Below are 72,089 nucleotides of genomic sequence, written 5' to 3' on the forward strand. Positions count from 1 at the left end.
ATAAGTGAGCGAAGCCAACTCCGATCGATTGGCGCTCCGATCTTTTGAACGAAAACTTTTTAAACTTCATATATTGCCTAATTTGTTCTTTCCACCAAAGATAAAGATCGTCCACTGCACTGATCTTTTGTGTACAGAACTACCCTGTTGTAATTTATCTGGACGAAAATAAAATTTGTTTCGGCTTTAAATTCCATCATTTTATCCTTTAATAATGTACTGATTAATTAGATAATCCTTAAAGTATTTTTGACATTGGTGCCAAAACTCAGATGGATTTGAGCCGAGAAACAAATGTTGCTAGGTACGGTACTTTCTGATCATTTGGTTACGAAAACCTAAAGCACCGATCCGGTCACATGGTTCAACTACGACGACAGAACACACGTTTTGCGTGAACCATCCAGTACTTTACTTTAAAATATATCACGGGACCTAAAATCGTTGCTTTTAAGAAATGGAAGGCTTCATTCTCTCTCTACGTTTTATCTATTCTCAATTGACATATCACAGTAGGAAATTTCATTCCAAAAAGCAGAACTGGCTTTCTTATTGTCCTTTGGCAACAGGTTAAATATTTATTTCAGTTCTCGCTCAACAATAGGTTAAAATAAATATTAATCATTTGGGAGGTATAACCATCCAATGTTCAAATTAATTAATTAATTAACAAAAACGTTTCCGATTCGATCCATCGCGCTTCGAAACCATGCTTGCACACAAAAAATTTGATCAAAATTGATCCAGCCGTTTAAAAGCCTTATGGTGACAAACGTCCGCACAGAAGATTTTTATGTATTAAAATAAGTAATTATTATTACAGGGGATTTTCGAAACTAGGTGCACCAAGCACTGTTAACCCCAGCTAATTCCACTACCCGAGCAATGCCGGGTAAAGGAATGCTAGTGTCATATAATCAAATTATCTAGCATTAGTTGTTATTCTTGTCATGTCACAATTATTATTTAGTTTTATCAAGAATTGATAAATATCGAATTCATCATCGTGGAAATGGCTGCTTAGAACTACGAATTACGTAATTTGCATTAATTTTTTACGTTTAGTAATGCTTCTTGAATTCTCATTTCTTTCTACGTGGGCTAAAATATCCACAAGACTTTGAAAATTAATTTAAAAAGAAAGCGAAAAAATCGTGCATACGAACAAAATTTACTAGGCTTATGAGAATTTTCTACGCTACGGCGTGCGTTTGTTTTACCTTTTTCATCCGCCATTAGACAGTGGCTGCAGTTCACCTTATAGTTAGTTGGACTTGCGAATCATTCGTAAATTGGGACGAGATGCATAAATACAGTGGCTCCCAAAAGTGTTCGTACACTTTGAAATTTTTTAATAAAACCAAAATAACTCGAAATTGAATTCGAATATGAAGTCCAATATTTTTTCACCATTCCTATGTCATTCGAAATACAACCCATTGGTTTTTTCAAAATATTGACGGATCTTCTTTTTGAAATGGGTCAGAAAACGAAGAGACAGAGAAATAACACGCCACAAAAGTCATCGTACACTTAAATATTTTCGAATAAATTCATGATTAAAATTATCATATGCCGTTTTATTAATATTTTTGCATTGTGTTGACCCTTATAAGTCATTTGGCTTTAATGTTTTGTTTATTTTTTCCTTTAAATATTGTGTTTATTACTGTAAAATGGCTGGTATTCGTAAAAAAAACGCAAACATCATTCAAAATTTGAGTTTTTTATGCTTTAAAGAAAGGAATCGAACCGAAAACAAGGTAAGAAAAGTTCAACCGGCAAAGTTGACAAAACGTGATCGGAGATTTAAGGTTAAAAAATTTATGAAAAATACACATTTGAGTGTTGTAAATGTTTCTGCAGAGTTAAGTGAAACATTTTACATTTAATTTTCACCTAAAATTATTCGCCAAGTTCTCTGATTAGCTGGATTAAATGGGACCTCTTCCCGCTGAAATTTTCTTTGTAATGCGCAAAACAGGAAACCTTACTCTTTTCGTCGCAAAAACAATGATAAATAAGCTAAAAAGTTTTACAACTACGTCTTACTTACAAACAAAAATAAATTCAACATTTTTGGTTAAATTGTTGTATAATTGTAATAAGAAGAAAAAATTTGGAACTTAATCTTAAGAACTTAGTTGGAGCAGTTATTCAGGACGGTGGAGGTGTTATAGTGTGAGGGTGCATATCAGCATCAGGACTTGGTAGTTTGGAATTTTTCGATGAAATAATGAATCATGCCGTTCCTTTAAATATTTTAAAACCCAATTTTGAACTCTTAGCTAAAAATTTGGTTCTAGGAAACAACTTTGTTTTTTATCAAGATAACGATAGGAAGCTTACGGTATCCAACGTTTGCGTCTAGTGCCTGGAAAATTGTCCTAAAGTTTAGAAAATACCCCCTCAATCTCCAGATTTTAACTTAATGTAACGTATTTAGAGATATCTGGAGGCTAGATTACGAAAATAGGACTTTAAAACGAAAATAGAGCTAGAAACAGTAACACTTTGAAGTGTGGTTGAACACTTACTCAGAAATTACGCACAAAAAAGAAAGAAAAAGAATGAAATTTATTCCCAGACGTTTAAAAGGTGTTATTAATACTGTATGATATTCTTCTAATTAATAACTTAATCAAAAGTTAGATTATTCAATAATATATAGACATTTTATAAAGTGTACGAAAACTTTTGTGAGATAAAATTTCCTGCACTTTTTGGTTTTTGATTTTTAAAAAATTAAGTTTTAATATTTTTTAAAAACTTTTCATGTAGTTTTGTTACAAATTGATCATTAATCTTGTAATTAAATACCTATTCCGAAATATTAATTCTAACCAATGGATTGGGGCCTATTTCGTTGAAAGTCATAGGTGTACGAAGACTTTTGGGAGCCACTGTAAGTACATTCTGAATATGCGTAGGTTTATACAGACTTATAATGGCTTTCAGAGAGTGGTACCTTTCCCCCCAAAACTTTGGGTATTCAAAAGAGATTTTGAGTTCCTTGTATTTTGTTTGAAATTCTTAGGTTTAGGGCTTCGGCTTCAAAGATGAAAACGAATACATTTTAAAAATATTTTAACAATAAAACAAACTAACATACTATTTGAACCAAAATATAAATTTTTGGTGAACCTTTCTAGAAAAGATCGTTCTTTCATGCACAAGTGACGGAAAATCTTAAGATCTTGAAAATAAGAATTATCAATTCTTAATCACTTTTTCGTAATTGCTTCTATTGTAGAAGGTCAATTATTCTTAAGAATGATAAAGTGAAAAACTGTGGACGAAAAATAAATATTAAAATTGTTTTCTCAATAATTCATTTCGTCAGAACAAAGTCTTCATGATACAGTTACAATAGTATCCGGTAGGGAGGAAAGTACATTCTCACAGAAACGCTCATTTCATGTCCCTATTATCAATTACGAATGTTTTTTGACTCATACATATTTTCAGAGGTTTAAATACTTTTCAGGATCGAGATTAATAACTAGTTAATTAAAAGTAAAATTTCTATAATTTATTTTAAATGTCTGTATTCTAAGTCAAAAAGTACCCGTCATTTCCTCATCACTTGTTCCCACTGTTAGTAAAAAGTACGCAAAATTTATTTCTAAGAAAACAAACAATAAGTTCACATTTTTGTGGCTTTTATTTCAAAAAATTGAAGAATTTAAGTAAACACAGGGACGTAACTAGGTCATTTTCGAACAGGGGCAAGACCTCGTTTCGGCGCCCCGCCCCCCATACAAAAAGAAAAATCTCCGAGAAACTTCATAACGTCAACACCAGGGCTCCTCAACGTACATTACAGAGAAAATCAACAAAATACACGATCTTTCTCTATATATAATTTATAATAATAATAATATTTATAATACAAGTGAAGAATATTGAAAAGATCAAACTAAAAGCCCATAGATGCGCAACGCAGCAAAACTAAAAAGCCAAGTAAATATATATAATATACAAGCCAAATAACAAGTTTTAAACAATTTTTAAGAATAATAATGATGCGAAAAAGAAAAATACAAGCAGCAATTAATAGAAAAAGTTGAAAGGTTGAATCCAGAGCTCATCAGCCGTGGAGGATACAATAAATATGGTCGAAAGACCAAAAAATTAAACTACAAACTAAAAAGAGAATGTTTAAGCTCCAGCATATGCAATAATACAGAAAAACATATTGGACTAAACGCACCACATGGTAAACTATATACAATAAGCAAGAACTTAAACCTAAAACTAATATCTTAAATAAATCTTAAATTTTATTCTAACTATCAAATTTCAACGCGAATGGAGCACAATCACGGAGGAGACGGTTACATATGAGCCGAGGACGAATTTTACACAAAATGCATTTGCAACTTATACATATCTTGTAATGTAACTTTTCGTTACACCGTGACGGAGTACTCTTCAACCAGTAAAACAAAATGATAAATAACATTCCATTTGGGTATCTTTTTTGAACCGTTTCACCACCGGAAGCCACATTTAAATTAGGCAGTGCAAAAGAAGTCCGCTGCCTATAATGTCATAAGCCTTATAAATGCGACTTTTACGTAATTATAAGTTTTTATATAGCTTTATCTTATCATTGTATTGCATTTTTAAAAATAGGGGGGGGGGGCGATAGGGAGTAAATATCATCAAGTATTTTATTTATCATTTTACATACGAATTATTCAAGGAAATTTTTTTTTTTTTTTTGTATTTCCACAAGAGTAATTAACAACTTGTTGCATTATTTCTTTTAAAAAATAAATTTAAAACTATAACTTTGATAAAGCAGAAATATTTTGAATTATTTATTTTAAGTATTTTAATGTACTACTGTGAAGAAATTCGCAAGAAAAATAACAGTATTAAACTACAAAGGAGCGACATATCGCAATAATGCGTGAAATGATTTTAAATCCCCGATAAAAAATTTAGTAGGTTATTTGTTTTTGTTTCTTACTTGAAATTAATTGAATATTACAATACTTGGCTTATCCTGACTTTAAGCTGACATGTTACTATAGTTCAAAAGGACAGATTATCTTATTTAAACATTTATCTTAATAATTTTATGTGCAATACATTTTAAATTGTCGCAATCTGTACAGTTAAAGATTAATTATTACAGCTAATTTTTATAAAGGACGCACGTCCCCCAACTCTGGTATATAACATTCATTTGAGAAACAGTTAACAGAAAAACAGAAACCTAACGTGCTTGAGATCAAAACTCTTTCTGTTAACCTTTTTTTTTTTTATAAAAAAACCACACATTTTAAAAATGTTAATATTATATGTTTTCAGTGCGCTTCCGTCCAGGTTATTTCCATTTACAGTACAACTTTATTTATTCGAACAAATGGGGACCAAAGCAATCCGGATAGCGAAAATCCGGGTAATTTGTAAAACACATTCGTTAATAAGCAGACTTATCTTTTATAACAGCAAAAAACGCTGTAACAAATTTACATATGATTGTTACTCGCAAACATTCAATCATTTATAGTTCAGGTGCTGTGGCGTAGGACTGACACTGCAAATATGCCATGTTGTTTATTAGATGACTAATTTATTGCACGTCCTATGCAGGAGTTGTTTATTTAATCAAAATAAAGAGCAAATATTTGGTACATTTACAGTTTCGTTCTGGCTATCATAATTTAGAATTATCGTTTCAGTGAATATATTTTTTAACTTTACAAACTTGATCTGGATAAGTCTTGGTAATCCAGAGGTCTGGATTATGGGAGCAAGATAAACGAGGTTCTACTGTAATTATAAATATGCATCAAAAGTACCAAAGAAAAATTCAAGTTTACAGCCATAAAAAATGGTTGATTTCTGATACATTGATTGACGTTGATGATTTAAGAATGTTTAAAATATTGTGTGGGCGGGAAAAAATGTATTGAAACTAAGTCAAAAATTTCTTTTTTTTAGTTCAGTTTATCCCCAAAAAAACCCTAGTATTTTTTAAAGAAAAATTGGCAGCCTCCCGAACTTTAAGTTGAATCTCCATTACTATAGTGCGAGATTTTTTTTCTAAGAATGAGAAAAAATGTAAAATTCAACAAATTTGTATTACATCATTCAAATTACATAAACAATGCCTTACTGCTCTCCTAACGTCTTTAGCGTTTAACTACGATGATAAATAAGATGAAGATTGTTGGGGGGTTCTTTTTCGTGGTCTTTCGCTCTCTTTCTAAATTCAGCTTCAGATAGTATTTTCGACATATCTTAAAATTGATTTAAAACTGTACAAAATGAGCAAAACATATCCTGAGAACGGAATAAAAAGCAGAAAAAAAGTAAGTGATGCAAGCTACAGAAGATACTCTTTAGAGAATGATTCTGTTGGAGATAGTGGCTGATATCTGTTGGATTTGAAGATAGTGGCTCCAATTCCTAAGCCATGGGCTACGGGCCAAGGGAACAGTGTAACGATTTTCCCTTTTAGGCCCTTGGGGTGGGGTAGACAAGTTCTCGTCATTGTAAAAGCTGAGAGGAAAACATCATGCTGACAACTTTATGACGTTTAATTGTAGAAAAAGGACATTTGAGCATTTCCGCTGTTTCGTATTGGTGTGTACTTCTTTCAGCTTTGCTCCTATATTTTTCCTCCGAGAGGGAGATTCTTGGATAAGATATAACAAGTACTGGTCACTCTAGGAAAACACATTCATGCTATTTACTGCGCCTTCCTACTCTCTCTCTGTCTCTTTCCTACTCTTTATCCACATTAACAAACTTTCTGCCAGCGCCTGCACTTTTTTTTTTGGAGGGGGGGGGGGGAGCTTCTAATAACTTATCCTTTAAAAAAAATACATTTAAGCATTTATTTAGTCCGTTTAGCGCCCCCAAAATCTGGCGCCCTGGGCACGAGCCCCGTCTGCCCCCCTCTAGTTACGTCCCTGAGTAAACAAATCCATTTAAAATTTAATTCTCATTAAAAATTAGTTCACGTAATTATTTTTGAATTTGTTCCCAGCGGTTGGTGTCATTCTCACGCAACAGTCAATTTTCCTTCCAGAATCGCTAATAAATAAAAAAAATTTTAACCAAAGTGCAGTAGTTTACATTTGAAAATCCAGAAAAATATTGCAGCATATTTGCGCCTTTAATTTGTCGGAAATTTTTATTTGGAATCTATATGATAGCAAAAACCAAACAAATTTTCGGCCTCCGTAATTCACCCACATCTGTTTTTATTCAAAATAAATAAATAAATAAATAAAGTAAAATAATGCATGGAAAGTGAATAATCAAAAATTACTTCCTCGTTTCAGAATATTTGTATTGCGAATAGAGATGTAAAATTTCCGTAAATTTTGAAATGGCGGAAAAAACCGGTTTATTTTATTTATTTATTTTTTTTTGGAAAAATTGATTTTTCATAGTATTATAGTTTCTTAATAGTATTGTTTCAATTGGAACATATAATGGGTTAAGCATTAAAAAATGTATGTAATCCACACATCTTCTTTTTCTGCTTGATAGAAATACACATACAGGTAAGTTTAATTAGAAAAAAATAGCCTTAGAACTTTCTTGGTCTAACACCAGAAATATGTCAAATCGTCGTTAAATCAATAATATTGGGAAAGGCGTGTCTAATCAAAAGAATTACATTTTCTGTTTAAGTTTTAGTTGAAACTTGAAATAATAATATTAACTAGTGTTCGCCCAGTGGTCGAAATTCGACCATATTCATAAATGAATATTTGAGAAAACTTGCATGAGTTTAACTGTTTCCAACATTTTTATTTCTACTGTTACTCATGTTAACTGCATATCTGACACACAATACCACAGTAATAATTTATTCTAATTTTGCTTTTAATCTGTTAATCTCAAAATAAATGGATGAAAGGGTAACAGGGTCGGTAATAGGGTCGTTTCCAAAAATTTAAAGTATTTTTTACTGAAAGAGGATGCCTCAAAACAAAGCTTTTAACCATTTTTTAAATAATTTGAAAAAACTTAATATTTTTAATAATTATTTTAATCGTTGCGCGGATTGAATTTAATTTTTGGCATCAAAAGCGATGAAATGCCACTTATTAATGCCATTAGCGCACAGCGCAAATTATCATAACCCGAAAACGCGGTTGAGTGCAAACCGTAAATGTTTAGAGCGCCAATGGAGACGCACGCCAAAGTACATCACTTTCATAAAGACCACGCCTTATTTACAAAATCGGATATTCAAAAAAGTTTTTAAAAAACAACTGTGGAGAAAATAAAAGTTTTTTCTGGCTCAATTTCTTTTTTCTTATTCTATCTATTTCATTGCTTAAAAGTAGTACTTTTGATTGAAAGAAACAACCCCATTGAGAAATTGGTGTGGTCGACAAATTGCTGGCTTGAATAATTTTATTTTAATTATCATGTTGCTTTGTGCTAACCCTAGGCAAATAAATATTTCCCTACGCTTTGTTTACGTATGCAAAGGAAAAACATTTTTCACGCTGGCATTGGAAACAAAAACATTGACGCCAACGGATAAAAATCACCAATTATCCAATTTTCGAAATCTTCCCGTATGAAATGAAGCATCAAAACTCAATTTATACGTAAAACTTCTGTGTGAACAATGTTACTTATAAAACGTCTACCATTATTAAGTTGTTTCTTCGTCATCTTACTAATATTATATATCTTACTAATATTATATATGCGAAAGTTTGTCTGTATGGATGTATGGATGGATGTATGGATGTTTGTTACTCTTTCACGCAAAAACTACTGAACGGATTTTGATGAAACTTTACAATAATATAGCTTATGCATCAGAATAACACATAGGGTAGTTTTCGTCCCGTTATGGGGGGGCAAAACCCCCTTAGGGGGGCAATAAAACACAATTTTTGTATAAATTCTCTAATATTGGGATGAAAAAATACTTGCACATATTTACATTATATGTCCATCGAAAGCTCTGATTTTTCTGCTGAAGATGGCAACTGTTCGAAATTTCTAAGTAGAATAAAAAACGAGTTATGAGCTTTTTAGATCCATGTTCGAAGGCTTTCCTCAACTCAATACAGTATTTAGTGTATCATCTCAACTCCCTGTCGATAGCGACAATTGTTGTATTGTTGACTTTCTTTGCTTTTCGTGATTGTTCAAGGCTTTTCTCAAGTCAAATCTTGAAGTAAGATTTTTGCACAAGATTGGCAAATAATACATGATTTGGCTGATGATTTTCCATTTAAACGGAACTTTAATATAATTAATGGTTTTTATTATTATTTATGCTAATTGAACACTTACTCATTATCCAAACAACCAGCAGATCGCCAAAATTTTTGCAGAAAGATTTCCGTAGCTGATGCATTTGGCAGTTTTTTCAACGTTGCTGTTTTTGAAGCCGAAGACTACGTCATAATGTTTCTCAGCTTTCACCATGTAAACAAAATATCGCCAATCAAAGAATTTTCAAAAGACTTTTTTTACTGTGTTAAATAATCCAGCAACTAAATTAGGCAAATCCATAAACAGCACAAAAACTTCCATTAATTTTCCTTTTTGCACAATTTCAAACAATCACCAAATTTTATTACTTATTTTGGTAACATTTCGGATGAAACTGTTTAGAGCTATTTTATGGTGACCAAAAATATCTCAGCATCTGGCGACGATATCTCTGTAACGAAAATTAATATCATATCGTTTTACAAAGTAAGGAAAGAATGGGGGAGCATCATCGAAGGTACCTCGAAACGACTTTCGCAAATTCGGTAAAATCGCACCAAGAGCCACAATGATTGAAATTTCCCGAAATAACTAAAGCAAGTATAAGGGGATTACGAGCGCAGCTACTTTTTTTTAATCACTTCGTACTTAATTAGCCATACAGAGAAGGTTTTAGACTCCATGTTAAAAAAAAAGTATCAACAGATTAATCTTTTTAAACATGAGAAGATTAATTTCATGTTTTTTAAATTTGTATATGCTTAAATATAGTGCTTTCGTTTCAAAATCAATACTACTTTGTTCTTTATACTTATTGCTATTTTAGTTTTATGGGTAAGGAAGAAACTCGATTTTTAATCACATCAAAAAGATGTGTTTTAAATTTTTTTACTTAAAACAAAAAACAAAAGCAAGTAACGATTTTTTCTAATAATTATTACTGACCCAGGCAACGCCGGGTATTTTTGCTAGTTAGAAATATAAATTTCCAAGTATCAAATGAACGAACTCTACTCGTGTCAACATATAACTGTCCATTCAAAAACACTGGGCGTCGTAATAATAGTACAATTTTTAAACTAGTATGTTGTGGCCATCACGAAACTTTCTTCTATATTTTTCTTTTTTTTTCTGATCCCTCTCCATGCTTGACGAGGAAGCAATATTCCCAACAAAAACAAAATTACACATGCAAAAACTTGACGACCATCCCAATGTCTGAATTATTGCAAAAGCAAAGCAAAGAGCGAAAATTGAAAGTTATTTTAAAAGCCTTGCTTGAATTAATTACAAATATTTTATTTGTTAACAAACATAAGATGGCAACAATTAAAAATTTTAAATCATTGAGGTAATATTTCCGATAATTTCCATACAATTAAAATCACGAGAAATATGCAGACGATAATCTATTACGATTTATCTTTCTTATTGTTGCATTAATAAAGCTATTTTTATTCGCTAAAAAATAATGATAATAAAAATAAATCAGCACCTCTTGGCGCGATTGGCGCCAAAATTGAACCAAAGCCTGTTTACATATGGATTCACATATATTCCAAAATTCAACCAGAACGTAGCATTACTTCTTGAGATAGGGCACTCACAATGGAAAAAAAAAGAACGGGCGATTGCGCTACCCCCTTTTTGAGCTATTGACACCAAAATAGAATCAGCACTTATACCCTCTAGGGGCTACTTGTCGATAAATTTTTCTTTCATTCCGTTCATTATTTCTTGAAATACAGCAGTCACAATTGACGACAAAAAACGTTCTATAGCTCAACCCCCGTTTGAGTTATTGACACCAAAATTGAATCAGCACCTGTTCCTGTTACTGGTGACATATGGACCAAATTTTGTTTGATTCCGCCAGTTACTTCCTGAGGAATAGCAAGCACGCGTAACTCAAAAAACGTCCCATTGCTCCACCCCCATTGGAGGAATTCGCGCCAAAAAACCAATGGGCACAAGTTCACATAGGGGCACATATGTGTACCAAATTTTGTTCGATTTCATGCGGCAGTTTTTGCTGTAGAGCAGCCACAAAAAACTGGTCACACACAGACGTGACACACATACACACACACATACACACAGACAGACAGACATTTTCCAAAAATAGTTGAAATGGACTCAGCACACCTCAAAACGTTCGAATCCGTCAAAATTCGAAATTCGAAAATTTGCACGAATCCAATACTTTCTTCTATATATTAGATATGGAAGAAAGTAAAAAGGTCGACTTTGTGATTTGTTTATGGTTAAGGGCGGTGAATAACTAATGTCACACTTTTCAACATTTTCGACCCTCTCCCCTCCTTTGTCACAATGTTTTGCACTTCACTATACCCCCTCTTCCCTTTGTTACATGTCACGCTGTTTTTCATAAACGTTCCTATTTAAAAAAAAAAAGGCTTGTTGTCACGTTCTCCCTATTGTATGCTCCTCCTGTCATGTCTATCCTTTCCCTTGTCACAAACTGTTACTATTTCGTAAACCCCACCTTAAAGCGAGACTTCATTCGTGGACAGCCCCTATTTTTGGCAGCCGTATGCAAATATACATTTCTCTACTCTTTGTTTTCGTCTGCAAAGTAAAAACATTTCTCGAGCTGCAATTGGTGCCAAACATTTGACGCCAATAGATGAAGAGCGCCCGCCAATTTAACAATTATCGAAATCTTCCCGAATGAAATGATCCTGCAAAAACTCAGATTATACGTAAAACTTCTGCATGAACAATGCTTCTTTTAATAAGTTTAATATTATTGAGTAAGTTGCCTTGACCTCTGCTGTTAGAATTATTAAATTCCAAACGGTCAAATGAACGAATCCTATTTGCTTCATTAAAAATTGTCCATTCATTAACACTGGACGTCGCAATAATAGTGTAATTAAAAAAAAAATAGTGCTTGTGATTTGTTTACGGTTTAGGGGAAAACAGACAAATGCACCTTTCAAAATTTTTCATCTCTCTCCCCTTTGTCGCAAATTTTCACACTTCACCATAACCCCTCTTCCCTTTGTCACATATCACACTGTTTTTCATAAACGTTCTTATCCAAAAAAAAAAGCTTGATGTCCTATTCTCCCCATTGTATGTTCCTCTTGTCATTTATTTCCTCCGCCTTGTCATGAACGGTTACAATTTAATGAACTCCACCTTAAAGAGGGACTTCATTCGTAGTCAGTTCCTTGCAAATTGACATTTCTGTAATCGTTTTTTACGAATGCAAAAGAAAAATATTTCTCGTCTTGGCATTATTGCCAAAATGGATAAAGTTCGCCAATTTCACAATTATGGAAGTCGTTCTGAATGAAATGATGCCGCAAAACTTCCTTAATACGTAAAACTTCTGTACAAACAATATTTTTTGTAAAAGTAGGCATCATCTTGCCGTTAAATATAAAATTTCCAACAGTCAAATGAACGATCTCTACTCACGGAAACATGTAATTGTCCATGCGAAAGCACTGGACGTCGTAATAATACGCCAATTTTATCAAAAGTTTTACCTTGAGATCTGTTTGTGGTGATAGCAAATGCAGGTATGATTGGGAGCTGGAACTGAAAGTCGTCCCTCACTCCCTAAAATAATTTATTTAAATATTAAAAACGCAAAAACATAATCAAGATGAAAATATTTTAAATGTTCAGTAGTTACCCAAAAAGCCTCATTAATAAAAACAAATGCAAGTATTTCATTTCTTTATGCTCAAGCGGGAATTGGCAACACCACTATATTATCCAGCAATTTCTTCCCGCTAACTGTGTCGCGTGAAAAAGCAAATAAAAATGAATTTTCACTAACTTTTAATTGCTTCTAGCGCTTTTTCTAGCGCTTCTAGCGGGTTGGCGTTTATGCTCGGTAAAACCAGGTTGAACGTGTTTCAAAGTATTTTGCACGAGCTTTCCAACCATACCAAGCTCGAAGCATTAAAATGCATTTTTCGTGTAGAAAGAGCTGTTTAAAAAACCAATTAAAATTCAATGTTTCACCTTCCAACAATGAATTTCAACAATGGAAAAGAGATAAAATTAAAATTTTTGAGTTTCGCTAAATAAAAAACGCTTATAACTTTTTTTCTAGTGGATTTAGGTTATTGGACCTTGGGCGCCCTGACCCTTTCTTCGTTAGGAGTATTTTTTAAAGACCTTTCCAGCCATATCGTATTCGAAAAAAATGGACCATCCGTTCGTTTAGAAAGAGCCATTTAGGACGAAAATGCGCTTTTAATTAATATCTCCGTTAATTAGCGTTCGATTTCAAAAAATTTTGTTGATGACACTAAAACTCGGCAATAGCTACTGAACAAAAAAAGAAGGAAGGAAATCGGTTCACAAACAGAGGAGGAATCGGTACCGAAAAGAAACGGCTTGCTTATCTCTACATAGTATAAAATGAAGTCTCCAAAAAGCGTCTGTTTGTTTGAACTCGCAAAACTCGAGAACTACCCGGCCGATTTTGCTGAAATTTTCACAGTTTGTTCCTTTAAGTCCTGAGAAGGTTTGCAGACCAGTTCGAAAACAATTCGATGAATAGTTCTTTTTTTTATTCCAATTTAGGCCCAATTTTCACATAAATTACCGAATATGGGGGTGAAAAATTACTTTCACATATTAATATTACACATCGTTCGAAAGGGTAGAATTTTCCGCGTTCTACGCTATTTGTTTCAATGTTTTAACTTTGTTACAGCGGGAGTTATTTGCGTTTTTTGCTCGAATTTTTTTAGGCTTAGCTGAAATTTAGGTACTACTTTCTTCATTAAATAAATCAATAAAAAGTGAAGGATTTGTCCCACAGCTTTCTTTTTGACGCCATTGGAAAAAGCGACCTTTTTAACTTCAGAATTAACGCCACCTATGGTCGAAAAAATAAGCTTTTATCTCGAAAGGAAAAAAAGTTACAAGACTTTTTTTAAATCAAGTTTCAGAAATCTCGATTCCATTCAAATTGTGAACCATTTTCTTTCGCATTTTAATTCCTTAAATTTATTTTATTTTGTGTTTCCATGGTTACGCATTTTAAATCCATCTTTCTGGATTTAATTTCTTAAAAGTATTTTAATATCTGTCGTCATTGTTTAGAAAGGAAATCATGATGTTTTTTTTACTTACTTTTTACGCCTGATTGTTGAATATACGTCACTTGACACAATTTTTATTTTCAAGGTGGACCGGGCAAAGCCGGGCAACGCAGCTAGTTAATATACAGTGAAACCCCTCTATTACGGACACTAACGGGACAAACTTTTTTGTCCGTAAGAGAGGGGTGTCCGCTTTACAGAGGTTTTTTTAATTTAATTAACTTTAGTTATTTGTTTATGTTTTTTGAAATCTTAAATGAAATATGTGTGAATTCTACTCTTTCATATGCATAGATTTTTTTTAATTTACTAGTTTTTACCAACATATACATAATAAACAATTATTTTATCAGGTTAAATTCAAATATTACAGTTTTGCACACTCAAAGAGATTTAAATAACAGGTTCGCATAAAAATTACATACCTAATTTGTACTTTTAAAAAATTGTTCGATTGATGTCTGTTGATATGTTTTGATCGATGAAAGTCTTTCATTTTCGAAATGTATCTTAAGTTCTTGTACCAAGTCTAGTCCTTTAGGATCGTTGTGTTTAATTGAAAATTCCCTGAGTCCATCTAATACGCTTAAAGCTTCGTTAACATTTTTAATTGTTTTAACGTCTTCTTTTACGGACAGTTCATCTTCATCGTCATCCTCAACTGTATGATCTTCGTTAATTTCGCGCACTATGCTTGCAATTTCTGTTTCGCTTTCTTCAGTGAAAACTTGGTCGTCGATGGGAGCATAGTCTTCAGCGGTCACATTTGTGAACCCTGCTTGTTGCATTAACGACTGCAAATCGGATCCATCATTGTCACAATCAACTTCGTTGTCAATTTCCTCCGTGGCAGATCCTTTTTTGAATCCAACGCGATTAAAGCAACTTACTATTGTTTCTTTTTTAACTTCCTTCCATGCGTGCTTAACCCAGCTGATTGCATCTAACACATCAATTGTTTTGGACAATTCGCTACTTGTTTTAGTTTCTTCCATTTTATTGATTAAATGCTTCATAACTAGTTGTCTGTATTGAATTTTAAATGCTTGAATTATCCCAGCATCCATAGGTTGGCATTTCGATGTTGTGTTTGCTGGCAAGAAGACTATTTCTATATTTTTCAAGTGAAAGTCTTTGGGATGGGAGGGCGCGTTGTCCATAAAAATAACAATATGCCTTTTTTCTCTCCCCAACTTCTTATCAAAAGTTACAAGCCAATCAGATATGACACTGGTTGTCATCCACGCTCTTCTATTTGAATACCAGTCTACAGGTAATTTTTTTATATCCAGTCCTTTAAAACACCGAGGTCTGGCTGCTTTTCCGATGACAACTGGTTTTAATTTTGTACCATCCATGCTGGCACCCAACAAAACTGTTAAGCGTTCTTTGGAGATTTTGCCACCAGAGCAGTTTTCTTTCCGTAAAGTTAAGGTTTTATCTGGCAGAGCTCTATAAAACAAACCGGTCTCATCAATGTTATAAATGTCACATGGCTCGTAATTTTCAATCAAACTAGGCACTTTCTCAAACCATTTCTCGCAAACGTCAGCATCCACATCCATGGATTCACCACATATTTTTTTAAAAACGATATCATGTCTCGTTCGAAAACGATCTAACCATCCATTGGAAGCTTTGAAATTTTCTATACCCATTTCAGTAGCTGCTTCTTTCGCCTTTTCTTGTAAAATAGGGCCAGAAATCGGAATATTTTTGCTTCTTGCGGACACAAACCATTTAAACACAATTTCATCCACTGCAAGGGCATTACTTTTAGGAAAATCTTTTTTCTTCTCTTGGTTTCCATTTATGAACCATTCTTTCTTAAACTTCTCTTTTCCTTTTAATATACAGCAAATTTGTGTGTGTCCCACACCAAACTTTTCAGCAATGTTCCGTATTCCAATTTTATTTTTTTCTGCGAAATCTATAACTTCAATTTTTTCTTTAAGAGAAAGAGTACGACGCTGACGATGAGTATTCAGAGCCATTTCAATGAGAACGATGAAACAACTGAATGCTTTTACCCTTAAGTTTACTTTATGATATTGCATTGGCTTTACTTTTACTCTCTATAAAATATTTTTGTTAGATGGCGCGTCAACTCGGCTCCACTTAGACACAACACGCCTGCTTGTTAATCATCTGAAAAGGAACAAGGCAACGGGGGAGTGTGGGGGTATACAGACAGAAACTTGCAGAATAATCATTTTCTCTTTTCTTTTCTTTTATTTTTGACGATTTGATGATGTTTTTTGGAATGAAAAATGCATTTCGGTGTCAAGCTGAAAATTTTTTGCTACGCAGTAGATGCAAAGTAAAATTGCAAAGAAATATTTTTTTTTATCTCCGTATAAGCTGGTCGACTTTGCATTAAATGAAGCCTTTCAATGGAGTAGCTATTTAATTCTCAAGTTTTAAATACTATCCGCAAAAAAGGATATATCAATGTAAATGACTTCGAAAAGGGTGTCCGTGTCCGTATTTGAGGGTGTCCGTACGAGAGAGGTTCCTTATACATTAGGTTTAATGTCTCTCTGCCGGGGAATTAAAAACTGTCCGCATAAGAGGGGTGTCCGCATTAAAGGGGTGTCCGTTAGGAGGGGTTTCACTGTATAAAGATCATTAACTTGCAAACATGACTGATATTTTTTGAAAAAAAAAAAAAAAAATAAATAAGATTTCTCTCCCTTGCGTCGTAACTTTACTGTTTGAAAATGCAAGTTATTGAACCCCAAACCAAAACTGCGTAATGGTTCATAAAGTTGAACCAAAATTTAAACTGAAATTCCAGTTAACTATACGTAGGCTTGCCTGATTTCTGAAACGTTCAACCGGAACACAGGAATGCTCCCCCCTCCCATCGTCGCTAGTATTGAAAACGTTACACACCTGTGGCTGATTTTTGGAGTGTTGTATAGGGCAGTTTATTCTCAACGCTATGAATAAATGGTTACTACACTCCTGTTTGTGAAAATTGCAACAACATGAAGGAAGCATCATAGTTGAATGAAATTTAATACGCAGTTGAGTGGTAATGGTACAAATAAACGATTACATTTTCAAAGCAAACAAAATAAAAAGAGATAGAATTTAGTATTTCGTGTAGTCACAACGCGCCGCAATAAGAACTGCTACACGACTCGGCATGGAGTGAAACAAAGTTTGAATATCTGCCTGCGGAAGAGTATTCCATATTGTTTGTATGCGCAACCAAAGTTCGTCTGTCGAAGCAACAGGACGAGGATCACGAGCGAGACGCCGCCCAACGAAATCCCATACATGTTCAATCGGTCCGGGGAATATGCAGGCCAAGGAAGAAGCTGTACCTGCTGCGAATCAAGGTAGGATTTGACAGTCTTGACGACACGTGGACGGACGTTATCCTGCTTGAATACAGCCCCTGGCAATCCTTGCAGGAAAGGAATAGCTTGGGGCTGTAAAACTTCGCTTATGTATCGGGTACTGTTCAAATTGCCCACAATTCGTAGCAATTGTGATCGTCCATGATATGCTATGGCACCCCAGACCATAACTCTGGGTGTTCGTCCATTGTGGCGTTCGATAATGCACTCCGGAATGTGCCGTTCATCAGCATAGCGCCTGACACGAATTCGGCCATCATGGTGCCACAAATTGAAGCATATTAAAAAATAATAGAGGAGCCTATTTTTCAATATAAGCGTACATTCTAATTTTTTACACAAAAGGTAATTTTTAACAAAACAAATATTTTTAAGCTCACTTATTACAAGAGAAATTTTCTACACAAATTTCATAAATTCCTCATTTACATATTGCGCAAATTAGGTTGCATGTTGCATGGTGAAATTCCGTTGATTTTTCTTACTGCGTAAACCTCACACTGCCAAATTTTCACCCACGAAAAGTTTCCAAAGTACTTAATTTTTAATACTTCCTGTGATATTTTGGGCTGCTAGCCATTCTTTCTCTTTTTTGACAATAAAGCTCGAAGTAAATTGTGGTGTATGTGAAAATTATAGAAACAAACAATAGCGTGATCTCACTTCTATGCATTTTTGACTTAACACTAGAGAAGAGCGATGTAGATCTTTGTCGGACTCCAATGGTAAAAAAAATAAACATCAAAATATTTGAGACGCTGGCATATGCTCCATGTAATGTTTTCCTCAAGCTTAATCAATATTTCTAATCAAAAGCTTCTGAGGAAACCGGCGCTTTGCAATGACATACTAAATTATGTAAAATATGTCAGCAAGTATGCAAATATTTTCATGCTAAGAGTATCGAATGTGCGAGAGAGAAATGAATAAAAAAGGAGCAAAATTTGCTTGAAACCGCTTGAAGATGAGACTTCATCAAAAACAGGATGTTAAAACTCCGCCATTACATCATTTTTTTCGTGAACCTCCTGAAAACCTCTCGCAAATCCCCAGGGGTTCGCTTACCACCGGCTGGGAACCACTAATCTAGGATAATTAATTTGTCTTTTGTAACATTGACTTGAAAAATTGTTATCAAATTAGTTAGTAAGGAATTTTACAATAAGATTAAAGCCAAAAAAGACTTTTGTAAAAAGAGTCTTTACCAATGAGTCTTTACCCTCTACCAAATGAAATAAATGTAAATTGTGTCATTTTTATCACCCTTGTTTTAGGTTCATAATTAGCAACCATTTACTCATAGCATTGAGAATAAACTGCCCCATAAAAGCCAGCCAGGGCTGTGTACCCTTTAGAATACTCACGACGCTGGGGGGGGGGGGGGCGGGCATTCCGGTGTTCCGGTTGAGCATTTTAAAATTCTGGCAAACCTACTCATAGCCCACGCTCCCTTCCCCTCCGTTCAACGGTCTTCATCGTGAAAACTTTTTATTTCCAACGAGATGTGCCATAAGTGCCCACAGAGTACATATCGTAAGGTTCCGATACGAACCTATTAGCAGTTTGTTGCCAGCAAAGAGACTTTCCATTGACATTGACAAAATGGATGCCACCAAAGGCAGATACCCCCCCCCCCCCACCCGAGGAAAAAGTTCCGAATTTTCTATAATTTCCTTTTTTTTAAATCTTTACATAGTAAAACAAGTGTAATCCAAATTTTTCTCCGGGGAGAGGGGGGGGGGGGCAGTTGACCACCTCCGAAATGCCTGAAAGAAACACTGGTTTCAAAGAATTCCCTTTTTAATGCAAAAAAGTGAGCTTTTGGAAGTAAAGATATCCAATAAAGTCTTTCTGTTCCATCGTATATCTTCCCATTCAAAAGCTAACTTTTAAGCATTTTTGTTTCGAAACATGTGTTTTCAAATTCAATACGAAGGCAGAAAATGATATCCAAATCTAATAAAAAAAGTTATTTAACCTTAAAACATCATTTGGTACCTTTTTCATTTTATTGCCCGATAAAAATCAGTAACTTTCTTTTTCACCGTAGAACCGCGACCCATCCTACAAACAATAAGAGCTCAGTGGCTTGATCTAATTGTAGCTGACCCCTTAAACGAAACTTCTGCCTAGAACCAGAGCCCTCGGTCATGAAAACTATAAAACTGATGTGGGCACAATAGTTTTGACCCTCATGGGGTGCTGTGCCACTGAGTTTAGTTAGTGGAGGGTGGGGCGCGGGAACTTCCTTTTTAAAAATGAAATAAAAAAAATATGTACCTAAAAGTTCTTTATTATTATTATTTTCCTGTCACACAGAATGAGATTATGCTTTACACTGTTTTGAAAACAATATCTAGTAAGTGTTGCCCTTCATTGTCAATACACCGATTCAGTAGAACTTGGAAATTTTGGTTAACTCTTTGGAGCATGTCGACTGGTACATTTGCAGTTTCGGCTCGGATGCGGTTCTTCAGATCAGGTCTTCCATGGTTTGTGGACGATCGCTTCCGCAACTTCAGATATAGCACAGTGCAATTAGACATAAACCTCAACATACAAAGTAAAAGTTTCCTGGCAATTTTAAATTGTTGTATACTGTCCACATATTGTTTGGTAAAAAGTTACACCGTTTTCAGCGTCGGGTTTTAGGGGGAGGGGGGAAGAAGTTGGTAAATTAGTAGTTTTTATCAGTTTTTTGGAAATATATTGAAAACTACGGCGTTTAGCGCAAAAAGTGCAACGTACAAAATAATCTACACTAAATTGCGAACAAAATGGTTCTAAGAATTATTTTGTCACGTGAACCGTTCCAGAGTTGCGGCAGGTGTAAAAGTGGAAAAATTTCGCATTTTAAAGATTTTTTGGAAAAATTAAATTTTAACTACTACGTAAACAGAAATAACTAAACAATTTTATTAAAAAGTAATATTGTACAGTCGTATTGTAGTCGAAAAGAAGCTAAGAGGCACCACATGGAATCCCACTAGGCTTGACCTACCCTCATCGAGTTTCCTAAAATTGTTACCATAGATGAAGAGTAAAAGTTGTAAAACGTGAAAGTAAGAATTTATTTCTCTTTCACGTGAACTAATCAGGATTGCCAGAGGTTGAAAGATGCCTAAAAATGAGTGATTTACCCTCATCGAGTTTCCGAAAATCGTTACCATAAATGAAGAGCAAAAGATGGAAATAAAACGTTAAACTAAGGTTGCCTACCTTTTTCGGCTCCCTTATCAAGGTTTTCAGAGGATAAAAGGTTTTCAATAAGGGAGATAATTCATCTCTCATCGAGTTTCCGGAAAATGTTGTCATAAATGAATAGTAAAAGCTGTAAATAAAACGCTAAAGTAAGGTTGCCTGCCTGTTGCGTGTGAACTAATCAGGGTTGCCAATGGCTAAAAAGTGCCCAAAAATGGGTAATTTACCCTCTTTGAGTTTCCACATAAGTTATGTAAAAAAAAATGTAGGTAAAAACATTACAAAATCGATGGTATAGGGTTGCCTAAGCAAAAATGCTCCAATCATAGGGTTGCCGCTATTCAAAGTTTCAATATTGAAATTTCGACTCAATTAAACAATTGACTCAATTGATGTAACTATCAACCAAAGGGAATTATTAATAATTTTACCAGCGATCGGTAAAGCTAAGAATGGGGTTGAAGCTTGTGTGATTGTTATGATACGGACTAGTCGTGTTGACTGTTCACACCATCAGAAAACAAATTGAAAATGGTGGTACCAAAAAAAAAAAAAAAAAGGAAGGCAATCAGCAGGAAAAGGTGTACGCTATTTCGGACGTTCAGCGAGGCACTGATGGTGATATGAAAGGTGTACTCTTAGCAATATATGCCTTCACAGGATGTGACACTGTATCATCTATCTACAAGAAGGGAAAATTTCACCGTATAAAAAAGTACAAGCCCACGGCGCTCTTCATACGAAGCTTCTAGCTGACCCCAGTGCAGTGACTGACGGATTGAGAAGAGATAAAACGGAGGGAGTGAAGACTTTCATGCATGAAACCAAGACCCTCAAGTCATGTGATAGATTTTAAAGCAAAGCATTGGAAGAAATCAGGTTTCTTTCGCTTGTTTCACGCAAAACATGCCAACCATTCGTCGTTGTTGCCTCACGTGACTTGGGCTGTTTGTGTCAGTTTTTGCTAAACCAATGATTGGACTTGCTTCCTCCATTTGAATTCCTGCTCTAAGGGCTGACGCAGGAAAGCATTTCCTTTTTGCGATATTTGGAGCCATAAATACTGAAGATCAAGATAACTTTCGCTACCAGTGTTACTGGCAGGCTATTGCAAAGCAGCCCATATATTCATTGTTCAAGTTGGCTGCATTAGCCCCCCCCCCCCCCCGCCTTTTTTTTCAGCAGCTTCCAGGCAGCTACCATTAAAAATGATATAATTATAAATCATAATTGTTATGCACACAAATTTTTTCCTTTTAAAATCATCTATGTTGAAAATATATTCATTCTTATTCCAGCATTGTCTAGAGAAAATTCGGGATTCTTCGTGCCGCACATTTATATAGCCACGGCCCGTGAAAGCCACTTTTCCCCTTAAAAGTATAGCCCCTTTGAGTAGGTAATGAGGTTCTCGTTCCTTCAAGGGCTTATCACAAACATACCACCGGCCCGTAAAATCGTAATTTGCTTTTACAAAACACAATTCATACAAAAAATTAGTTTCCTTACTAATAATGAATATTTTTTCCGAAAAATCTAAAAAAATACGAAAAATGTCTATTTTTACACCCTCCGTAACTCTGAAACCGTTCACTTAACAAAATAATGCTTAGCACAATTTTGTTCCTAATTTAGTGTAGATTATTTTGTGCATTGCACTTTTTGCGCTAAAAGCCATCGTTTCCTAAATATTTCCGAAAAACTGATAAAAACTACTAATTTACCAACTTCTTTCCCCCCTACCCCCAAAACCCAACGCTGAAAACGGTGTAACTTTTTACCAAACAATACGTGGACTGTATGGAGCAATTTGGAGTTGGAGAAAAACTTTTACTTTGGATGTTGAGGTTAGGCCTTTTTCTGGTCTATCTGCACCGTACTAATAACCTCACAGGAAATAGTCACAAGGGGCTAAATCAGGCGAGCGTGCAGGTCAAGTCCCCATTTCGATCGAGCGGCTGTTGGAAAAACATGCCTTTACAGTAAAAGGGCAAAGCTATCTTGACCAAAGCATAACGGCAACTAAAAGCATGACGACAAAACTTCCCATTCAGATCTTTACGTTGAGCCTCTCCCCACCACTCTGTGGTGCTTCGCACTTTTTGTGCGCCAAATACAAAAAAAGAAGTTCCCGCACCCCACCCTGTACACCCAATATCACACTCATATGGAATAATGCATCTTTCAAACAGCGAACGAAGTTTTCTATTGGTATGGCAATTCCAGACTTCAGACATAACTTTCCACGCATAAACAAAGAGACAAAAATCGTTCTTCTCGCAAAATGTCGAGGATGAATAAAACATACAGAATAATAAAAAATAAAATAATTACAATATGTTTTTCCAATAAATTTATTTTAGACACTAAGATAATTTTATAATTCAGCAACAATCAATTCTTTTTGATATAAAACATATTAAAAAGTCAATTTATCTCGTTATTCTTTTTCAACAGAAAGTTCACGATCGCTTTGGTTAGTTCTTCTGGACAATCTCCCGTGATGTTATGAGAAGCTCCTTCAATTGGTGCTAACTCTGCATTGGGAAAGTGCTTTTTAATTTGAGGTTCATAAGCTGGGCTGAAAAAAGGGAATATATATATATATATATATATATATATATATATATATATGTAAGGGTGGCCCTTATTTATATGGTAAAAAATAAATTTCGGAATTCAACAAGTGACGATCCTTAGTTTTGTGACATTATAATAAAAAGTAACGCGTGTTAATTTGAACTCTCAATCGGTCAATAATAGCACGTGCCCACAGGACGTTAAACTTTAACATTTTTGATAGTTTTCGCAAAAACCAGTTTTTACTTCAGACCCAATGCATCGTTTCTCCTTGGTTTGAAAAATATTTTTACAGTGCAGTAGTACTAAAATTAATCTTTTAAATAACTTCATATCTTTTAAAGGTTTCATATTGAATAAGAATGAAATAATGCTTTAGAAACTTTACCTTAATCGTATGTTTTTCTCATTGTATCTCTATCGTTTGTAAATTTTTTTCCGATAGTCTTGGACTGTCTGTATACTAAATTGCTTCTGGGACTCATATTTGGTAAATTGGTTGTGAAATTCTTCGATTAATTGTACTCTTCTTTCAGCTGTAACGTTCACCGCTTTCAGCATTTCAGCGATATCTCCTCCCTTGAAATAGCTTCCTTCATTTTGCCATTAATCAGGATCAAAATTCTTTTGGTATTTGCAATGTATCAAAAAGTTTGATTGACTTGTAATTGATTCTGTAAAGAGGAAGATCTTTACTAAACTAGGGTTCCAAATCATCTACTGTTATCTGAAAGTTTTTATTCAGTCATCGGGCAAGTCTTCCTTATCAACAATTTGGAGTTCATTCCTTCATTCAATACGGACAAAGCAACAAACTCATCCCTTAAATACCATAAGTGATAAATGAATTTTCCAATCGCTGCTTCTGCTGCATGTTTGTCATCATTTTTCTACGCTGCTAGTTTTTTAGACACATTATATTTAAAAGAGCCTAGATTGGATTTAGTTGCAAAAAAAAAAAAAAAAAAAAAAAACATATTTTCATACAGTATTTAACTGCAAAACAGTGCAGTCAAACAGAATATAAGGGCTTTGGTTGCCGATTACATATCCCTCTAGAAGGGACTTCACCAGGAAATAGTATTACAAGTTATGAGAAATCTCTGCAATCTCAAATGGAAAGATCTTTCTCAATTACGCTTTTTACGAACAATAATATGTGATCAACTTCACCTTTTAGAATTTAAGTGGTATGTGTACATGTGAACACATACGCATACCACTTAAAATTAAATGTTACAAGTTCTGAATGATGGATATCTTTCCACAAAATTTTGAAGCGCTTAAATAACGGAATATCGGGCACAGAACAAAGAGAGGCAAGAACTTCTTTAAATACACTCTGCAGTACGATTTCTAGTGCATGATGACGGCGATCGGAATGTAATGTATCACCGTTGAGTTCTTGCTCTAGAAAATTGCATGCAAAATTTATACGACCGATATTGCAAGCCGTTGTATCAAATACTACAGCTTGAACAGTTAGCAGTATTGAGCAATCATCAAAGACATCATATACAACTGAAGAAATTTAAAGTCCAGTATACTCAGGAATTCTGATTAGCTGTTAACCTTTGGACCTGAAGTTATCACGGTAAGCCTATCGGTGTTCTTTTTCCAGTTACATCTGATAGTAGCTTTGTAACCCTGTGAATAACTACAAAATCTTAATTTAAATTCATGAAATTTGATTTTACTTCTCGAAGATTTTCTCATGCTCTCTTAAGAGATGTACGATTGATCACAGTCATTTGGATTTAAATTTACTGAATCTACACAGGCTGTTAATAAATGAAAAGTACCTTTATCCCTAATTTGGCATTGTCTGACTGTGCAGAAATGCGAGCAGATATCAATAGTTGTCTAGCTTTTTTTTCGTTATGGTAGACCAGAGGTAGAAAAAAGGGTTCAACAGGTTAGGACAGATACCCATTTCGGAATCTAAATCTTGGGAATCGCAAGAAGTTGATGATAATAAATGATTATGTACTGAAGTAGAAGAAAAATTATTTAAAGTATAGGGTCTGGTGGGGTAAAGTGGTCATAAAATCGTAGGTTTTTAACTTGGGTAGATAATAAATACAACAAATTATTTAAACACTTCAACTTTTTTTGTTGATATTTTACATTGCATTATTAAAGAACACAGTACATTGAAGTTTAGAAAACAATATTGATTTAATTAGTTTTACAACATTTTCTTTTCCCTTTGTATTTATGACCACTTTACCCCATGGGATGGGGGAAAGTGGTCATAGCATTGGGTAAAGTGGTCATAGTTAAAAATAAATACAAAACCATATTAAATAACCATAATATTTGTATATTTCAGTTATTTTTATGGTTAAAAGTATATGCACTAATATATGTGTGTATACACGAGTATATACGTGTCTTGTAAACATGAGTAAACACGTTCATATATGAGTAGATACATGCATGCACGTGCCTACTCAAGTATATACGTGTATACACGAGTATATAAGCATGTATACGTGATTACCTAAAGAAGTGTTGACGTATCTACACGAGTATATATGTGTCATGTTTATATACGTGTTACGTGTACATACACGTATAAACGAACGTCATATGCATGTATGCACTTGTATCTCGAGTATACACGTGCATACCGGAATATATACGTGTATAGTAGACGTATATACGCATGTATATACAGGTGTACATGTGGGTACATACACAAGTGTACATAAATGTATATACGGGTATACACGAGTTAATTCGTGGATGCATCCAGTGCGTGTTTGTACGTATCTACTCACGTATATACATGTATATATGGAAACATGATTATATACATATGTATACGTGTAAACAAAGTTATATACCTGAAAAGACCAATATACGTACATTTGCGTGTATACACCAGTACATATATGTATACCACGAGTTATATACGCTTATATACATGTATGCCTACAGAGTGAATCCAAGCTCTGGAGCAAAAATCTAAGGAGTGTGAGAGGGGAGGATAAAATGCAAAGAATAATAAGGAGCTTATGGTCGCTGACGCACTACATGCACACAAAGCCAGAAACTGATGGATGCAAAAACAGGTCACAAATTTTTACACAAAGATGATTTTACTCAAAATTTTTGTTTTTAAGAAATATTTAGAGCACTTGTTAAAAGTTACGGCCCGTAGTAGTTCTAATCAGTGGTTGGAAAAACTACATTTCTTTTGTAGCGAACTACAACTACAACTACTTTGACGCAAATGTAGTTAACTACAACTACAACTACTTTTTTCAAAATTTAGCAACTACGAACTACTTTTGAAATGTAGTCGCTACTTCGCTACTTTTAAAAAATAAATAAAATAAATAACATACACATACACACCATTTGAGGATTGAATGAAAAAATTTAATGAAAAAAATGTTCAGATTATATATTGGCTCATTTGAACATGGAATATTGCAATAAGTTTTTTATTCTTTCTTTCCTTTACTGAAACGATTCGTCAATCCAAACATTTTTTACCATTTTGCACGAATATTCCCTGCAAGAAAGGATTGAGAAGTGGAAGGAATTTAACCTTCAAATTTTTTAATCCTTTCCTGACAGTAAGTAGCATTTCATTCAAGAAGTGTAACTCGGCTACTTGAAATTGAGATAAATCCAGTCATAATTTGATTTAAATTTTACATAGATTTAGATGATGAAAAGCATCTTTTAAACAAAAGAGAAACTTTAATTTTCATTATATGTGTTAATTTTAAAGGAACTTATATTTCGCAGGAATTAATTGCTTTTGAGCTTCAAGCTAAGGTTCCGGACCTGAAGACCATCTCTTTTCTTACGCCCCTTATAAAATGAAATAAAAGCATTTTCCAGTTTTAACAAATAACCTCAAAAATTCACAACGTTTAATAATTGACTTTTAATATGTTAATATATCAATACTCGATCAGTGAAAAAGAAAAAAAAAAGGAAAACTATCCCAAACGGTGCTACTAATTATCCGAAACATGAAACATAACTAAAAATACTTACTTTACTTCAATGTGCATTTTTTAACAACAGTGGACTCTGGCTACAACGCGATTCGACTAACGCGAAATGTCTATATAGCGAGTTTTACTCGAGAAACGCATTTTGCAGCTGACGCGAATTCCTCACCCGCAACACGAAAATTTTCGGAGCGGAAGCGCAGGGCTTATATCACCTTGTTTCTTGGGTACTAAATATTAGTTTCGTGAATGGAATTTCCCTTTGGCATCACTGAAAGTCAAAATTTCCCGCACCGTACTTGTCGAAACATCAGATTGTTAACCTACAAATCGCCGCTCAGCATTTTTTTCTTTCTAAATATGAAGTTGGTGAAATATAATTTCGCATAAGTTAGCTGTTTATCTAAAGTTAGTGAAACGCATCCCTCGCGTAAGTTGTGGTTCGACTGCATGTGCAAATGGCATTGATACCGAAAGCTTTTTGCTTAACGGGCAAAGTTTTCATGAAACGGAAAAAATTCGTTTCTTTCTTTCTAAGCCATGCTCTATTCAAGGCGAATATTGGGAAAATGTGAAAGTTTCTATGCCAAACAAACTAATGGCGTCAAACAGATACAACGTATGGCGTAAAAATAATATGTCAGAGGTCAGCTAGTATTTTTCAGTCTTACGAATCTGATAGGTGCGAGTTTTACTTGCGTAAGACTTGCACTAGTCAGATTCGTTTAAAAATGCGTTTTTTTTTTTTTTTTTTTTTGAAACTTTATTCAAAAGTAGTTTCCAGAAATCGCTACCAACTACTTTTTTTTGTAGCGAACTACTCGCTGCTTTACTTTTTTTAAAAAGTAGTGCGCTACACTACAAACTACTAAAAAATGTAGCTACTACAGTAGCGTCGCTACTTGTAGCGCGCTACTTCCAACCACTGGTTCTAATACACGCATCGCAACAAAGGCGCAGCAATGGATGAAAGTTTTTCAAAAGTCTCGTTATTAAAACAGAGAGATCTTTTTGATCGCCTGTATTACAGCTGCAGGCTGCAGATTTCTTCAATCGCATTAAAACTTTCTTACAACCTAAAATGTTGTGTAAAATTGTGTAACAAATTTGTAACCTGTTTTGCATCCATCAGTCTTTGGCTTTGCGTGCATGTAGTGCGTCAGCATTGTGTTTGTGACCATATGTTCCTTATTATTCTTGCTTCTTATCCTCCGCTCTACACCTTTTAAAAATTTTCCCAAGAGTTTAAACTCACCCTGTATACTTGTATATCATATGCTTGTATGTAAGTGTCTACTCGAGTATATACGTGTATAGTCGAATGCATATCTGCATAGATAAAAAATACCTATATCGCAGATACCCATATACGTATTTATTGATGCATTTATGTGAATACGTTTATGTACGCGCCTACACAAGTATATGCGTATGCACAGTGGCGTAGCTAAGGTGTGGGGGCGAAGGGGGCGGTCAGCCCTGGGCGGCACTTTTCTAGGGGCGGCAAATTGACCCTTTTGATGTTTTTTTTTTTTTTTTTCAAATAAGGAAATTATTTTATTGGAATAATTGAAAACTGAAGGAATACTTGAATATTCCATTCCGACCCAGAAAAGATATTTTGTCCTTTTGAGTGCATTATGAAACGTGAGTAGTACTTTTTTTTAAAATTTGTTATTTGGACTGTAGAAAAAAGAAAACAATGAACTTTTCCAACTTTTTTTATAAGAAAAATCTAATGCAGGGTTTTCAGGGAGTTTCTTGAAAGCCTGTTCGTGAAACAAAAACTTTCCCCTTTTTTTACTTCAGGAAAATGGTGACAAGAGTAAGAAAAAGAGGAGGAGGTATGAAATGTTACACGAAACATTTTATTGCTCCTCACACTTTATATGTGTTAGAGTTTGCTTTGTTTTCCCACTCTTTACAAGAGTTCTCTTCTTCAAACGAAGTATAAGTGTTTCCCGTTTTCTCACTTTTGAAGATTGATATTCTATCCGACAATTTTGGATCACATGTTAGTCTATTCCTTATGAAAGGTAATCGAATTTCATTTTTCAGCATTTGGTTTAGACCCTCAACTTATCCAAACATAGTATATAAAGCGTTTTAAAATGTTCAAATAAATTTGGTTTTGAACCTCTCCCACCCCACTCTGTAGTCTAACAGTGCGAAAATGTTTTTTGGCGGTGAGAGCGCTTTAATATCTCATCCCGTTTTCTGAAATCACCAAAGATAGTTCAGAAATACGTTTTTAGACCTCAATTCAAAAAAATTTCTGTGCAGAGCCCCTAACCCTGCCGTTTCCTCTAACGTAGCAAACACAGACAAAAAATTAAAAATTATGCCTTTAACTCTGAAAACTTTCCTGGAGAAAACTCCCGCCCTCTCTTGTAAAGTCTCAACATCTAGCTTAAAATTACGTTCTTAAAGCTTCGATACTTCAATATCAATTTGTGAAAACAGCATTTGAACCCTGACTGCCCTTGATCTTCTAACGTGATCAAATATGGCCTAAAATGTGTTTTTAGGACTTCAATTTTTGGAATTTCTCTAACAGAGATATCTTAATCGCTCTCCCCCTCTCACCTAACGTCTCCAAAGATTAAAATTGCGTTTGGAAAACTTCAATTTTGAAACATTTCCGAGTGAAGAACTCTTCACCCCTTTTCCTAACGCCCGCAAAGATAGCCCAGACTTTTCTTTCTTAAAAATTTGCGTGAGTAGGAGAGCTCGCTAATCCCTTCTTCTGACAGATAGTCTAAAAAACCTCAGCTTTAAGAATGATTTTTAGAGGGAACCTCCCTCTGTCCCCCTCTTTGTTCTAACATTATGAAACAAAGACCAAACTCTGACGTCAACTACGGAAATTTTTCAGGAGAAAACGCCTGGCTTCACAACATTTTTTATACCATTAGAGAACCCCTCAACGTCACCAAAGACTGCCTAGAATTGCGTTTTTGAGACTTCGGTGCCAAAAAATTTCCAAAGAAAGAACCCGAACCTTCCCTTTCAACCAAACCACCAAAGATTTCCTTAAAATTGATTTCAAATTTTAAAAACATTTCAGTAAGAAACCGCAGCGCCCCTCTCTTTCCTAACGCTTACAACTGCGTTAAAATAAGCATGAAATTGCGTTGCCAAAGATAGCCAAAAATTTCATATTTCAGAGCTTAAAATTTTCGCATTGAGTATCCGACCATTCCCGATTTAAATGACTTCTCTTAAGTAGACTAAGCTACATTTTTAAATTTTGTAAAATTTCCCTTCGTTGCCCTGAGATCCCCTAACGTCAACATAAAAACACTGAAAGAGCTAATTTTGAAAAAAAAATCTGGAGCAATCCCAACAAGCCCTTTCTAATAACCTTACTAAAATTGCGGTTTTTGACTTAAATTTAGCAATTTTCTCCAACTGTGGGCCCTTCTCCCCCCCTTTTTTTCTTTTGATTGTATATAGAAAGTAATTAAGTCTTATTTTTCTTCAATTAAATTTCTAGTTTTGATTTAAAACCTTTGACATTTTTATGTTTTTGCTATTTCACAACGAAAGGGCGGCAAATTGAGGTACCGCCCCGGGCGGCAAACACAATAGCTACGCCACTGCGTATGCATACGTATATACTGGTATATTTAACCCTACTTACTGTAAGAACAATACATAATAAGTGAAATTAATATTTAATTTATATCTGCCTCATACTTAACTATTAAGTGATATTAGAAGAACAATATTCGTTAAGCCTAATATTATGACCACTTTACCCCATCTTACTGAAATTGTTCTAAAAAATTATCTAAAATATATTCAGCTAACTGCTAATGAGTAAGCGATCTTAAGACATGTAGGAAGCTTTCTGTGCCGTCAATCTGTTCATAATTCTAACAAACAAAATTTCCCAAAGAAGTTAAAAGAGGTGTTTAGATTTTTTAAAATTTTCATGTTTACACAAAATATTATTTTTTACCAAATAAAATTTTGCCAGTTTTGAAATTTTGTATTCAAAATGTAGTTTCTAACTCACCGAACCTAAAATAAAATTTTCACATTCATTCGAACATTTATTTCCAAGCTATAGTCATTTATTTGAAGTATGACCACTTTACCCCATTGACCACTTTCCCCCACCAGACCCTAGATTTTTTATTCCGATCTGGAATTTTTTTAAACTTATATTTTAAAAATTGAAAATTTCATAAACATTTAAGTCCATTTATAACTAAAGAACAGAAAATTAAAATATAATTTCCATTACATATATTTATAGCATTGAAACCTTGTCGACCATATTTGACGAATCTATTACAGACACAGGAAATTTTATAAATCTACACCTCCAAAACCTGGAGGAGGCAATTTGTTGTTGATTAAGTTCATTCATTAATGTCCTTTGGGATCACTTGTGCCCAACTTGGGGAAAAGAAATGTTTCCCTGACGCGTGGTTCGGAACAAGCGCAGAAGAGCGTTTGTTCCGAACCACCCAAACCCAAGGACCACCCACCCAATCCCCTGACACAAGGTCATTGGTGTACATGTGCCCTCTATAAGATGTAAAAATTTCCAGAATGAAAGTGAGAGAATGGTCGGTGTGAAAGTAGCAGGATCTATTGAGGCTCAAATTACTTTAAATATCAAACCTGAGAATATTTTTACATAAATACGAAAAAAACCCGTAAATTTTTCTCCGAATCCCCAAAAAAGAAGCCCTAGGGGCACAGGTTGATATTCATGGATATATATATATATATATATATATATATATATATATATATATATATATATATATATATATATATATATATATATATATATATATATATATATATATATATATATATATACAGTAAAATCCCTCTAATGCGGACACTAACGGGACAAATTTTTTTGTCCGCAATAGAGAAGTATCGCAGGACAGGGTTGTTAATATTATTTGCATTGGAACTTGGGAATTAAAAATTGTCCGCATAAGAGGGGTGTCCGTAAGGAGGGGTTTATATACATAGTATTAAATGAAGTCCTCAAAAAGCGTCTGTTTGTTTGAACTCGCAAAACTGGAGAACTACCCGGCTGATTGCGCTGAAATTTTCACAGTTTGTTCCTTTAAGTCCTGAGAAGGTTTGCAGACCAGTTCGAAAACAATTCGATGAATAGTTCTTTTTTTATTCCAATTTAGGCCCAATTTTCACATAAATTCCCGAATATGGGGGCGAAAAATTACTCGCAATTAGTAATATTATGTATCGTTGGAAAGGAAAGAATTTTCCGCGTTTTACGCAATTTGTTCCAACGCTCTAACTTAATTGTGGCGGGAGTTATTTACGTTTTTAGCTCGAATTTGTTTAAGCTTAGCTGAAATTTAGGCACTACTTTCTTCATTAAATTTATCAATAAAAAGTGAAGGAATCGTACTACAGTTTTCTTTTTGACACCATTTAAAAGAGCTACCTTTTTTACTCCAGATCCAACTCGACCTATGGTCGGAAGTTTAACCCTCTATATCCATTAGAAAAAAAGTTACAAGCGAATTAAATGAAGTTCAAAAATCTGTTCTCTGTTCAAGTTTTCAACCATTTTATTTTGCGTTTCCACGGTAACGCTTTTTGAATCCATGATTTCCATCTTTCTCATTTTGAATTCTGAAACTTATTTTATTTTGTGTTTCCATGGTTACGCTTTTTAAATCCATCTTTCTCATTTTATTTTAATTTCTTAAAAGTATTTTAATATCTGTCGTCATTGCTTGGAGGGGAAATTTTGCATGATGATTTTTTTTCTTTTATTTATGCCTGATTGTTGAATATACGTCACTTGACACAATTTTTGTTTTCAAAATAGACCGGGCAAAGCCGGGCAACGCAGCTAGTATATATATATATATATATATATATATATATATAGAAATCAACTTGAGAAAAAATGCAATTAATTATTACTGAAAACATTTCATGTGTTATTGCGCAGTGGAGAAATGGCATAGTAAGTTTTTACTGCTCGCGCGTTTGTTGAATCTTTATTAATCATGTCGAACGCACGCCTCTGCTCCAGTATCAATCTTTTTTTTAGATATGTGCAGTGTGCTTACCTACGGTACCAATCATCTGAGGCATATATTCGTTGAATTTCTAAAAATTCTGTCGTACGCAACAGGGTTGCCGACCTGGGGGGGGGGGGGGTAATGGCACAGACTGCGCCATTCAAGTTTTTAGGGGAAGTCGTTTTGAGGGGTATTCTTCTCTTTTTTTTAGGAGGCAGGGCTCTTGGTTTGAAGAGGGTTTTCGCAATATTTGATATTTAGGAAGATGCGCCCTTGCTCTTAGGGGGAGGGGCAGCCCTGGTACGCAAGCCACTTCTCCCGATAAGCGTATGATCGGATGAAGCATCATACGTTTGGACATAAACGGAATTTACTATGACGTTCGCAACAGGCCCCATTAGCTTATTTCCAAGCTGTGTGCTTTTAATATGTCACAGGCTTTCAGTTTCATTGCAAGTGGGAGAAAATTGTTCAATTATTGAACTAAAAATTAGAGTTTTCTGCGTTTTAAAATTTCACGTAAATGTAAGAAGTTACTAGACGTATTCATATTTAGTTAAAAACCTATTCGATATGCTTGCCCACAATTCACAGCTCTGGAACTTGAGTTTACCACTTTGTGGTGAATTACGAAATGAGCTAAAGAAGTAAAACATTTCAATTTGATCGAGCTTCATTGGACAGATCCAATTCTACCTAAGCAATTTCATTTCGTGCAGTAACCAATAGCCAAGACTGCAACACTTTCTACAGTTTATTTGAATTGCGAATAGCTACAATGTGGCGCAGACGAGAAGCAAACATTCCGGAAAACTTTGACGAAGTGTCGAAACATCTATGCATTTGATGCCCTTCTGAATGGCAGTTTTGCGCTCAGTGATGATTTTGAGGTCATTGTTTTGTACTTTTTGTTTGGTATTATTCACGAAAAGGAGCCACTTGAGTTGCGATCAGGAGAAACAGGATACCTAGCGATCAGAGCCCTGTTATATTATTGAGGGGGAGGGGAGCTGTGAAAGACAAATTTCGGGACCCTTAACAAACCCAAGTAAAACCTTAAGGAAGCATTCACGGGGAACCAGGAGCACTAACTTCAGGGTAGTTGCGCAGCACAACCACTCACGCAGAATATTTGTGGGGATGCAAAGCATCCGATATACTCATTATTAAAGAAGCTGAACAAACGGGAAATAAATGAAGAAGAAAATGTTATTTTCTTTTCTTATTTTAAGTAATAGACTAGCACTAAAGCAATTTTAGTCAATTTTGGGACTCGAAAATTCGGAGTTCCTACGCCACGGCCTATTTGGTCTATTTAGTAATCAGACTTTTCGAGCAATTTACATTCCAGTAGTTTTCGAGTGTCTCTGGCATGCACTCTAGAAAGTGATTTTTCAGGCTTTTAAACACTCTTTCCGGGAAGAGATCCGTTTTTTTTTCCAACTTGGACCAGTTATCTTCAGTTTGTTCTTGATCAGAAATTTTTTTGAGCTGCCATCGGGCTGTTATATCCCGAGTAGGCCTTGGCCATCGTTATATGATCAGAAACGCTGCATTTAGAAATTTTTACCAAACAACAAGCAATAATAATGCACCTGATCAAAAAAAAAAAGAAAAAAAAGTGCTTTGTATAAAATTTCCAAGTTTCAACTATAAACCTTTTATTTATTTATTTTTTTTTTCGTGTGGTTCAAAAGTTATTCAGGTTTTTTTCTCACAAAACTCAACATTTCACACTTTGTACATGCATATACCTTCCATATTAAGTAATCAAGGTTTAAAATGCCATTAAGATTAAAAGTCTAATGAAAATGGAATTAGTAGAGTTTGTTAAGATCCCATAGTTGGTTTCAACGAATACTTACATAGGTATAAATGATAAAGTTCCGTAGATAAAGGATGTCGGACCATCATAAACACCTTCGGGCTCCGACATTAGTTCTTCAGCATTGTTCAAGAACTCGATTATTACTTTATAGTTAGCCGGGAAGTCCCACCTTCCGTCTTTGTTACGTTTCAATTTCAAGAAATTATATGGATTTTCTTTGTTTTTCGACTGGTTTCTCTGAAAGAGAAACATTTCATATTTTACTTTTAACATTGCAATGAAGAAAGAGATAATGTGAAAAAAAAGATCGTATTCTTAATTTTGAATTCAATTTTAGAGAGCTGTGCTTTTGATAATTAACGAGCTTACTATAACTTCTGGCGCTGTTTGAAGAATCTCAGGCATAAAATCTAAAAGCTTCTTGAACGCTTCCTTTTCATCTAGTTCCGCAGGAATTTTCTGAACGTACTCGTAACGCTTACATATGATAGTTCTCACAGCTGTGTCTATTTCAGGAGGGAGGTTTACAACAACAATCATGTCTTCTACAATTAAAGCTTCAACTCTGTCGGGCTGAAACGGAAATAACAAAGCATAACTACATTTTATGTTTATTTTATTTGTCATTTTATATAAGTACATGAAAATTATAAGTTTTGTTCAGTTGGTTATAGTGAAAAACATAAGTTTTGGAAATAATCAGAGAAGTCTAAATCCTCTGATAAGAAAGAACTGTCTCAGTAGCTCAGACGAAAGAGCAAGACGCCTTCCCGCCGAGGATTTATGGTTCGAATCCCAGCAATCGCATAGATGTCACTTTGGGTGGGAAGTGTGAAGCAGTGAGGTTTTTTTCGGGGGGTTGATCCCCGAGAACCCTTGGTTTTAAGGGATATAATGATCCTAACATGGTATTTTCACGAGTACATAATGCAAAAGCGGCTGCGACTCTTCCACTGAAGTTGAATTCTGGCTGCTCAAGTAATCGGTATAGCACTTCTTTTTCGAACGTGTCCTAGAGATTCAACACATCTGAAGAAAGACCTCCCGCGATCCATAAGAGCTATTGGTGCTTGACTACTTTTGCCAACTGTAAGCACTCAAGATGATCGGCCATTGGTGTCACAACCAAAGAGTCGTGACCAAAGTATTTTTTTAAAGGCCTATAAGACCATAGATGTAGTATAACTAGGTACACAACACCGTAATGAGCCGCCATTAACCGTGTGAATCTTGAATCTAAACGGGCAAAAACGTTGTCTACGAGGATAAGTGACGTGGAATGACTACGTACGGTAAAAGATGTTTGGGCGCGCGTGCTAAGCCAAGCGAATGCACTTTTCGGAATCTTGCTAGTCGATTTATGGTCTTCTCGGAAGCCCATGGGATCGGTTTCTCGTTGTGTTTCTAGTTAATATTACATCTATGTTCAAGACACACTTTGATTCATCATATTTGAACTTACGAAAAATACTTGAATCAGACATAAAAAGATCACAGTACTCATTGTAAATGATGGCACTTTCTACAGTAAAAGCGAAGCTGTTGCAATACAGAACTAGCAAATGTACAATGCAGAGCAAAAGTTTAAGCATAAGGTAAATATTTTAATGTAGTGAAACACATTGAACTGGAATGCTTTGAAAATTTACTGCGTCAAAACAACTAGTTCATACGTCAAATTCGAGTGCCATTCATTAACGAGAAATTATTAAAAGCTTTTAAAATCAAATTTCGTGATGTTGCAAAAGTTGATGCACAAAAACAAAATGCTTATATTTCACAAAGTTCAAGAGATTTAGTAGAGTGTGGAACATCTGTTACGACCAAAGCCCGAAGTCCGGCCAGTTCGCGAATTGGCCAAGTGGTTTGGCCAAAGCCCGAAGTACTTGCAATTAATATTGCATTTTCTACTTTGGCTGGCCATTTCGCGAAGTGGCCAGAAATTCTTGGCCAAAGTCTGAAATGATTACGAAATATTTTAGATTAACAGGTAAACTACACATGTGTCGCTTCCAATGTGAACGGCGCGGCGTGCAAGTGGTAGAAACTAGAAAAGAAGGGTTGGTTTAGGGCCGCCGAGAGCCAAATCGAGTCCCTTGTCAGTTTCGCCACCAGGCCCGCCTCCCTCTATAAAACCAGTCAAATTTATACTACTTTAATACCGAGTCGGATCCCTAGTTTCCGACTAGGTTGATATGATGTCATCTCGTTGGGCTTGGAGGGTGCAACCGTGTCCCTGTGAAGGTCGTGACAATAGATATTCTAAACTTCGATCTCGTTTTTCTTGGCGTTAGTTTTTCGACTGAGCTATGAGTATGTATTTCTGATATTTTCACTTCTATGTGTGAATACTTTCAGTTGAAATTATATGCGATCGCTAATAAAGTGTCATTCAAGTATTGTGTCGGCATTTTTTTGGTCATTTTGTACCTTCCCCCCCCCCCCACCTTGTGAGAAAAAATAAACATGCGCTATAGCTCTTCCCTTTTTGCTTATGTAAGATTTTATGCCATATTGTGCGTCACAGGATGCTCTTTTCCCACGTTTTTTGTTGTTCATTATTTAATGCTTACCCAAGAATTTTTGTGACCCCACTTCCCTTTTCAGAGAAAAGAAGCAGCCCTTAGTCTCCCCTTTCTGCCTACATAATACTTGACCGCTCCCAGCTAAGGTTAAACCTAAGGCTGTGTTTCTCAACCTTTCAGTGTGTGTGACACAAATTTTAAATATAATTTTCATTCTGAAACCAAATCTAATCACAAGTAAGGAATTTAGCGTGTGCTCCCCACCCCAGAATTCCATTTAAAATCGGTTCTATTTAAAATCCCTCTAAATCCCGAATTTCTACAAAACCACATCTCAGAGAAAATCTCCAAGCCAAAATCAGTCATGACTAAAAAATTAGCTATAAAGTAGTGATGAAAATCCAAATATAGCAACTTAATCGTCGGCAACACACGTTTTGGATAGGACTTTTTGCACGAATAATATGAACTTGTTTCCATTTAGAAATTAATTAAACAATCATGTCTGATTTATTTTTTCTTGAAATATGCTTTATTGGAAGCAGAAAGTTTAAAATTTGAGAAGCTGCAAATGTTTTTTTTCGAGCAATCACGATTGCTTATTGTTCTCATTTGACAGTCCTTGACGTTGTGGTTCCTTTTTCAGCTTGGACCAGCAGCACCACCGCCCACCGGCGCCCACCACCGTACGCATGCTCATACACCCTCGCCTACACGCGCGCGCCTTTACACACATACACAGGCCTACGTGCACACACACAACTATACACACATAACCACCCAGGAGGAGGGACATGCTTGGGGGGGGAGCCATTTCTAGAAACAATAACTGTAATGAGTTGGGTCTTGTCGCAACTCGTGATTGCGAAACACATAATTTGAATTCAAAGTTTCAGAATTCAAATTAGAAAACTGGAAGAAGAGGGTCACAGGTTTTTTTTCTTTTTGCTTTCATTTGTGCAGAATTGACAATTAAAAAACGAGATAGCAAAGATGGGAAATTTAGCATGTTTTGCGCCGAGTCCATGCGATTAGTCTGTACTCACAGTCTATTCACACCGTTGCGTTGGTGCGATAAGCCATTTCGAAAAGTATGAGAGTACTTTTATTAATTACAAGCTATACCCGCATGACGATTCCCGTGCTAAGAATTTAAAGGAAGGTTCTTGAATAAACCAAAACCCTCCCATCTCTGATGCAAAATAATAATTTTCTTATACTGAAATGCGTACACTCTTTAAGAAAACCTATAAAAAAAAAATCTGCAACTGTAAAATATTTTGCTACAGGAAAAAGGCATTAAAGTACATAAAAAGTTGCTTTAAATGTAAAATAATTAATAGAACTCTGTAGTTTTTTCTCCACACTCGCGAAGTTACCAAGCCCCGTTATCCAATCGATTTGCGAGCGAAGCGAACTCCGATCGATTAGCGATATAACTTTTCTTACGAAAGCGTTTAAACGATAATCCCGCTCTCACACCTTCCTCGCAGAGAAGGTAAATAAAAACACATTGTATCTAGAACCAAAGGAAAATCTCGCTTATCCATCCCCCGTAGAAGAAAAAAGAATTTAGCTCAAATATACGCAACGTAAATTTTATAAATGAATTCCGCATCCTCAAGAAGAAAGAGTTTTGAATTAAAACTTCGCATTGCAAATACAGCAAGACGAAGAGAAAACCAACTAAAATACACGCAATCAATTTAGTCTTAAAATAAATGCAGTAAAACATGCGTGAAAACGTCCGGAAAAAAAAAAGAATTAAAATAAATACTATGACAGTAAGAACAACCTTTCCTAAATGTAAGGAAAATATGCTTAATTTTCTGGATTGCTTTCTCTTCCGAAATATTGATTCAACAAAATTTGGACTGTTTTACAAAGGGAAAAACAATGCTAAGAGAAAATTAAAATAAATATAATGACATTTATGTATAAAAGTATTAATTAGGACATGTTGTAGGGGAAGTTCGACAAAAAAACGGCATTAAAGAAATGTCTTTAAATAATATTAACACCACAACTATTTTCGCTTTTTATTTGTTTTAATGAGCCCTTATTATGGAGGCTTTCCAAAATAATTTAAAATTTTTTGAAGCGATATTTTTTGGTACAATGTGATCCAGGATCTTTAAAATTAAGTCTACGGAGCAGAAAAAGACTGTCGATCGTCCTTAATTCAATTTACCTTTGCATTCGCACACTTTACAAAACGCATTTATTTAAAATATAATTCGCTCACTTGAAGGGCGCAAATGTACTTCTTTACGCTATCACGTTTTTACATCATGTACTTTCACTGAATAATATCTATTATGGCTTAAATACGAAAAGAATAACACGAGATATTTTTATGCATTTCAAGCTTTTCAACACAGAGGTATCACTTATATTTGAACTCGTTTTAGAAGCAAGTGTACTTTAGAGAAAAATAGTACATCGAAGTACTCATTTCAAAATATTTCATTTTTTAAATTGTGTAAAACAATCTGCTCTTCATTTCTTTTTTCGTACTTTGGCCGATTGTCCATAGCCACTTCGCGAATTGGCCGGCCAAAGCCCGAAATGAAGAAAATTTCGGGCTTCGGCCGGTAAGTTTTCAGCAACGTTGGCCAGTTCGGGCTTTGGCCGTAACATATCCATTGTTTTTGATGAGATCGAATGCTCGATTTTCAATTCTGACCCATAGAACGACATGTAGGGTCCTCTGAGTTGGGGTAAGGTTAGGGGCGACCCTGTACTTTTGTACATACTAGCGATTAATCTCTGGCATGAGGCTTGAAATCTTTGAGGATTTCTTAAATAAAAACTAATTTCTATTAGAGATGGAAATTGTGGTGCTTCATTTTGCAAATCAATCTGTCCACCTGCATAAATAATTGTTAATAATAATAACAACCTTTTTAAGAGCTGCTCTGCCGACAATCGCTCCTCCCAAGCTGTGCCCAATAAGAATTGCTTTCTGGATCTCGTTTTCATCCATGAAATGTAATAGATCATCCACCAGTATATCGAAACTTTAGGTGTATGTCCATTCAGTGTCACCATGATTTCGCAGATCAATTACATAAGCCTAACAGAGAGGAATAATATTTTATTAACACTAAGAAGCAAGTAAAAGATAAATTAATAAGTTAGAAAGTTATTCAGCGTAATATGCCTGAACCCAGGAAAGCAGTTCCGAGTTTAATAATTTAAACCAATCACGATCAAGAGGAAGGTCATGGGAGTCATGACCCCTTATGATTTTTATTTCATATAACTCGGCTATTGCCACTCTGTACTTCTCATAAGTTTCTACCAATGATACTAAAGAGCACCATGTAGCTACTGATGAAGAAAGATGATCACACACACACACACACACACACACAAAGGAGCTTAATTTTTTCATAAATAGATTTTTTTTTCTAACTTCCAAAGAGTTTTCGACGAATATCTCCGAGATTTTCCCAAAAGTAAATATCTATATGATCATGAGTGCCCATAAGAAGGAGGAGCAGACGAGGGCTCAATCCCCTCTCTGGACAGTAATTCTGCCAGTTTTTAAAATAAATTTCGATCTCAAAACATTTTGACACAAGCCATTAATTAATGACTAATTGAAACTTTCTTTACTTTAAAATTTTTAATAATTTTAATCTGCACCGAATTAGAACTCAACACTTGTACTTCTAAGGAAATCGAAAGTATGAGTCCCTTAAAATGGATCCCTTTAATTTCAAAAGCTGGAAATCTTCACGAATCTAACTTTCTTTTATTGATTTTTAGACAAAAAAAGTAAAGTTTTTTTTTTAAATTAAAGCCTTATAAAACATAACATTTATCCCTCTAAAACTTCACAAAGAGGCGTCCATGAATATGAAAACAAAAAGCTGCTGCCGAGAAAGCTATTTATTTTCACTTTGATGCAACACCAATCTCTAAAGGAAATTTTCTTCTGATGAAGAATAAATGCAAGCTATCTCTATCACAGTAAGTCTTATTTATTGGCAGCAAAACTGGAATTTTATTATTGACTAGACTTGTTAGCGAATATTTTCAAGTTTCAAGTTTTTTAGGCAGGACTAAAAATGACTTTAAAGTAAATTAAAATGGATGTTATATATAAAATAATTATTTTTATTCTGAATGTTTTGTAAGTGATGCTGAACAAAATGATAACCCATATAAAGTACATATTACTTTAATCAAGTGAGGAGTGAAAAATCACAGAGCCGTTTTTTTCAATACATATTCACCCTAATATGGTAGTTTATATACAAGTGCCCCCAGACTCATATGCCCCCCCCACCCGAAGATAAATTTTGGCTGTACGAACGATTTCAATGGTAGTACTTTTAAAGTGTAAAGCAAATATCATACATCATGCTATATTTTTAATCAGATGATATAACAAGCTATCAAATATCTTATCTTATACATATAAAATCTGAGTATCTATCTATCTATCTATCTATCTATGTCCAAGCTTCTTCTCCCGAACGACAGTGAACTGACCATCGAACCAGGTATCGATGGATTCGTAATCCTCCCGTCTTCATGTTTGGCTATTTAACATAATCCTCCGATAATAATTAGCGGAGATATCAATTAAAAAACTTTTAATTATGACTCTTAGATTTCAAAATCAAATCCCTATTTTTCGAAGGCTTTCCTCCATTCAAATTATTATTCAGTGCTTCAACTCAACTTTCCGGATGAACGCTTTTATTAAAATTTACAGCGTGAAGAAAATCATTGAAAAGAAACATCTGTTGCCATTTCTTTTTCTCGAATATAAAGAAATAAAATTAGGCTTTTGTTTTTAAGGCTTTTCCTGTAATCAGGGTGTTTAAGTTGGTTTACTTTTCGATTATTTTGCCGTAATCTGCAGCAAAATTTTGCTGTTTTTGTTTTTTTTTTGTTCAAGCCTGATTGTTAAATACGCGTCACATGACATAACTTTCATTTTCGAGGAGGACCGTGCACGTCGTAAAGTAAATGAGTGATTTACAAGTTATTTGAGTTCTTTGAGGGTTTGTACCTGGAAAACGGATTGATGTAATTCTTGTACGACCATGTGGATAGAATCCATCCAAATATTTATCTGAGTGGTATGTTGCATTAATAAACACCCGGGCAACGCCGGGTAGTAGGACTATTTTATGTAAAAAGCGGATTGTTATTGTGCATAAATATTTCCGATATAGTCTATCAGATGTAATTCAGTTTAACGTGAGTAAAAATTATAGTTGATAATGCATATATTTTCCCCCTTTTGTGCTGACTGAAAATGTACTCATAACTTGTATCATTGATAACGATTATTAACGTTGATGAGGTGTTTTGGCAAAAATATGTTTTACTGGTGTTTTGCAAACCTTGCTTTACGCGCATTTATTTATTCCTTAACGCGTTAGAAACTAGTGTCAGTGTACTACAAAAGCATCAACTGGACTGCTCTTACATTTTTTAGGTAGCCCGTGCAACGCCGGGCACGCAGCTAGTATAATTATAATCATTGCAATAAAAACTTTAATTTATTCATTATACATAAGGCTAACATGGCAATTGCTTATTTAATTCTGAGTGAATCAAGTGTACATTCGACTGCTTGGTAAAATATTTAGCGTTACAATGTTTGTTAATATTTTTCTCTTAGTTTTAACATATCTTCCGTTTCCTGCTTTTATAATCCGGTATTCTTTGTCATGATTTTAGTACAACTGCTACATCCTTTTTCGGTTGTTATCAGATTTCCACGGAAATGAGGTTTTATCAAGTGTTTGAATTTTCTATGAATCTGATACATGACACAAAAATGTTTTATGCGCCAGGATTTTTTTTTTTTTTTTGCAATTTATATTGTGCGCTAATTTTAATGACATGCAATAGCATGTTTGTTTTAATTTTATACATTGAAGAAACAATCTCTATATTTTTATTGTGTTTGAATTAGAAAAACAAATGAGAACAATTGAAGAGTGGTACTTGTGATGTTTAATGTATTGTTACAAATTCTTTAAATAATAATTATTTTTATGATTAATTTGTTGTAATCGGGCTCAATTCGGCATTTATTCCATTATCTTTCATCTAAAATTGTCTTAGTAACGTAACCTGTAAATAGTTTCTTGTAATGACGAATATACAACCCCCTTACATTGGAATGAAGTATATGGTCCTTCCATTTCTGAATGATAAGACTTGTGAATGAATAAAAAAAGAAAATGAAAGGAAACTTCTCGGGAACCACCTGGAATATTTGAGAGCTCTCTTTTGAGGTATATAAATAGCCATGCCGCGCGTTCAAAGTCAGACTGGTCTGAACTGAGGGTTGGAAAGTGTATTTGCCTTTGCGCTGTGTTTTCGCATATGTTGATGTAAATACGTGTGTAACCGTTGAGTTTACAGTGTTAATTGGTATTTGCCTAATTGCTATGGTTAATTTATCAGATACTAACGATATTTCTTGTACATAGTTTTAAATAAATCCCCTGTGTTTTCTCAAGAACCGTGTCGTCACTTAAAGAAAGTTTGAAGTTGTATCACGAACTCTTAACAATTGGAGGCCAACGTAGAGCTTTTTCTGGACTTCCTTGGAATAACTGTGACCTCGGACATTTTTTTTCATAGAGACTTTGGATTTGGACTTTATTTTTGTGGTGATTACTCGCGCAATGGATGATCAATTAAAACAACTTCTTGACGCAATCAACTCTGTGAGGTGTGATATGGCGGCTAATCAAGAACAATTGAAAAGTGATCTGACTGCAAGTATTTCGGCAAATCAAGATTAATTAAAAATTGATTTAGCTGCAAATCAAGAACAATTGAAAAGTGATTTAACTGCAAATCAAGAACAATTGAAAAGTGATTTAGCTGCAAATCAAGAAGAATTGAAAAGTGATTTAACGGTGCTAAAAAAGGACTTAACTTCTAACCAAGAAGAAATTAAAAACGACCTTATTTCGGTAAAGACCGCAAGGGGAATGCGGTTAACTACTAATAAGTGTGCACAAGATATTGATAATGCCAGAATTTAGTTGTGAAAAAAAACTTGAATAATATCGTATGATCTTAAATTAAAGCAAAAGTAAGCCTGATATTTACGATGAACATAAATAATTTACGAACATTAATGGCAAGGAAGCATACAAAAGGGGGCCATGGAGCAAGCTGCGCTCTAGAATTTGTTTCGCAGGGCGGGGGGGGAGGGGGTGCTTTAACGGCCGTTTTTCTCTTTGTGGGGGGGCTCTCATTCTGGGGAGGGCATTTCGTAACATTTAAGGGAGGGGTGCCATATCCCTTGGAGAGGGGGAAATTGAGCACACCATTGTTGATAGAAAGTACCTTCTGGGGTTCACGATAGCCTACTTCTGTAAAAGAGGGTTTTCGGCATATTCTAAGAGAAAGTATATGTTACAAATTCTGTAAATAGTAATTATTGTAGTAACGTAACCTGTAAATAGTTTCCCGTAATGAATATACAGCCCCTATACATTCGGCTGAAGTATACGATCCCCCTATTCTTCTTTTTCATGGATAAAATTTGTGAATGAAATAAGAAAGTGTAGAACGGTGTAGCATTTTCTGGAATAGTTGAGAGGTCTCTTTCGGTGTGTATACAAAGCCATTATGCATGATAAAGAGTTTAGTTTCGATTGAGAATTCGTACTGAGAGTGTATTAGCTCTGTTTATTGCGAGGCTTTTCGCTGCGTTGTTTTTCGTATTTGGAAGTAAATACGTGTGTAACCGTTGAGTTAACGGTGTTGTGTGATATTTCCTTAATTGCTGATGATTAATTTAGCAGTTGTTGACGATCTTTCCTGTACATAGTGTAAATAAATTTCCCGTGTTTCCCTCAAGAACTGTGTCGTCCTGTCGTCCTTTCAAGAAAGTTGGAAGTCGCACCGGATCCGTTACATATAGAAATAAGAAGATGATCTGCGACTGTATTTGGTCAAGTTTGAACCTAACATTGATGAGCTGTGCCAAAAGCAAGACTAGAGCTCTCTAATAATCATTATCTCAGACTTTTCAAATTTTAATAAAATTAAAGTGTTTTGTTGGAAGTAAGCAAAATATTGAGAACCTCTGGTCTGCACTGCTGCAGGCTTTTTTGAAGTTCTATGTGTAAAAAAAAATAAATAACCCTCGAACGTGTTAAAGAGAAGTTATTTTTAACAATAAAGCACTGAACATACCTTTCTTTTCGATTCATTTGCCACCACTTGAGGAATGTCCTCCCACATTTCTTTTGATGCTGCTAATCCATGAACGAAGATTATGGGTGCCAAACTGGCCCCGTCCTCACTACTTGGTTCAGCAACATAATGTGCTAGTTTTACTGGAGTGTAGCTGCAATATTATCGTATTGTTTACCAATCAGCTTGCTTCGAAAAAATGAATACTAAACTACTTCATAGTTTGATTACTGTATCTTCTGCTTATAAGGATTAAATTATTTTACGTTACAGTAGCAGCTATACTGCCTTACTAAGCACAAAAGTTGTATTTGCACTCTTTGTCAAAATTGAGACATGGTCACCAGGTGGTTCTCAGTCACATATTTTACCTAAATACAATGTCTTATGGTCATTTGTCAATGGTAAATATTTGAAAAAACATGTTTTAGGTGTACCTGAATCAAATACATGGAGGCACACAACTATGACCGGAAATTTCTCCTTTTGAACTCAACTGCGCAGCTACGACTTTTGTGCTAAGCACGGCATTCACATAGGGGTATGATGCATTTCTGGGTATTTTGAAGTGTATATAGCATCACCGCAAATGTAACCCAAACAAAACACTTATTTAAGTAATGAAATTATGAAAGCAAAATTTTTTGGTTAGTTACTATTTCGTCAATAGTTAGGGAAAACCTAACCTGGCAGCATCGTGATACTTTGATTTGAATCTGCCTTGCTTTCACAATGCTGCCCGGTTAGGTCCTCGATCAAGCCGCCTTTAAAACTAAAAAAAATATATGTATAACCTCGGTTTCTCCGTTTTACTGCTGCAGTGTTTTGGCAGAAACACTGATACACGTATCAAGTTTCTTTTAATCACATTCCTTTTTTGTACGGGGCGATGAAAACGACCACAGCTCTTGACGACTTCTACTCATAATCAGTTGCAAGAAAAAATATATTAAAAACGCTCTAGTAGAATTTTTTATTGTTATATTTTATGATTTTTAATTTTTATGTGCCATACTAGAAGCAGTGTCGTAGCTTCTGTTTCTGCCGCCCGGGGCGGTGCCTCTATTTGCCGCCCTTTCATTAAGGCGGTTTGGAGCCAAAACTTCGCCGGATTAAACTTCGCGGCCAAAACTTCGCCGATCCATAACTTCGCGCGGTCAAAACTTCGCGTGGACAAAATTTCGCGCTGTCAAAACTTCGCCTTGACAAAACTTCGCTTGGACAAAACTTCGCCTGTTCAGAACTTCGCGTATTCACAACAATAAACTTCTATAAACATATGCTAACTTAGCAAACAAGTAAAAATGTGTCTTTTTTTAGGAGGGGCGTTATTTTTCAATTTAACAGTTTCCCTCTGGGCATTTTTTCTGAAACTAAAAATCTAAGTCCAGAAGAAGTTTTGATCACGCGAAGGTTTGTCCACTTGAAATTTCGACCGCGCAAAGTTTTGGACGCGAAATTTCGACTCATTACCCATTAGGTTATATCTAGGGTTGCAATACTGGACCAAAAATGCAATACCTGTAATCGGTATATTTAAAACGTGATACCGGAATGCCGGTATTAATACCAGGATTAGAAATTTTTTAAACAATTATCATAAATATTTTGTTTCGTTGACAAATTTCATAATTTTGTATGAAAATTGTATTACATACTTATGAAAGTAATTACGAACAATTATAAAGTGAAAGAACAAATGTAATAAAAATCAATAATTGTAAGAAACGTAATGCATCTATTGAATTTTCTCTAAGCCTAGAACTCAATTTAGTGGACAAATCTGCAGTTGTAAAAACTCTGAATTCACGCAGGTCGATGGTTCTGTTAAAAATACGTGATATACCTCCTCTAATTACCTCGATGTCTTTCATCTTCAACCAATTCGGTTTCTTGCGCATTATTTTTGGATAAATCCTTTTGTGTGTGTATGTGTGTTTCTTTTGTACTGTGTGCATTATTCTTATTATTGTTATTATTATTTGAATTTATAGCCAAATCGTACTTTCTCTTCGAGAGACAATACTTTTCCAATATTGACATCATCTTCAACGATTTCTCCTATATCAGGATAAGTTTAGTGTTTACTTTCTATTAGCCCTGTTTGAAATTTATGATGAACTAAGTATATTTGATCTTGTTAGTTTCTTTAAATTGTTTTCGTTTTCTTCTCAAAATTATTTAGAATTGTAATTATGTAAATGTCCGAAAGTATGTTTCCAGTTGATTATATCTTACTTCTGTGCAATTTTTCAAGGATCTATGTCATTTCTAAATGTTATCTTACCAATTATACAGCTAAGTAGCGAGACAGAACTGTACATCAATACCGGGGACAACAAACTATCTTTTGTTACAAGAAACAAGAAAAGTTAGTCAACATTTAGTACAGTTGCGACAAGTATTGAAAAAAACATAAAGTATTACTGCAATGGATGTTTGAAGTAAATTATTTTTAGGATAAATACATTACATTCTTCATTACACTTTCGAAATTAACTATTACAAAAGGGAAAGTGAGTGATCACGGAAAGAATAAAAACATGGTGCGCGAAAGTGCGATTCATCTTACCATCTAGTAATGAAAATATCGTTTATAATATTTCGGGTACTATTATTTAATGATATTCTATTAATTCGTGCTTTTGAAGCAAAATATATACACCAATAGAGATGGATTTTGGTACTGTATCATTGAAAAAGAAATGTAAATTTAAAATAAAATTAGATATCTACGAATCTCGTAATAAGTTAAATTGAAAACTGTTTAATTAAAACTATTTATTATTTTCAGCTAATACCGAAAATACCGGTATTTTGCCTCAGCAATTACTGGTGTTACGAAATTGCAAAATAGCAACAAATACCGATATTCGGTATACCGGTATCCCGGTATTGCATAATCACTAGTTATATCTAATACATTAAACCATCGAAAATTATTGAACCTTAAATTGAAAACTTTATTTAAGAAAGGAAGCTAATTTAATCCGTATTCTTCCAACAAAAAAAGGGGGTGGACGAGGGGTGTCGGGGCCTATCCCGGAGAAGTATTCTGGATTTACATCAAAAATCACAGCTAAAAGTAACGTAGGAGGGCAGGGTTCCCTCCCGAATCTTCATCAAAACTGAAGTCAGCTTTAAACCTTTGTTGACGTTAGTAACTCAGGTTCTTTTTTGAATATTTTCCGAAATTTAAATTTTAAATATTATACAATTTAAGAATATCTTAGAGGCCGCTAAAGGAATGAGGAATGTTCCGAAGTTCACTATGGAAATATTTGAACACTGAGAGGGTAGTTGTAGTCATTCCAAAACCTTACATTTCGAAGGATTTTTTTTCTTTGCCTCCAGTAATAATAGATTTAAAGCATGATTCACTTAATTAGATTTTTTTTTTCACATCAAAGGTGCAAAATCGCCGCCCCCAAAAATATGCCTCCCGCACCGCCCCCTCCAACCCACCCTAGCTACGCCCCTGACTAGGAGACTATCTACCCCTATTCGTGCAACAAATTCGTATAACAGTGCTACTTAAATCTTATTTTATTCTATTGTAAATCACAGTATTAGATCTATTTCAGTTTTTTTTTTTTTTTTTTGAAATTTTAAGTCAATTATAAAATTCAGCCTGATTTTTCTACGTCATAATAGTGCAGCGATTGCCTTGGCTACTGCGAGAATATCGTTAGATTTTTGTTACTGAATTGGAAATTTATGGAAGAAGTAAAACATTTAGCATTTGTTACTATACGGAATAATTTGAACATACGTAAAGACATTGATGTACCACGACACAGGAAGTGGCTTACCTGTCCATAGTTCAGTTGATGAAAGAAAATAAGATTAGGAAAGACGCCAAAGTAAAACTGGTCTTTATTTGAGTTCGCTTTCTTCGTTTCAACTCATGCGCTAGATAAACATGATGGGAGTCGTCATTGCCCGAGTGAAAAAAACTGAAGGTCCTTACTCAATTATCTCCGTCCATGAAACGCAATTCAAGGAAGTGCAAGACCTTTTCAATGCAGTTATGTCACTCCTTTATCATCAGGGATATATATATATATATATATATATATATATATATATATAGCTAACACACAGGGGCGCCATTTTTTGGGTGGCAGAAAAATCTCAATTTGCCGAATGAAGCTTCTAGTTTTAACGAATGATAAAATACGAACAAGCACACAAAACTACATCTAATATGAAAATACACAACAGGCGAGAAAAAAAAAAAAAAAAAAAAAAACCGCAATTCTGCACGAAAATCTTCCAAATTGCCTATTTGTCCGGAGAAAATATGCCGATGGAGGTTTTTTTTGGCAGGTCGCATACCAACCTCGCCATGCGAACACTAACTCTTAAAAAAAAAATCTGATTAAAAATATTATTACTGACAAAAAAAATAATAATTCAAGTAAATTTGCTAAGTTGCGTGGTTTTTGAGTGGAAAACATTAATTAACAAATCTTACTCAAGAATTTATTTTGCTCTTTGAAATTAAAGTGTTGACGCTGGAAAAAAAATGATTAGAAATAAATAATTGAAAGAAAAGGGAAAAGAACTCCTAGGTGCTATGGAAATCAGCTTTTTTAACCGTTGGAATGACCAACGGTTTAGGGATAATTTAAAAGATCACCACACTTCAGAATTCTTATATAGTACATCGCTATTTCTTTCATAAAAAAATGAATCAAATGGTTTCAAAACTTTTCCCAGAGGTTAACGTTAAGCAATTTTTTTTGTGCGTGCATGGGAACATAATTATTACTATACATATTGCTCCCCGGCAAAGAAAATGATGCAAATCAAAACTTTGGAAAAACTTACTAACTATTGATTTAAAGTCTAAACTTAACGTGTTTTTTTTCTTTTTCTTTTTTGCCACAAAATTGCAAAGTTAGCTTACATAACTGGTGCGAGGTGATGTAAACACTAAATGATTATTAGTGACAAATTATTAAAATTTCTTAATTTAGAAGTAAAATCATCAAACGTTAAGTATGCATTATTAATTGTAAACAACAAAAACTAACCAGTAAAACATCACATCATACTATTTTTGATTGCGTGAAACCTTGATTTTATCGAAAACCTTTTTTAGGTTGTTACTTCCCTTGTTGGTATGCGATAAGTTAAAAAAATTATGATTATAACACCCATATGCAATTTTATGATTTATCTGCTATTAGCTTGACTCTTATCTTTTAGAATTAGTCCATAACCACAAAGTCATTGGTGATGAGAATGGCCACACGTAAGAGAGATCTCTATTTCAACCGCTTTATTTAACAACTGCTGTACATGACTCAGTTCTTCAGTAATTTCGCAGTACAGTTATCTTCAGCTGAACACCTTTTCAACAAGAAATATTTCCGACTTGATGACCCAATTTATTTACTTCAATAATAATTCTCAATTCTTCAATTCACTAAATTGTTCTAATTATGGTTATTACGATGTTTTTTTCTCATGATAGAACTTGATTACATAATAAGTTCATCTTCTATCATTGTGGCAAACAAAAATCGAGCCTTTTCTTTTTTTTCCTTTAATTAGAACTTAATGCTCGAGTGAAAAATTTGCCTCGGGTGTGCTGCAAACTCCAAGTAACTACATATATATTGGAAAAAAATTATATTCTTGATATTTGGACTCATTCATAGGGGTGAATAAATTTTTGTATCACATCAATTTACATTTTTTTTTCTTGAAGCTCCTTTAATTATGTCCCGATTCTCGCAATTAGTTTTGTTATGACTGACTAATTCATTAAAGAAATTTTATTTTGAAAACGTTTTGCAAATTCATGCTCCAATTATTATTTTATTTTCAAACTCTTATGTTATTTTATTGTTAAAACGTTTCAAACCATCTAATTGGCGACAGTCTTTAAAAAGTCAACAAAATATCATGCACACTAAAATCAAATATTTGGAAAAAGAACATTGTAATTTACCAAATTTAGTCATTTATACTTTTTCTGTTACAATTATCTAAATAATATTTTCATACGTTCACGATTTTTGGTTTTCAAGGTATTTCTAGCAACTAAGTAACAGAAGTTTAAAAAAAAAAGCGTCAAGTATTTATAGCTGATTTAATGTCCAAGGGATTTCTTTTATTGAAAAAAACATTTCAAAAAAGCTACAAATCAGTTCTACATAGCTCTATTCAAATAAGTACAAAGTTGATACTCCATTCACATTTTCATCAAACGAATTGGTGAGCTACAGCAAAAATTATTTATTAGGCAATTTTTGTTTTATCCTAATATTTTTTAAAATTGTTCTCTATTTATCCTGAAAAGTTTTTAAAACGAACAAATCATTTTACTGTTTTGACTTACCATAACTAAATAGTAAAATTAGTAGTATAGTTCCTTTCAGGCGAAAAACAAATATCACTACTCAATGTATTTTTAGTATTAAAACACTTTTTTTAAAAACTTTTTACCATTTTTTTTGGAGCAATCACGATTGCTTATTGTTCTTACTTGACAGTTTTGAATTCCTATGATTTTATTTTCCCCTCGCCTCCCTCTGCAGCACCACCGTCGGCCGGCCGTCTCACGATGCTACTCCTCTAGCGAAAACCGTCTCCAGGTTGCGTCACTTGCCTACACTTACACACACACATACACCTACACACACTCATACAACTACACACACAAACACATACACACAATTACCCACACACACACATGCCTACACACATACACATACTCCCACACACAATGAAACATACCCCCCCCCCCCCCACAAACACAAACACACAAGCCTACACACACACACACACACACTCGTGATTGCGAAAAACATAATTTGAATTCAAGATGTCAAAGTCGATTTTTTTTTTTTTTTTTTGTATTATACTCAATCCATTTGCGCACATGAGACACTTTTACGCATATTTTTGCCCATTTTCATATTAAGTGTTTTTAATGATAAATGAACTGAAGAAAACAAACATACAACACAGCCAAATGATGTTGAACATAAATGTAAAGTTTAAATATTTTTCTCCTTGTTTTTTATGAGTGGGGGAAGGAAGTAGGGGAATGTGGGGCAAAATGAAATAGCGGGGCAAAGTGAAAAGGTGAAATATTTACTCTGCGTTTAGCGCCATCTATCTGGTAATATTTTAACAATGTAGTTGCACTTGTAGTGTATTCCAGTCAGGAAAAAAATATCACCGAACATTAAAGTTTTAGAAAATACAGCCAACTTAAAAAAATTGATACTCTTATTGTAATATTTGTTGTAAGTCAAAAATTATTTTTGATATTTTCTTTACTAATAATGAAACTGAAAGCCTGAATGCCGGGATGTCTGTTACGCGCATTGCGCCTAGACCGTTTCACCGATTTTCATGAAATTTGGCACAGAATTAGTTCGTAGCATAGGGGTGATAACCTCGAAGCGATTTTTCAAAAATCCGATTTTGTTCTTTTTCTATTCCAATTTTAAGAATATTTTACCGAGCAAATTATAACAACGTGGACGAATAAATTACCATCGTATCATAGCGTGGAACCGTAACATGAGCGAGCAAGTGAATATAGCTAATTGGCGAGAAACTCGTTACGTGAGAGCAATTATTGACGTAAAAATGTAAAACAATATATTTTGCCATCAACGGGCAAGAAAAAACATACATATTCCGTCAAAACATTTTCTCTTGTCTCTATCTCATTTCTTTTGTCTGAGATTCATTCTTTTTGTCATTACAAAAAAAAAAAAAAAAAAAAAAAAAAAAAAAAAAAAAAAAACATGATTAAAAAATTATTCTTATATAAAAAAAGAACCGACTGCAAAAAACAAAGAGGAACTAAAAAGTAAAAAATAACTGGTCATCTTAATATATAAAAATCAATGTCCTGAAATAACATATATACATATATATATATATATATATATCAACGCACAGCCGAAACCGCTGAAGCTTCAGACTTGAAATTTGGCAGGCATGTCCGCATGATTACGAAAGTAACCACTAAGAAAGGATTTTTCGGAACCTCAATTAGTTCGGGAGCAATTAATTAAAACCTCTTAATTTCTGAGAATTTAAAACCTGTCATTGAATTCAAATCCCTTATTTTCGAAGGCTTTCCTCCATTCAAATCATTATTCAGTACTTCATCTCAACTTTTGGTAGATAGCGAACTATAAACATGGAGAGTATAAATTTGATATTGCTTTTGTTTCTCACGTGGTTCTTCGAGGCTTTTCTCAAGACAAATCATAATGTTTCTGTCTTTTGCTTTTATTTTTTCAAAACTAGAAACGAAGTTTTTAAGAACATCATCACAGGCGGACTATCCTTTTGAATTTAGAAGAGTGCAGTTTCCTGTTAAAGTTTGCTTTGGGGGATATTTCGATAATTGGGAATCTGGCGATCTTTCTTCATTGGTGTCAATTTTTGGCTCCAGCGCCTCAGTGGCGGATCACCGCATAGGCGCATGAGGCGATAGCTGGGGCCTCCAGCAAAGCAGGGGGCCTCGGAGCCGCGAAGTGTCACATCCTCAAAACTAAAATTTGTTTTTTGAGGATTTGCCATGGAAAGTCATAATTTTGAGTGAAAACTGCTCAAAACTCATGGAAATTGACAGTTAGTCATGGATTTTAGGTGTGGGCTGATTGCTCCCAATAGGGCCCCCTTCGCCTAAAGGGGCCCCAGTAGATTTCAAGTGTCTTCGTTTGGATTTTTACAGGAGGAAAACTTTATTTTGAGGATTTGCCAAGGAAAGTCGCAATTTTGAGTGGAAAATGCTAAAATCTCATGGAAATTGAGTTAGTGATGGATTTTAGGTGCGGGCTGATTGCTCCCAATAGGGCCCCCTTTGCCTAAAGGGGCCCCAGGCTTCATGTGTTCGTTTGGATTTTTACAGGAGGAAATACTGTTTCTTTTGAGGATTTGCCATGGAAAGTCATAATTTTGAGTAATAAACGCTCAAAACTCATGGAGTTTACAGTTAGTCATATATTTTAGGCGCAGGCTGATTGCTCCCAATAGTGCCCCCTTCGTCTAAAGGAGCCCCAGTAGATTTCAGGTGTCTTCGTTTGGATTTTTACAGGAGAAAAAAACTTTATTTTGAGGATTTGCCATGGAAAGTCGTAATTTTGAGTGGAAAATGTTCAAAGCTCGTGGAAATTGACAGTTTGATCATGTATTTTAGGTCCAGGCAGATTGCTCCCAATAGGGCCCCCTTCGTCTAAAGGGGCCTCAGGCTTCAGGTTCCTTTGTTTGGATTTTTCCAGAAGAGAAAATTGGGACATTAAAAAAAGGGATGTTTTTTTGTATGTACAAGTTTCAAGTTTCAAAATATATTTGTTTCTTTCCTCCGGAATGTTTCATCCAGTATATTTCGCGCTCTACCGTAATACAGCACTTTTTCTCATGGAGAGAGGTGGATTCCTACATCCATGCTTTTTCTGCGATCGGAGAATTCCTACTTCTTTGTTCATGGTCGTGTCATGGTGCCCAAGGGGAAAGGCATTACTATGACTCAAGTTTCAGGTTAAATGCAAACAAAGACAGGGGGGTTATCTGACCTTGGGAAATCGCCGCGGGAACTGTTCTTCTGTTTGGTACATTTCAGTCCAATTCAGTAGTACAGTGAGTGGTGTCTTGTAACAGTGTTAAGAATCTTGCTAATTAAATGAAAGAAAAAAGCCTTTTCCCTAATAAAACAGCTCTGGAATTTTAGGTAAAGCAATCACACTTTCTTTTCCCTCCAATTCCTTAATTTCCTTTTTAGTCATAAGTTTAAAAACGAAATTGTTTCATGAGAGCAGGGCCGAATTTAGCTCCATGCCACTCCTAGGCAGATTTGAAGTCTGCCACCCCCCTCGCCCCTAAAAGAAGCAAAATTTCCTTAACTCAAAAAAAAAACGCAAAAAAGTGTTCCCCAGATTCAAACTGCCAAACTTATGAAGAAATAAATGATGACGTTTCACATTCAGAAGTGCCCCGATGAAATGATCACAATGATCTCCCAAAAAATTAATTATAACATTCCCTTAAAACATTTGACTTTCATAAGATTATGAAAGTAATCATTATTGAATGACAAGAAAAAATTGTCTCTGTGGAAAATGAAAGAATGCTAATATTTTACTTTCAAGAATAACAATTTAATTTAAAAAATGTGTGGTTAATGCAAATTTGCCGCCCCTGAAAAGGTTGCCGCCCTAAGCAGCTGCCTACTCTGCTTATTGATAAATTGTCTCCTGCATAAGAGTCGGGTTCTTTTTGACGCAATGCTCCTACGCATCGTTCTTTTTACGATGCTGAATTTTTCCTGCTGCCGAGTTATGACTATTCGAATGCTGTCTTTTTTTGTTTGCAAGTTTTCCTTTTAAAAAAATGTTTTGTTGCACACAAAAGTAAATTTTTATAGTTTGCTTTCAACTGTCGTGTAGGGTGTTTAAGTAATTTTTCATATAAAACCAGTAGCGGATTTTAGAGGAGGCCCAGGGGGCCCGTGCTCCCCCCCCCCCCCCAAAGGATGAATTAAGTTCACTGTTTTATTTATTACTTTTTAATTGACCTTTCATTTGCATTTTTTTGCGCAGTTAATTAAAAAGAACACAAAACACACATAGCATATTTTGCTTAAAAGCATTTTTGTTTGCTAAAGAAGTATTACTGGAGTCGGAGGCCCAGAGTTGCAGAATACATTTGACTCACTGGTTTCAAATTCAAGAGACCGTATTATCGCGATTCGTCCACTAATTCTTCTTTGATGGAATCAATAATAATAATTATTATTTATTTTTTAGCCTACTTTCCCAGTAAAAGTCAGAAAAAGAAGAAAAAAGCATGAAAGAAGGCTTAATGCATCTTAAAAATATCCCGAAAAACAAAAAAAAGTCAAAAATAAATAAAATAATTAAATAAATATCGAAAAATTAAAAATTGGAAAGTAGGGTATTGAGATGGGGGAAAATGTCTGTCGGTCTGTCGGTCTGTCGGTCTGTCTGTCTGTCGGTCTGTCTGTCTGTCGGTCTGTCTGTCGGTCTGTCTGTCTGTCCCCCCCTAATAACTTTTGAATGAATAGTCCGATTCGAACAAACTTTTTTTTGTTCGAAAGATCTCGGCAAGGACACCTCATTCCCATATTTCGCTTTTTGGTTTGAACTATTTTTTGTTCAATTTTGAACAGTTCAAAAAAACTTAACATTAGCTCCTACGGGGAAATTCAAGGCAATTCCGAACTGTGAGGCGAATTTGCTTCAAACAAACTTTGTAGGAAAAAGCTTTTGATGAAAAACTTGTATATAAAATATCTTTTTGATTTGAACAATTTTCTGTTCAATTTTGAACAGTTCAAATCCCTTAACATTAGCGCCTACGGGGAAACTGAAAGTCAATGTAGATTCCGTACTTGAAGGCGGATTTACTTCAAACAAATTTTGTTGGAAATAGCTCTTGACGCCGAACTCCAGACTCCGAGAATTTAGGGGCACCTGAATCCGAATCCGACTCCTGTTCCCGACAATTAATCGGACTCCGACTCCCCGACTTCGACTATGACTTCCTAGCTTTGGCAAAAATTTATACACGGACAAATGACTGACTCCGATTCTTGGATATTCGACTCCGACTCCTTCATCCCAAAATTAGATTGACTCCGACTCCGACGATACGGTTTTAACTGTGAAATAATTATTGTTGATGTGATTTGTTTTTATTTTAACGCTAAAGTTTTTATTTAGGTATTCAGTTTTCGGTGAATAAACTCGAAGTCATTTATGTTTCTGCATAAAGATACGCGCAGACGATTTTTTTTTTTTTTTTGACAATGAAAAGTATTTCTTTACGTTGACATTTTATTGTTACTTTCTTCTATATCTAATATATAGAAGAAAGTATTGGATTCGTGCAAATTTTCGAATTTCGAATTTTGATGGATTCGAACGTTTTGAGGTGTGCTGAGTCCATTTCGACTATTTTTGGAAAATGTCTGTCTGTCTGTATGTGTGTGTGTATGTGTGTGTGTGTGTGTGTATGTGTGTCACGTCTGTGTGTGACCAGTTTTTTGTGGCCGCTCTACAGCAAAAACCACCGCATGAAATCGAACGAAACTTGGTACACATATGTGCCCTTATGTGAACTTGTGCCCATTGGTTTTTGGCGCGAATTCCTCCAAGGGGGGTGGAGCAATGGGACGTTTTTTGAGTTACGCGTGATTGCTATTCCTCAGGAAGTAACTGGCGGAATCAAACAAAATTTGGTCCATATGTTGCCATTAACAGGAACAGGTGCTGATTCAATTTTAGTGTCAATAACTCAAACGGGGGTTGAGCTATAGAACGTTTTTTGTCGTCAATTGTGACTGCTGTATCTCAAGAAATAATGAACGGAATGAAAGAAAAATTTATCGGCAAGTAGCCCTTAGTGGGTATAAGAGCTGATTTTATTTTGGTGTCAACAGCTAAAAAGGGGGTAGCGCAGTCGCCCGTTCTTTTTTTCCATTATGAGTACCCTATCTCAAGAAGTAATGCTACGTTCTGGTTGAAATTTGGAACATATGTGAATCCATATGTAAACAGGTTTTGGTTCAATTTTGACGCCAATCGCTCCTAGAGGTGTTGATTTTTTTTTTTTTTTTTTTTTTGCGAATAAAAATAGTTTTATTAATGCAACAATAAGAAAGATAAATCGTAATAGATTGTCGTCTGCGTATTTCTCGTGATTTTAATTGTATGGAAATGATCGGAAATATTATCTCAATGATTTAAAATTTTTAACTGTTGCCATCTTATGTTTGTTAACAAATAAAATATTTGTAATTAATTAAAGCAAGGCTTTTAAAATAACTTTCAATTTTCGCTCTTTGCTTTGCTTTTGCAATAATTCAGACATTGGGATGGTGGTCAAGTTTTTGCATGTGTAATTTCGTTTTTGTTGGGAATATTGCTTCCTCGTCAAGCATGGGGAGGGATCAGAAAAAAAAAGAAAAATATAGAAGAAAGTTTCGTGATGGCCACAACATACTAGTTTTTATTTATCTTGATAAGTGCATTAATTCATTTAAAAAATTATTTTTGGCAACAGGGGAAAAAGAAACGATTTTTTTTGATAGGATGTATTTATTTTAATGAGCTTATTAATTTTTATTATTTTTTTTCGTTTTGAAAGCTGTTGAAGAATTTTTTTTAAATGGAAAAAAGTGTATTAGCTGCTTTGTTTAAAAGTTGCTGCTATTTTATTTGTTCGTTTTGTTTTTTTTTTTTTTTTTTTTTCTTTTTTTTACGCATTTAATTTTTTTAGATGAGTGAGGAATATTTTATTCCTAGAAAGTAGCTTAAAATATTGGAAAAATATGTTTGAAACAATTTGCGATTTTAGCTATTTTGAGAACATTGATCAGGTACTAGAAAGTAGTATGGGTATACGGGAAAGTAGGCTCGTCTAGTTCTAGACAGAACTTCTTGTTTTTAAATGTGTAGGCGCACCTATAAGAGTCAGTTTGATACAGAATCCTATGCGAAATAATAGATTTCTTTTTCAGCTTATAAAAAATGCAAAATGAAAGAAATCATATGGTAGTTTCTTAGAAAAACCATGATTTTTAATGGAAATGGAATGTAGTATCAATATGTTATCTCAACTGTATCATGGCTTTAAAAACAAATCAGCAACTGTTTTGAAATTCACACAAAAATAGTTTCTGAATTCTTCAGTAAAACTTATATGTTATGAAGTTATGATTTTCTTCATAAATTAATTTTAAAAAACTCAAGGGAGGTATATGTTTAATTAATAACCTTGCGCTCGTGTTAGAATCATTATGACAATGTTTCTAAGTAAAGCCGCTCATTGTCTAGCATCTATCGGTGACATTATATTGGGTTTAGTATTTAAATGGCTTGAAATGTTAAAAATGTTTTCCGTTTACATTCAAAGTATATTAGTGCATAATATTCATGTACTTAGAATCAGATTCATTGACCTGAAGGAATCCTAAAAATAAAATAAATAAAAAACACGCACGTTAAAAAATAAGTCATTAAAACTTTGTTATGAAACACCAAAGGCGACGGCTGTGGGGTTGGGGAATGGTTGGCTATTCAACTCCCTGTGCCCCCTCCAAAAGATTTTTCTGTATCCGCCCCTGAATAAAACCAAGATTTGTATTCCTTGAATAGAAGACATGATTTTTCCTAACAGTTTCTGATGTTCGCTGATGTTTTTTTGCCCGTTTCTGAGATAACGTAATGGCGTTGTTTCGGTCAAGTAAATACATTGCGCTTAGATCTAGTTGAAACCGAGTAATACTTAGACTCACAAATTTTAATGGTTATTTTCTTTTTCCAGAAATGCTTAGAAATGACCCCACCACACAAAAAAAGAGCACTCAGGATTCGCATTTGAATTTCGACGTCTTGAACTCAAATTATGTTTCTTGCAGTCATGAATTGCAATAAGTACCTACTTGTTGGGTTTTTTGTTTCTACAAATGAAAGAGAATGGAAATGGTCAAGAAATTTACACCCGCCAATTATGACTGGGGATTTTCTAGAATTGGTAATTTGCAGGGGCACGGGGAGGGGGGAGAAAGGACACCTGTTGGCCCGAGCCCGAGCCTGAAGGAGCCCCAAAAGGGGCGAAATATATGTAGGGACGTATAGGGGTAAGTAATGAATGGAGGGGGGGGGGGCAGGTAAAAGTCATTTGTGACGGGCCCCAAAATTTCTGTGCACGCTCCTAGTAATACGAGGCATATCCACCAAAAAGAAATGGTGATTAAGATGCGGTAATACCCAATAACAAATTAATAGCCCATATCCACCAGTTAGTACACTTATCATAAAAATTATTTGCAGCGTATAACGTTATGTATTTTTATTTATTATCAATCATAAATGATGGGAATTCGTTATCTGGAAATTTTGTATTTAGATGAAGTTTTGCTGCTTTAGTTTATCTAGATAGGTGTTTTTTTCCTGAAAAAAAAATTATTCAAAAAAAGCCTTAAAAAAAAAAAAAAAAAAAAGCTGAATCTGATTGAGTTAAGCCACAGATGATTTGTAACTATGACGACGAAATTTTTGCTCTCTAAAAAAATATTAATAAACAGCTGTTGCCATGGTAATCTGAAAAATCAGAACAACATCAACTTACTTTGGTCAAGTAAAAGTAATAAGTAATTAGTGATTGCTCAAAAAAAAAAAAAAGAACCCTCAAATGAATGAAATTACTCTGGAAATATTTAAAAGAGCGTATTTCGGAGAAGATAGCCATACTTTATTCACATTAACTAAATCAAATTTACTTTTAGCATCTCACTCGAATAAAATATTTTGTGAGAATCTTCTTTCAAAACAAACCTTAAAAACTTCATTTCGCTTCTTATTACGTCAGCGTAACCAGTTTATTCATTTGTGTATCAACTTGACTCACGTTGTATATAGATGACAAATTTCGAGAAGAAACTTAAGATTTTATTATTGCGAATACATTACTTCAACAAAAGTTTGAAATCATTATTTAATACCGTATTACCCCGCATTATCCGGCATGCCAGAAAAAAGCGAGGTTGACCAGCAGCCTGGAAATTCGAATTTTCCGGCATGCCATATAATTCAAGGTTTTTTTGTTTTTTTTTTTTTTTTTTGCAACAAAACAAAATTAAATTTCGCCATTCAGTTCCCATCAAAAAGCAAACCACTGTAAAGAAGAAAAAAAAAATTAATACAGAAAATAACTTTCTTTCAAAAAAAAAAAAAAAATGTATTGCGTAAATATGTGCTTGTTATTTATCGTAGGTCATTATTAACGGATTTAATTTATGCCAATAAAGTAATCAATTCAGAAGCAATAATTGTTTCAGCGATTTGTTCATAACTTTTTTAAACAAATTATTTTTGGTTCCTTTTAGAAAGGTATGTTTAATTTTTATTTATTGAATAGCTATGATAAATTCTTTAGCACTGGTTGAGGGGCGAAACTTACTGCTTAAATGTTTGCTTACTCAGTTTTAATTTAGTTTTTATAAAATTATTCGTTATCAAACAATATTTTTCTTGTTAAAATTAAAAAATGACATTGTTAGTAAATTTTTTTACAAAATTAAACTGTTTATTAATACTAATAACATAAGTATAGAACTTATATTCATTTTTAAGCTGAACATATATTTTTAAAGTACTGTTTTTTTTCCTAACCTCGATTTTTCCGGCATGCCGGAAAGGACCAGGCAAGTGTTATTGAAAATCTGCATCCGATGAAATTTTGTTTTGGTCCGTAACATCAGTAACAAAAAATATAAACTAACAAATGTAACAAAAATTAAAATGTAAAATGTGTATAAACTATAACCGGTGTACGTGTAACCTTTTATTAGTTATCCTTGAAGTATGTATTTCATTTACTGTACAATTTTCAAGCAAGTAACAAAAGCGAATATCTGACGAAGTTTTTCATCAGATTTTAAATGTCCCGTAAAGTTTGTGGACAGTTGCGTTTTTGAAACTACAGTTTCGAAAATTGGGAAGGAGGGGGGAGGAATTGATTTCGATTTATTGTTAAAAAAATTGATTGGAGGCAGTCCCTGAGCTCCATCCATTACCCGAACGTTAATAAATGTGGCCTGTGATGGTGTTTTTAAGGCTTCAATTTCAATAACTTTCCGCTGAGACCCCTGCACCCAGGACCAGATCTATAAATTTTGGACCCCCCCCCCCCCGAGACAAAATTCGTAGGGCCCCAGAGGGACCAGCAGTGTGTATTTGCAACGTTTAATAAGTCTTAGTGCTATTTTTTGTTTTCAGTTTTTTCTTCAATTTCTTGGGTCATAGTTGGGACCCCCAAATGCCTGATCCAGGCCTGCCATCAGTTGCACCTTTTTGCCCCCTAACATCAGCAAAGAAAGTCTAAAATTGCGTTTTTAAAACTAAAAGTTTAAAAAATTTTCCGGGGGATAACCCCAGGACCCCGCCCTCCCCCCCTTTATCCTTCTTATCTTTCCTATTCGATTAGAGGTTCTCTTTATCTCGTTTTTTTTTTCTACGTGACCCCCCCCCCCCCTATTTTTTTCCTGTGGTTGCGCCACTGAATTACGCGTATCGGTAAACATGCTAAAGCTGGGATTTTGCCAGATGCCTGAAATCAGAGCACGGATCTCACCCCCTGCACTACCTAGATTAGGAAAAAAGAGAGGACAAAAATTTTCACAGTAAAGTTTTTTTTGTCAAAAATGTCGTTGTTTTTCAATTTTAATGAGAATGTAACTACCTCCCCCCCCCCCACCCTCAAAGCTTGTTGATTCAAAAAAAATAAAAAAAGTTATGATTTTCTGCATTGTAAATATTAGGAAACTATATCATTTTCATTGTGTCAGTTAGAGGGCCTCCGGATGATGTTGCGCCTGGGGCCTCAAAATCGCATGATCCGCCACTGCAGCGCCTGCGCGTGAGGTATTTTTCTTTGCAAATCTAAACAAAGAGACCAGAAACACCTATTAACATAGGGTTACAATACATCAGCAGGGTTACCAAAATGAAATTATTTCTGCCAAAAATGAGACGACCGCGCCAGATTCCCAATTATCGAAATATCCCCTTTGCTTTGCAATAACCATTAATAAGTCACAAGGACAGACATTAAAAGTAGCAGGGACCGATTTAAGAGAAGACTTTTTTTCACACGGCCAATGTTATGTAGCTTGCTCCAAAGTCAGTTAGTTCATCAAGCAGCTTAATAATTTTAGCACCAGAAAAAAAAAAAAAAAAACTAAAAATGTTGTATACAAAGAACTTTTTGCTTAACCCATTCCATGATCAGCCCGAAACCCCTTAACGCGCATGCCGCAGATGAAAAACGGAGTAGCTTTTTGCTACGTTGTAATAGCGCTTTTCTCCCCATTTTGCTCTCGGGATTTTAATGTTGTTTTTGCTGTTCAGCTTGCATTCGAAAATCGCTTCACTTTATTAGTTTTTTGGCACTGAATTAAATAGTGCAATAAAATACAAGGTTGGTAATATATGCTGAAATATTCGTTAAATTTACACAGTACATAACGGGAAAATAATAAACAATAGAGGATAGGACGAAAAGCAATTATTTTTATAACACTAATTATTTTATTGATTTATTTTTCTCTTATCTCAGTATATCATTCTTTTCTTTTTATACACTTAAGAAATCAAAACTGTTAAATGTAAGATGATCTACCTTTCAAAAGGGCTCAACAAAACATTCTTCAAACAATTGACTGATCGATCCAACCTGTGAGCAAGGGGAGCATTTGAATGGACAAAAACGCTTTAACTGTGGGAATGATTTTCTAAGCGGATAAAAAGTATTCTTCGGTGCCTTTTGATACATTGTGACCCTTCAAAACGACCAATAAACACAGAGACATCTCTTTGCTTTTCGGTTCTTTTATCGTAATTGCGATGACTTTTAAATCCCTTCTGAGTGTCCAGATATCAGTTGCTCAAGCGTGGGAAGTATTTTAAAGATAAATGATTACAAAAGATCAAAACTTGCGGCTAATCCCCTAGTTCCCTAAAGGATACTTTTGTGCATGCAACTAAAAGCTGAGAGAGGCTAAATAGCTGAGAGAGGAATAACAGAGACTGCCTGGACGGATTCCCTAAGGAGATGTCCCCCTTGGTGTCTTGCGGTCAACCCTTCCACATTATTTTCTTACAACAAAACAGTTCGAGTCAGAAAGGAATTTCAAAGCAAGCTTTACTGTTTGTATTTGAGAAACTGGCTTCAGAAGAAAAAAAAAGAAAATCTTGCTTGAAATCGAGTCGGATTGTTTTTCTTATTTTAAAACATATTTGGATAAATTTTAGTTAGTTTCATAGGATTATTTACTAATTAGGCAACTTGATTATTGAAAAGAAACTAAATATTTTATTTCTATTTTTAAAACCTCATAAAAGAAGGTGCAATTAAAACATTGGAGCTATTTTAAAACAATAAATAAAATCTGAAAAAGAAAGGGAGAAAAGGAATATTTCGTTTCGTATGAGTAAAGCGAAAAGAACTCAAGATATTATAATTTCATTTGTACTGTAGTATATATTTTATGTTTTGCATGGTCAACTATTACGTATAATCAATGCGGTCGTCATAATTTTTGTTTGCGAAATTTAAAATATTCAAAACTGTATCACTAAAAATCCATCAAAGGATGCCGTGAATATAAAAAGTTAAAATTTAAGTTTGAAAATATCACGATTTAAAAATAAATAAATAAAAAAAATAATAGTATACAAATAAATAAAAAGCGTAGTAAACACATTATAATAATATAAAAAAACATACTCGTACAAAATTAAGATGTGTAAGATAATTTCAAAACATATTGTGTAAAATAAATTATAAAATTTGAGGATTATGAACAATTTAGTGAAGGATGCTGGTGTAAGAAGGTGGATTTTTGATAACAAGAAAAAAAATATTTCTTTTTATTTGCTTTATTCAGGCATAGAAATATTGTTAAATGTGTAAGGAAATATTTTCACACTTGTTCATCAGGAGTTCAAATGCCAGAATGCCAAGAAACAAAGCTTCCACGAAAAGATAAAAATATAATGCTTGATTATTTGAAGCATTATACGTGTCCCATCCAGGAGTACTTGAAAGGTTAATATCTTAGTAAAATAAAATAAATTACAACAAGTATCGTGAAATACTTCAAGTTAAATCGCTTTTGTCTAAGGAAAAGAGCTTGATTACCGCTCCCCTAAAAGCACCAGAACCCAACAGAGAAGCGCAATATCAGGGTTCTGCCCCTGGAAGGATCGCCGACACATATTCAGCCGAGGCAAAAACTGCTAGAAACGCCGCACAGTGGAGTATTTGACTGAAAATCCTGGCCAAAAGTCCAAAATTAAAAATTTACCCGATTTTTATGAAAATTTATTCCATGAAAGTTGACTAACTGGTGCATCGATCGGCACCTGTTTTGGAAACTTGAGTCACATACAATTGCTCATAGCCTCAGTGAAAGATGAGATTTCTATAAGAATTTTCGCTTTTTTGTTACGTTTCAGCTTAATTATTACGTTTCAATGTAGATTTTTTTGTGGCTTTCTAAATGAATGGAATTGAACCAAACCAATTTTACGGTATAAAGAAATGTCAGGGCTTAGTGCTAATTATAAATCAAAGTAAATATTTTTATTTTCTTTTAGTGAAAAAAATAAAGAAAACTTGGTACGTGAGATTTTTAAAGGCTTTTAGCCTTAATTTATAACTAGAGAAAGCTTTTTAAATGGGTGTCGGGCTTGGTCGGGCTGTTTTGAAAGTTGCATCGTATTTGGCAAAGTCTCTAGTGCTAATTTCAGCAAAAAAATCTTCCGCCTACAACTGCCCTTTTTTTAAATGATTTTTTTAAAAAAAAGTGCATAATCCGATCTTTTTGTGACAAGTCATGATTTTAAACTGAATTTACCTACAAAGATTTAATAAATTTGCAAAAAAGTTATCATAAGTACTACTGAATGAAAAGATCGACATATTTGAGCGCACAAACAACAATAAAATTTCAGACACGAGTTTCATGGTTATGAGAAACCGCTTCATCAATGTGTAAAGATGTAAGTTATGGAATGAGAATCATCCAATTAATTTCGAAAACGCTTACCTTTATGCATCGCTAAAGAGATTCACTGCACCCCTAAAACATGTGTTTGCGTTCAGTTATGTTAATTTTCTCATGTACGTTAATGAGTTAATAAATTAAATTATTTTGTGATCTCGTTAAGAAAATTTGCTATTCCTTAAAATTGAGATAGATTTTAGATAAAATAAATAAATATTTATATTTTTTCAGATCATTGCTGCAAATAATGTGCCGGGGGAGGGGGTCTTTCCCCCTTATACGTAGCAAAAGGGGTAAATACCCCCCCCCCCCCCACACACACACTTGCTAGCGTTAGGAGACAATTGTAATTGTCTCCTAACGTTCCTACGCTAGCGAGCTATCCATATTTAAGACATTTTACCTACTCATTGTGAAATTAAAGTTATATAAAATTTTAGTTCCAAATTTGTTCGTACAATTTTTAGCAGGGACACATCACACGATGTAAAACTAAGGATCGACCCAAGGTACGAGTACAATATATACAATTCAAAAACAAAGAGCTTTTGGATATCCATTTTCGAGTGTTTTTTACAGTTATAATATCCTAGTTCATTTATTTATTTATTTTTTTTTCAATAGAAAAAAGGTTCTTTGTAACCCCGAAACCCTTGTCTTTAATTCTTTTTGTGCATGATTAAACTCAGGGTTTTAATAATTGAAACCAAACAAAAGAATAAAATTGATCATTTTTTTGGTTTAAAATTAGTGTTTTGTACAGAATACTAGGATTTTTTTAACCGCTTTTTGCTCTTTTCCCCCCTCGAACAGTGCACTTAATTACATATCATCAAAGGAAAACAGCAATTCGCATCGAACATGTTTACTTATCACTTGTCTAAGCATTATTGGCAAAGAGCCAACCGTGGCATTCATTTCGGATCGAGTGAAAAATTATTGAAAAATTTTTATTTCAACTCATTGAAAAAAAAAATCATTATAAATCAGTGAAAGAACATAACTTCACCGTTTTCGCTGTAAATGAAGGTAAGGTGTTTATATTATTTCCTTAAAAAGTTTCAGGGCCATAACATTATTAGAATATTGGATGCAAGAATTTTAGTTTACATGGATTGAATAATTGAAAAAAGTCGAAAAAGTGACCTCCCTTTGTAAATTCTTAGAAATTCGGTTAATTACGTTAGAACTTCAAACAAACCATAATCTTGAAGATAATTATTTTTCCTATCTAGTATGCATTGGGTTTTTTTCTACGTTTACTAGGATCGTTTTTACGGTCGTAAACATGCAAAAGTCTAAACCGTGGATAAAATATTAAATATTTCATTTTCTAATTCAAATTTTAAAAATCGAGTTTCAAATTGTAACATTAGACATTTCAGACAACTTGTATACCAAGTTTCATGTCCATAAGTGGGATAGCTTCGCCGTACAGCTCACAAACGCACACAAGGATGTTGCCTTCAGAAGGGTGAAAATTTCAAACTAGTTTTGGCCAGGATTTTCAGTCAAATACTCCACTGTGCGCCGTGACGACACAGGTTCGTCGAAGGCAGTTAGGAACCATTTTCTTTGCGACGAGCCTGAATCGGCCGGGGCAGTATTAACACAAACTGCGCGGCCGATCCTGTATCGGCCGGGGCAAAGAAGCACATAGGTATATCAATAAAATGTGGATGGCCTGTGTTTGCAAAGATAATCAATACTTTAAAAGGATCGTTAATAACAGTTAAAGATCGGTTGAGGACAAAGGCATATATGTAAGGAGTCCAGGGGCCCCGGGATCCTCCCCAAATTAGAAAAAGTAATAGGTAATAAATAATTATTATAGGGGATTTTCGAAACTAGGTGTACCAAGCACTGTTAACCCCTGCTAATTCCATTACCCGAGCAATGCCGGGTACGGGAATGCTAGTACTTACATACGATTTCCTACCCAAACGTATAAATCAAATTTAGTTTACAATTCCATATTGCAAATGCATTCGTTTAGCTGTTACTGCAATGCAAGTGCAAGTAAAGAGTAAAAAAAAAATCAAATGAAAAACAACTGCTTTTCTGGACTCAATTAGCAACTTTGGACCCCCATTGCAGCCAAACTAGGGCCTATGCAGTCAAACCGCTTTAGCTAGGTTCATATCTAGTGCAAACTGACCTAAATCCAGAATTTCGTTCAGATCTGTGACCCTCAAGATCGTTCCGTTTGGTAGTTAGTTCAAAAACTTTTCTATAGTTGTTTCCTTTATATAGGTATTGTTTACGTTTTAAGACAAATGTTGTCAATTTAGGACGGTAAAGAAAATTTCCTCGCTCAATCAAATACCCCGCTTAATCGAATAATATTTCTCGGAACCGACGATATTCGATTAAGCGGGGCCGACAGTATTTGTTAATATACAGACAAACCAAATGACCTTTTAATTTTCTACTACGGGCAAAGCCGTGCGGGTACCGCTAGTAAAGTGGTAAAGTTCTTGTTATAAACATTTTAAGCATCAATTGAGACCTTCTAATATGCGGTACAATATTTCTTTAGTTAATATTAAGCTTATTTGCTTTTTAAATATTTTGCTAAAGTAGTCGAGTACGATCGGGATAAAGTGGATGGGGCAAAGTGAAATAGCTTATTTCGCTTACTCACTCAATCATTTACTAAAACACTTACATATTCATTTATTAATTTATTCATTTACATTCATTCACTTATTTATTCATCCATTCACTTATTTTCTTATTCATTCACTCTTTTACTCACTCATTTGCCTTTCTTCATACATTAATTAATTAATAAATTAGTGGATGAATGTATTCGTTATTTTGTTAAATTTTCTTTTCATTTGTTCATTCGAAATTTTATTTACAGATTCAAGTGATGAAAACTACCTTTTATAATCAAATAAAAACTATTTCATTTTTCACTTTGCCTCATGGAAAAAAAAATGAAAATGTTTCACTTTTTTTTTGAAGGATCAAAATTACTGCTAAAAATAAAAAATAATATTTCAATGGAAGTTTTATTACAAAATGCAATGTTCTTTCTTTTTGTACTGTAATTAACAAAACAAATTCCCAATTGGTTCATCTTGGAAAAAACTCAGTCATCTTATCTGTTTCACTTTGCTCCACATTCCCCTACTAGATTTTAATCACTAATTTCGTTACGTTTGGAAAAATCTTTCAATGTTCAGGTTTAAGCATAAAAATGCTGTTTTCAATTTTATTGACGATCTAATGGTACCCGCACGGCTTTGCCAGTAGTAGAAAAGTAAATGGTCTTTTGGTTCGCCTGTATATTTACAAAAGATGTATGGTGAATTTCTCGCCAATTGGCTTGCCCATGTTACGGTTCCACGTTATGATAACTTGGTAATTTACTCGTCCATCTTATGATCATTTTGCTCGAGAAAATGTTCTTAAAATTGGAATAGAAAAAGAACAAAATCGAATTTTGGAAAAATCGCTTCGAGGTGCACACCCCCATACTACAGACTAACTTTGCCAAATTTCATGAAAATTGGCCAACGGTCTAGGCGCTATGTGCGTCACAGAGATCCAGACATCCTCCAGACAGAGAGACTTTCAGTTTTATTGTTAGTAAAGATAAATCTTGCAGGGGTTCCTATGAAACATTTTCTAATTAATCAGTAGCAAAATAAAATTTGATGAGGCTATTAGCGGGAGAATTTTGTAATTTCTAGTTTGAATTTTGAGAAAAAGTCATCATTTTGATGAAGAAAGGTACAGATATTGAAAATTTTGTGAGCTATTTAAAAATAACAACGACACAATCCTCCCCCTTTCCCTAAACTTTGAGGTTCTTAAAAACAACAGATACGCAATACTTATGAACCTTTTTTTTTTTCTTTTTTTCATTTCCTCTTTTGTTACGCCCAAAATTAGTACGCTTAGCTAGAAGATTACATTACAAAGTATTAATTGTGCATTTATTGAAAATAGTTAGTCGATAGCCAACTCAAATGCTTCATTTTGAAACAATTTCCTTGATGATAAAACAATAAGTATGAAGAAAAACTTAGTGTAGTGTTAACGAAGCACACTATACTAAGCACAGTATACTTTTTCAAAATATACTGGGAAATTCTGTTCCGTTAGTTGATTTAATATAAGAGTAAAATCATGTTTCTAGCCTTTCAAACCAGCTTAGTGGACGACATATCTGTACTTTAGAGCCGGACTGACGTAAGTCCAAAAATTGCGATGTTCCGTTTATTAGTGCACTAGTGGTACCACTCCGCATGGCTTTGACCGTAGTAGAAAATTAAAAGGCCATTTGTTTCGCATGTATATTTACAAATAATGGATGATGAATTTCTCACCAATTCGCTATGCTTGCCCATGTTACGATTCCACGTTATGATGGTAATTTACTCGCCCACGTTGTGATAATTTGCTCATTGAAAAGTTCTTAAAATTGGAATAGAAAAAGAACAAAGTCGAATTTTCGGAAAATCGCTTCGAGGTGCACACCCCCATACTATAAACTAATTCTGTGCCAAATTTCATGAAAATCGGCCGTACGGTCTAGGCGCTACGCGCGTCACAAAGATCTTGACAGAGAGAGAGAGATACAGACAGAGATTCAGACATTCTTTTAGCTTTATTATTAGCAAGATTGTATGTAGTATTCTAATCCGCATGTAAACGTAATTTTAAAAATAAAAAACAAAATTAAAAAAAAGGAAAAATCCTTTGAAGAAATTTATCAGTGCTGAAAGATGATGTTCTCCGTTTTTTGCATGCGCCATCTTTTTTTCTATCTCTCCTGTAAAGTAGCGATTATATGACTTACGTTGTTCTGGCTCTAAAGTACAGATACTTCCAAAACAAAACTATACATACTTAACACTAAAATTCAAGCTTTGCAAAAATAACACTGTCATTCGGCTAACTTGGTCATTTATGTCTTGTTCTATTCATATTTTGAAAGAATAGTCGCCTGATTTTTTCCGGTTTAAGCTGAAAAGAGTCTTTTTTTATTGTTTTAATTCAAGACAAGTCGGTATTAAAAGAAATGTTGCTCTAAGGAGAAAATTGATTCAATATGTTTTGAACATTTCTATGGAAGTTTTGAAAAAAATGAGAAAGAGAGCAGAATACTTATTAATTCAACATTTGCTGTTGGTCACTTTTTTATTCGATAAGGAAATGGTATCTGCTTGATTAGAAAATCCGTCGGAAAAGCAACGCTCTAGTTTTGGACGTGAAACAGATGTAAAATAAGATATAAAAACATTTTACTGCAGCTACAAGTTATCTGCGATAAAATTTTGTTATATCTGATATAATTTTCAAGCACAAAGGTATTTATTCAATACTTCTTCATGAAAGAGATGTTTTCTTTACAACGACTTGTATATGATTGTTGCGGCTTACACACAGTGCGTCTTTTTTAATACAAAATGCACTTTGTATTAATTAATAATACAAAATGCGTCTTTTCTTGTTAATCAAACAATATTTTCAGATTCTTATTTAAAAAC

The 72,089-nt window shown here is 34.4% G+C and overlaps 1 protein-coding gene across 2 annotated transcripts; it reads right to left on the reverse strand.

The window, feature by feature from the left end:
* Window positions 1-23,090: 23,090 nt before the first annotated feature.
* Window positions 23,091-49,957, reverse strand: LOC129217280 (protein ABHD11-like). Of its 2 annotated transcripts, none has more exons than XM_054851549.1 (5): window positions 49,823-49,957; window positions 46,011-46,164; window positions 35,662-35,865; window positions 35,330-35,529; window positions 23,091-23,459 (listed from the first exon to the last, which is right to left on the reverse strand). In XM_054851549.1, the coding sequence occupies exons 1-5, from the start codon at window positions 49,828-49,830 to the stop codon at window positions 23,306-23,308; spliced, it is 720 nt and encodes a 239-aa protein (XP_054707524.1). In that variant the 5' UTR covers window positions 49,831-49,957; the 3' UTR covers window positions 23,091-23,305. The 2 variants fall into 2 exon arrangements, with proteins under 2 accessions (XP_054707524.1, XP_054707525.1); XM_054851550.1 differs by lacking the exon at window positions 49,823-49,957 and adding an exon at window positions 40,720-40,893 and having other exon boundaries at window positions 46,011-46,140.
* Window positions 49,958-72,089: the final 22,132 nt, after the last annotated feature.

This window comes from Uloborus diversus, chromosome 2 (genome assembly GCF_026930045.1).
Source record: "Uloborus diversus isolate 005 chromosome 2, Udiv.v.3.1, whole genome shotgun sequence".
Lineage (NCBI taxonomy): Eukaryota > Metazoa > Arthropoda > Arachnida > Araneae > Uloboridae > Uloborus > Uloborus diversus.

Bases quoted from the DNA above. Each gene is read 5' to 3' on its own strand.
- LOC129217280 (XM_054851549.1), bottom strand. The intron at 35,866-46,010 runs GTATGTTCAGTG...TTTCCGTTTCAG, and splicing joins CAAATGAATCGAAAAGAAAG to CCCGACAGAGTTGAAGCTTT. The intron at 35,530-35,661 runs GTAAGCTCGTTA...TTTCTCTTTCAG, and splicing joins AAACAGCGCCAGAAGTTATA to AGAAACCAGTCGAAAAACAA.